We start from the raw sequence: 71,713 nt of genomic DNA, 5'->3' as shown, positions 1-71,713 counted from the left end.
ATTGCTAATCAGTAATGCTAGCGGTATAAATTAAACATTAATCTGTGCATGTTTGACTGTGTAGTATTTGCATTTACTCCCTTGTCTACACTTGTAATTACACTGTTTCTTCTTCACAAACATTGTACATCTCTGTCTTTTTTCTCTGCTTGTGCTCTGATATCTGTTGCATCATCAGCCCCATGAGGTGCTGGAGTTTTCTCTTGCTGTTCTTAACTGAGCTCCTTGCTCTAGCAAGAGCCAGCTTTCAAGGAGATATCTATGCTGGCAAAGAAGCAACTTCACATTGTGCAGGAAGGAACAGCACTACATATGATCTAAAGAGAACAAGGGCAATATGTAGTAATGCCTCCTACAGTTTGCCAAGAGACTGGTGCTGCTGGTGGTTGATAAACTATGCATCCTGACAGACACCTTTTTGCTTTGCCATGCACCAGTTCCTCAGCTTTGGGCAGTGCCCTCTTCCACTGGTAGTCCCACAGCTCAGCAGCTTTTTGGGCAGGCAGGTTGTGGAACATCCAGTTCTGCCTGTACACCCCTCTTTGAAGGCTGTCAGCATCCCTGCTTCTCTAGCATTTTCTTCCTCTTCTCACTGTGAGTCTGGTATTCCATCTGTGAACACAGTTCACATTGTGCTATGTAAACTTCATGCAAATTTAATGCTGTCTGTTGCACTGAGCTTCGTTAGTATCTCAGGTAAACTGAGAGACAGTTTTAAAACTACTGAAAGACAGATGAAGGGTGTCCATTATGAAGTGCAAGAACTGGGCTTGTGCTAGCTGTTACCTGACAGGAGGACACATTACCACTTGCAAAATATTCTAATTTTCAAATATAGCAGGATACTACAGGTTCTTCTGGGCTTGGGTGTGAGTTAAGATATCATACAAGCTGAGATGTGAGGAATTTTTAGTCAAAGCTTGTAAGAATTAAAATTTCATTCACTGAAAATATTCAGACCACAACATACATCAGCTGTGCTGATATACAGAAAAAAATTACATAAGTTGAGATCACACTGGTGATTTGAGTCTCATGACATTATGTGCATATACCTCTACTTTGTTTTTACATATGTACTACACATTTCAATTTTAAAGTTTATACATTTACACACAACAATCTTTAGAATTAACACAGAAAAACACTTAGCATAGAATTTCCCACCTCTCTTTAGGTTCCTTCTGTTTTTCCCTGACTGTTCCCATCCTGCCTCTCCAGCCATGCTCCTCCTTATGCTACTTTTCATTTATATATATATATATATATATATATATATATATATATATATGGAGAGAGAGAGGGAGAAACACACAGGGAGACAGTGAAAGAGATAGCATTGACATACAGATATTGACACCTTTATTTATGTTATTATTTATCATATTCCTCTGTCTTTGTCCCCTGAATGTAGAGCAAATGTGGTTGCTCTAGCTGTGGAGGTATGGTCCATGCTTAGCACTAGTGCACTGCTGAGGCTCTTAAGGGCTATTTATGCCCAGGGGCTCTAAGCAGCTACTCTCTGAGGAAAGGGAGCAGGAGAGCAGTAGAGTAGGAGTATGTTACAGAGTTGGATGAGTTTGCTCATTGGACCTAAGCCTGAAGGGAAGTTGGAATGTGTAGCTGGTACTTCAGGGAAAATCTGGTGCAGTCCTGCAAAGATGGTTAGTACAGGTGTGGCTGGTGAATGTTACATTGTGCAGAGTGGCGAAATGAAAGAACAGAACAAAAAAGTAAAACAAACGCCAAATTAAAAATGGTTGGAATTTCTATCTGCAATCATTTTTGGATAAAGAAAATAATTAACAAGACAAGGCTGCCAAGCTCACTATTAATGTAGACATCCGGGATGTCCTGCAGTAATGCTTGACACGGGCAGCACCTTCTCAGGAAAGTCCTTGAGAAAGCTGGGCTGCTGCCATGGGGAGGCACTGGGGAAGGTTAAATGTCAACTTCTGTTTGAAATCTGGCTCTTTTTCCTGTTAAAACCTCTGGGTTTAGGAATAAAGCTTGAAGGGTGACCAGGAAAGGAAGACTCAGGCTAACCACATCTGTACCAACACCTAGTCCCACCTTCTGTTTCTGCAAAACACAAACTCTGTTTGGCCTGGAGCTGCTGTAAATACCTGCATGGTATTTACAGTTACAGGAACATTCAAGAAAGGCATTACTGCTGTCAGTTACAGATGCCACGGCAGGAAGGAGAGCTAAAACCTGCACACAACTTCTTGTGTTGGTGATAGAGAGTAAGCACAGCCACAAATCGAAGATCTGAATGAGAAGCAGGTATTTTTAAAACAACAGCAAGTTTGAATTCTAAATTGGAGCATCTGCGGGTATGGGTCCTATATCCCAAAGCCACAACGTCTGAATGCAGACCACAGCATAGTCCTGAAGGGGTAGCCAGCCCATTGCTGCACTAGGCTCTGGCCTGGTGCTGTCTGTTACTGCAAGCAGCGTAGCATGGGTGGATAGTGGATGGGTGAATGCATGGATAGACTGATGATGTCATATTCAGTGATGGACTAGTAACCTCACCTTAAAACTCCAGACAGTTCAGACAGGGGGCACTGCTATGCCTGGGCATGACCCACTCAGCTCAGTTACCTCTCCAGATCCTGTACAACTATTCTGCTCTAAAACAGTATGGCTGACTGGGGGAAAATAAACAAGCAGACAAACAAACAAACAAAAACCACATGAAATCTTCAGAAGATCAGTTATTATTTATAGTTTAAATAAGCAGCTGTGCCCTGTACACTATCATTAAACATTACAGGGGTTTGAACAACAGTTGCGTCTTGCACAGTATTTCCACCTTTACCTGTAAGACAGTGATCTGTTCCATGTTGTTCACTATGCAAGTAATTCATCCACAGAGCAAGCTTCTGTTACTTATTTGAAAAATAAGTACTCACTGTTTACAGTGAAGTATAAACAGTATTTATTTAAAAACTAGCTAAATTTGGCATTACAGGTGAGGAATGGGGAGAAAACATGCCTCAAAATAACTTTAAAAATGAGTTTATGTCGTAACTATGGTTACAGCAACAGAGCTAATTACTCGATATTAACAGTTATGGCATAGAAACTATTTGGGTGGTATCTGTGGCTGAGGAAGCTCTCTACTGTTTTTCTCCCCTTACCTGATTAGAGACCTGATTAGCTATGTGCTGAAAGGATCCAGAAGCTGCCCCTGCTGGGAGGTTGAAGGTGATTTAAGCTTGGGCAAGTTCAGTCTAATGGGGATATGGTTCTGCATACACATATGCTGACAACACCCAAAGAAGGTCCATAGCTAGTGGCTGGTAAGCCTGATGAAACTTTTCATGAAAACACGCTAAGGTAAGCAAGGTCCTGTGCAAGGGACTTGGAAAGGTTCCTATATTCCATAGCCACACAGTCTGAATGCAGCAACCAGTGGGGACAAAACAAACGTCTGATTTTCCCATAGCTCAGAGTGTGAGGATGTCAGTCTGAATCCATGTGTCTGAGCAGTCCTGTGTGGAGCCAAGAGTTGGACTCAGTGATCATTACGGTTCCCATCCAACTGAGGATACTTTATGATTCTATGAGATCTGGATAAATTTGGCATGGTAAGTAAGTTCCTTTACAGCGGAAAACAGCTTCAGAGAATGGAGGGATGTACTTCTGCTAATCTTTCCAGATCCCTCCATTTCACTGAATAATGTTGAAGTTATGATTCCTAAACCAGAGGCTGGATCAGAAACAGGTAGTGGTTTTCTTGGTAGTGAGCCTGAGAGAAGATAGGGAGAAATGGTGGCACGAACCACCTGCATGAAGGTCTAGAGAACTATTATCTGGCTGCTACTATATTCATCATTTGGTTTTGACTCATTCAGAGGAGCTTCATCCATGCATGTTTTGCAAATTTACAAACAATGAAAAATTTGGTGGCTGCATTTCTGATTTCTCATCTTAGTAAACAAAACCTGCCTTTCCCATTGCTGCTCAGCAGAAGTAAACAATATTCCCTGGCCCAAAAATGTAGCTTTCCTCTAACTCTTCGTATCATTTAGCTCATGATAATTCATAACATGAGTTAGAGATCTCCAATTAAAGTGATATCAAATGCTAATCACAATGAGGTTCTTGATGTCTCTCCCTGCATATAGCTACTCAGGGTGCTGTTATGATGTCCTGTTGGACAAGAGTTACTGGGACAGAACAAGGAAGGTGTTTTGCTGTGCTGTGGAGGAAGTTAATTAGAAAACTTCTGACATTACTGGTGAGCCTAATTAATTTCACGACTTTAGAACAGAGTTTTGTTTATGTCTGGAAAATAGCTGATGACCCCAATAACAAATTATGGATAATTTGATAGAAAACCACTGTAGTTTGTGGTTACATGGCAACAGCACATTTTGCTGACTCTTATGTAAGAATAATGACTATGACTCAGGGAGACAGAGCTGTACAGAATGTCTAAGAAGAATTCTGTATGTCAAGGAGGAAGTCCTGATGATTTCATGGAGTAAAAGAAGAAGATATGGAAGAAGACATTCTTTTTGTTCCCCATTTCCATAAAGCATGACATGTCTAAAGACTACCTTCCTACAGATACTGTTCACAGAATCACAGAATCACCAAGGCTGGAAAAGACCTACAAGATGATCCAATCCAGCCATCCACAAATCACCAATAGTTCTCACTAAACCATGTTCTTCAACACAGCATCCAAATGTTTCTTGAACACCTTCAGGGCTGGTGACTCCACCCTCCCTCTGGGCAAACAATTCCATTGCCTGACCACTCTTTCAGAGAAGTAGTATTTCTTAATGTCCAACCTAAATCTCCCCTGGTGCAGCTTGAAGCTACTCCTTCCAGTTCTATCACTAATGACACGAGAGAAGAGGCCAACCCCCAGCTTACAACAACCTCCCTTCAGGCAGTTATAGAGAGCAATGAGGTCTCCCCTGAGCCTCCTCTTCTCCAGGCTGAACATTCCCATCTCCTTCAGCCATTCCTCATACGGCCTGTGCTCCAGACCCCTCACCAGCTTTGTTGACCTCCTTTGAACATGTACCAGGGCCTCAATGTCTTTCTTGCAGTGAGGGGCCCAAATTGGACACAGGACTCAAGATGTGGCCTCACCAGAGCTGAGTACAGGGGGACCAAACTTGCTTGCTTGACATATATTTAAACTCTATCATAACATACTAATGGGCTACATTCTTTATATTTTATTCTCAGTGGATTTATGAATATATAGTTCCAGTTGGAGACATTATGGACATAGACATACATGTACTCAAAGATAATGTTTCAGTCACCTCTCTGCCCTTTGTGCAGATGTATTTAAAAAACAATCTTTCCACCTGGTGTTGAGGTAGTTATAGATAGGACTGAATTAGTAAGGCAGATAGATAGATAGATATAAGCTGATGTCCTGGTTGAATCATTTGTTGGAACTGGGGGTTGCAGATAATCCTTGGGGATACATATGCAAAGCCATGAAGGGGAAGAGCAATGTGAAGAAAGATTTTGTATTTTTTAGAGCTCTGTACTATGATACTTGTCCCAGAGATCAGACTCACTTTGGAACTACTGGCTGAATGTAGTACAGAAGCCATCCGGACACTGATATGTGAGCTTTACATTGTAGCTTCTACCTTACTACACAGTTAATAAACTTTGCAAATTGCCACAATAAATGGTGTATTACATCTGGTTTAGCATCAGTCTTCTGCTAAGAGCATCTGGCAGAGTTTTCCAAGGATTTGTAAATGCTGGGAGATCCCACTGTGGATTTTGAGCATTGCTCTGCTGACCAGCCATGTCTGGTATGGATTCAGACAGCACAGTGCTGAGGAACAGAACCTTTTGGGTACATGCTACCCCAGCCTCTGAGGCATATAGTGGGTAGTGGGTGGAAGGTCTGAGACTCTTCTTGCTTCTCTGAGGTCAAATGTGAACTTCCTGATGTCTCAAATGGCCATACAGGGGCCAGAAAGGGAAAATGAAGATAAGATCTTGCCCACATTGGAGAGGACTTAATACAGTCTTTCAGAGGACCAGTATTAATAAAACACAGGAGTTTTATTTTTATTTTTACATTTATAAAGTAGTTCCTTTAAGCTGTGTTGACAGTTACAAACCTTTCACCAGATGGAACCTGTATCTAGAGTTTTTGCCATCACAAGCATGTTATGCATGGAATGAGAAAGAAATCACGTCTGTGCTGGCAGTACCTCTCAACAATGGTTATGAGCGCCTGTATCATACAGACATAGGAGATGAATAATAAGCCTTAAGTTACACCCTACTTCAGCTACACTCGGAGGCTGAAGAACAATGAAGTGGAATACATTGCTTGGGAAAGGTTCTCAGAACTATGGGATGCTGGATAATTACTCAGTTCTTTGGGAAAGTAATAGCATCATGTCCTAGAGAAGAGAAACAACGGCACATAGCTTTCTGAAAAATAGTCTACTAGTTCTCTGTTTTTTTCTCCTTTCAGTCCAGGAAAAAACTTATACTGTGCAGATGATAAAAATGTTGCATTTACTATTTCAAAAGATGAAAAGTCAGTTCTTGCAAAACACTTGAAGGATTGCTCAATAGAACAGACCTTGTACTATAAATGATCTGCTCATGAATGTAAATTTATACATGTGCTTCTGTGTTTCTACAGATAAGATCTTTATGGCACATTGCATCAAACTTTCCCTCTGTTAGTGAAGCTATGAGACAACTTCTGCTACCAGTCTTTGGCAAGCAGAGTGTCAAGCTGCCTTGCAACCTTAGCCTAAATGTTTGTGACAGACAGAACTTTGATCTACAAAATTTGGAATATTCAGGCTTATTTGTGCACGCACTCTCTGCTTGGGGTTTCTCATGACCCTTCTCACCAAAATCCATAGATTTTGTGTTATTTTGTGGGTTTTTAGAGTTAGCTGAAAACTGGCTCTGCTCCCTTGTCCTTCTTTCTGGTTTTATGAGTCAAGTACTGTCAAAGTGAGCTGTGAAACTGAGCAAGGCAACGCATTCAAAGAAGCAAAACCTGGGCACTGGTATCATGTACGATGGATGGCAGCATCCCTCATAGCCCCAGACTGCTGCTTCTGACAAGGCCAGTGATGTTTGCTTTGCAGGCAGTGGACTTCCCTCTGTTGGAAAGTTAAAATGTACTGCAGTCATACACGCTGCCTCAAGCATCTGTTTCCATTGACTTGCACTGCTTGAGAACTGTAGACTGTAAAAAACAGGTGTCAGCTCTTCCTAAGCAGGCTGAAAAACACCACTATTTCTTAGAAAAATACCACTATTTCTTAAAGTTAAATATTAGTCATTTTATTAGCTGTAAATCTAGAAAATGAGTGCTCCCTCTTTCCTGCTTCTCAATATCTGTAAGCCTAAAAGAAACGGTGTCTTGGGGTGTGCTAGCAGTTTGCTTGTTTTAGAAGAATCACTGATCACAGCAGGTTTTCACATTTTCTAGTAGCAGCACAGCGAAGCAAAAAATGGAAGAAATGAGAACTGGGAAAATATATGATAGACTTCCCTATCCTGACAGACATGGCCCTGTGCAGCAGACTAAGGTAAGGAGGGGGTTTCAACTCCCCCTGAATCCCAGCTCTGGGGTTGTGGGTTAGAATGCCACAATGGGCTAGAGCAACGTTATGAGGGAGATGCCCCCATGATCAAGAACTCTAGCTACCCATACCCCTTGGGAATGGTTGAAGGAATGATTGGATTTTGGATCCAATAATGCGGGCAATAATTGGAGTAGCTACGGTGCAAGGGCAAGAGGATTGGATGGACCTGTTCATAATGTCAAACCTGGAGATCATGCATATGTCAAATCCTTTTCAGATTTACCACTCGAGCCCAAGTGGGAAGGATCGTTTTTGGTAATATTAACATCATAGACAGTGATCTAGGTGAAAGAACAGGTGGATTCATCATCGAGAAGTCAAGAAGACAACGAAACCACTGTGGACTGTTGAAGAACCACTTGAACTTACGCTTAAGAAGTCAAAGTATATATTTAATTTTCCTTGGTATACTTGTATGCTGTATGCTACCTTGTTTTATGTGGATGTATAGACAATCAGCGCATAGCTAATAAAAGAATAATCTAGCAAAAGATTTTGCCAGGACATAGGAAAGGGAACTGAATAAAGGGTCAGTCTGTTATACTGAAATTGCAAGAGTAGTTGAGCATGAACAATGGGAATAATATGGGGTCATTAGTTAGGGGTGGAGTTTGAGGCATAGAATAGGTGTGGAATATTGTAATGAATTCCTAGAATTAACTGTAATTACCACTCCTAGTACCATGAATATGCATGTATTCCCTCTAAAAATAGGGATGTTTTCCTGCTTTTGGTGTGCAGGCTAGGAAGGAATTATCCCCCCCGGCACCCAGCTGACCAAATAAAATGTACCTGCTCTACAACTACCTTGTGGTAGTAGATCTTGTTCTGAAAGTCACTCCCAGGAGCAGCCATTGCCTTGAAAATGTTTCAAATTGATATTTCTTGTACCTCCTCCCCATACAGAACGCTTTCATGTGTTGTGGAAAATTATCAGCATCAACATACGTGCTCATACAGTAAGCACACTCAAAGACTGTAACTTTTCAGATGGAATTCTGTGTTGGAGTTGAAGAACTGCCAAGACTTTTTCATTTAGAGGGGTGTTATTAGAACAACATGAAAACATCCCCACTTGTTTCAACAAGCCAAAATAAAATCACTTATTCCTAGACAATTGCATCAAATCAAGTTTCATGTAAACGTAGTATTGCCTGTGAAGGAAGCTAATATAATGTAGCCAAAACAGAACAAGAAAACACATTAGGAGCAAAATTAGTTCTTAATATAGTTTCAGTGGAATCAGCAGAGGTTGAATACAATTCACATTCTTATATTGATAATATGAAAATTACATTTCTTAAGAATATTACTTATCACTTTTAATAAAGCAATTATTATATGCCATATTTCCTAACAAGTTAACTAAGATCTTGCAAAAGCTTTAGTCTAAGAGGTGGGGTTTTCTTTGAAGTCTTGCAATACCTTCAGCAAAGTGGCACACCTGTTCAGCACTCAAACATTTTCATGCGATACCATGTGCCATAGTCCACTCTCACTGATGATGAGAAATGTAATAGGAAAGCAGAATGCCAAAACACCTTTTTCTTCTGCTCTGTAAGGATTTATCATGCAGCTAGAAAATACTAGCTATAGGCATCGCACCTTCAGAAAATATTTCCCTTTTTTTTCCTCAAACACGTAAGTATTGATTGGATTGTAATAGAGAACAGAAATAATTCTGAATCATGAGAACAGCTTTTCTATATTGTGAGAACAGCCTTTTGTGTAACTTGAGCAGATACAAACTGAAGGATGGAAGTTTGTGTAAATGTAAGCTCAAGAACAGAGTGTGGAGGAGACTACAGACATCTTGTCAAGTGATGTAAAGAAAGTAAAATATATGTCCTGTTGTTGAAGATAAGATGGCAAAACAGATGCCTCAGCTCAACATAACATCAGTGGGAAATGGTTTGGGCTACTTCCCTTAAAAGGTTGGAGATTTAAGCAAGAATGCATCCCATGACCACCAGAGATGTTATTTCTGCCCATGTCCTTGGAATGTAATGAATATGTATACTCTATGCCTTTAAATGGTTAGTCACTGCTTCTTTCTGTGTGCATGTTTGGTGGGAGAATCCTCCCATGCACAAAAAAGAAAAAGAAAAAGAAAAGGAAAAAGAAAAAGAAAAAGAAAAAGAAAAAGAAAAAGAAAAAGAAAAAGAAAAAGAAAAAGAAAAAGAAAAAGAAAAAGAAAAAGAAAAAGAAAAAGAAAAAGAAAAAGAAAAAGAAAAAGATAGTTGTCAGCATTGACAAGAATAACTATCTGAAGAATTTTGTTGTAATACACTGACTTCTATCCAAGAGCAACATGTATTTATCCTAGTCAAATTATTTTGGGTGAGAATGGTTATTATTTCAATATTCCTTTAAAAAATAACAACTTTAACATAAAGCTCCTGTTCCCAAAATGAAGTTACATGCTCTTATCAGAATGCATTGAATTGGCTGTAGCATTTTACTTTCCTGTGTCACTGATGTCTTTAAAAGGCTTTTTCCTGTTCTGGTTGTTGTTGTTGTTGTGACTTCATATTCTCGAAATAACCAGAACTAACTGTGGAAAAAAATACTCTCAAATTTTCATGAAAAAGGCTTATTTTTGTTGTCTACAACTACTCAATCTGAAGCAACAAACTTCTTGAAGAATGGAGAATAATTGTTTTTAGATGTTAGCTTTCAAGAACCAGGCCTTCTTGTTCACATGAGGTAGGTTGAGGTAAATAAGTAAAATCACTGCACTACAAGACGACACAGGTTTTCAACTTAGAAAGAAAGCATTACACTTCCACAGCTGACTCTTGTTTTAAAGAAAACTTTATTCTTCATCTACTCAGAGACCAAAAAAGAGACAATTTGACTGTGGAAGAACATGATCTCAAATTAGACTGAGAGGGCCTGTAGAATAGGTACAGTTTCATATGTAAATTCTGATCTACCTTCATCTTCTCTCTTTTGGAGTTTTTTTGGTCTAGATATAATAAGAGCAGCTCATTTTGATCGATTTAGAATGTTTTGTTCAGTAACTGGAATTTCATAGAATCACATGATTCATAGAATCATGAGGTTGGAATGGTCTTACAGCAACCATCTAGTCCCCTGTCAGTATTACTACCCACTAAGCTACTACTACCCTCAAACCATATCTCAGACCACCTCATCCAGAAACCCCTTGAATACCACTAGGGAGAGTGACTCCACCACCTCCCTGGGCAGGCCATTCCAGTGCATGACCACTCTCTGAGAGAAAAAGTTTTTCCTTTTCTCCAGGCACAACTTGTGGTCATTTCCTCAAGTCTTCTTTGATGCCTGGGGGAACAGGCCGACTCCCTCCTCATCACAAGCTCCCTTCAGGAATTTGTAAAGTGTGATGAGGCTCTTGTGCCTTTAAGATTTCCATCTTGAGGAGAGTCCAGGCTTCCATTTACCCTTCAGGAGTGGCTACCAAGAGTCCCCTGCAATAAGTGTCCTGAACAGGTCAAAGTCTAACCTCTGGAAGTTAGCTTTACTGCTACAGCAGTCTTTATTCAAACAGTTTCTCTGATTACAGCATTGAAAGGGAAGTCTTATGCTATACACAGTTTTATATGAAAAAGGAGGTTTATGTGATTATGGAAATAGTTCATAAAATCTAGCAGACAAAGAGTAATTTAGAATTCATTTATTCATAACAGCAGAAGTTAATATTCTTCTTGCCTACAAAAGAGTTTCAGACACTAATCTTTTCTCCTGGATTTCTGCTATTTATCAGGGCAAATTTGGTTTTCTTCAGTTTTACATATGTACAAATTCCCTAACTTTTTTTTTTTTGTTTTCTTCTTCTTCTGACATTTTTTTTTTTGTTTCGCCTCAGGAACTGGAACACAAGATTAGAAATAAACATACTTCTCTTAAGTATATTACTACATAGAAACTATTACATGCAAATATATTATTATTAAATACTAAATGTGTTAAAATATGGCAAGCTCTGATAATCTTCATATAAGCTCCCTCTGTCCACAAGGCATGTGACTGGTGAGGGCTTTATCCTTCAGGTCAGGCAGGGTTGGATGAGACCACCTGTTCAGCCCATACAAGCCCACCTGTGTGTGCCTCACCTTTCAAGGGAGCCTCTGCAGTTTTGGAAACCTATCTGGTTTGAGCTGCTTTTGTTTAGAGTTTTGTTGAGCTTATGGCTAAAGAGCATTGCCTCAGTAACTTTAAGGAAAGTGACCTTTTGGTCAGCACTGTCACCCAGAAACTGGGAGCAACAGAAACAAAGAAGCAGCCGTGATCAGAGCAGATTTGAAGTGGTTCTGAGTTACAGACCAAAAAATGGTGAATTCTTGACATTCCTGACCTTGAAATTTATGGGTCTTTGGCTACTCACTCTGTCAGAGTATTGCCTTCTTTCTGAATGTATCAGCTTTATCTAATCACCTTAAACAAGCTATATATTTCTCAGTTTAAAAAAAATAACCACATACTGCAATTAAAAGGGAAAAAAAACCAACAAATTTCAATTCCAAATATCTGCTTTGCTAAATGAAAGATAAGCCTTGCCAAACTGTATGAAAAAAACTTCCCACAAACATGTACATCAATCCCACACCTCCTCATCACTGTGATTCATCTCCCACCTCATTTATTCTGTACTTTCCTTATATAGGCAGCAACACTGCTCCAAAACAGGCAACGTTCAATAAGGAAAGATAAAACAATTAACTGACATGAATACCATTTGTCTAAGATGGCTACAAACTCTCAGGAAGGATAGGCAAGGAAGGAGGGGTAGCAGTGTGGCTCTCTATGCACTGTAAGAGTGTTTTGAAGTTACTGAGCTTGTGGCAGGGGATGATAAGGCTGAATCGCTATGGGTTAAGATCAGGGGAAGGGCTGACAAGGCAGACATCCTGGTGGGCATTTGCTATAGACCACCAAAGCAGGATAAAGAGACAGATGAGGTGTTCTATGAGCAGCCGGAGGAAGCTGCACAATTGCCAGCCCTTGTCTTCATGGGGGATTTCAACTTCACCGACATATGCTGGGAATACAACTGTACAGGAAACTGTTGATCACAGCCTAAACCTCTGATTAGCCATCTGAGACAAGCGATGAGTCAGCTGCAGAGGCACAGGTGAAGGCAATTCAACTGTGCTCCCAGAAGGGGAGGAGATTGGCTCCACCGCTCCCAGATCTCATTTGAAGGCTGACCACAACCAAGGCAGGATCTCTTTCTGGAGAATGTTCTTGTGTGGAGTTTTGCAGTAAGCCTCAACATTGGTGTGCATCTATCCTTACAGTGTGCCTCAACATTGGTGAGTATTTGTTGTTTATCTTTTCTACTACATAACCTCTGGTTATCCATCAACTTTACAGTTGTAGAATTACAACTGCAAAACAACACAGTGCAAAAGAAGCAGTCTAGGAGGTTTCTCAAGTGTACTGGAGATACTTTTCTAATGCAAGAAAAAGAGAATCTACTTCCTGTGGAAGAAGGGATGGGCAACTCAGAAAGAGTACAGAGAACTCATTAAGGTGTATAGAGAGAGAATCAGAAAGGCAAAAGCCCAGCTTGAAGTCAGCCTGGCCACTGGGGTGAAAAGGAACAAGAAACTCTTTCACAAACATATCAGTAGTAAGAGGAGGACTAAGGAGAATCTCCATTCTTTACTGGATGACACTGGGAATGTGATGACTGAGGATAAGGAAAAGGCAGAGGTTTTGAATGCCTTCTTTACATCTGTCTTTAAAGATCAGACCAGTTACCATAGAATCATAGAATAGAATCACAGAATCACAAGGTTGGAAAGGACCTACAGGATCATCTAGTCCAACTGTCCTCCCTTTACTGTAGCTACAACAAACCACTAAACTATATCTCCTAGTGCCTCCTCCAAGAGGCCTCTTGAACGCTGCCAGGGATGGTGACTCCACCACCTCCCTGGGCAGCCATTCCAGTGCCTGACCACTTTCTGAGTGGAAAAGTTCCTTCTTATGTTTAATCTAAACCTCCTCTGGTACAATTTGTGGCTATTTCCTCGGGTCCTGTTCATTGCCTGGGAGAAGAGGCCAAGCCCCTCCTCATCACAGCCTCCCTTCAGAAAGTTGTAGAGTGCAATGAGGTCTCTACTGAGCCTTCTCCAGGCTAAACAATCCCAGCTCCCTCAGCTGCTCCTCATAAGACTTGTGCTCCAGACCCCTCACCAGTTTCATTGCCCTTCTCTGGACACATTCCAGGGCCTTGATGTCTTTCTTGTAGTGAGGAGCCCAAAACTGAACAGAATACTTGAGATGTGGCCTCACCAGTGCTGAGTACAAGGGAATGATTATCTCTCTGCTTCTACTGGTCATGCTATTTCTTATTCAGTCCAGGATGCCATTAGTCCTCTTGAACATGTAGGCACACTGTCGGTTCATGTTCAGCCAAGCACTGACCAACACTCCCAGATCCCTTTCCTCTTCACAGTGATCCAGCCACTCAACCCCAAGCATATAGCGCTGCATGGGGTTGTTGTGGCCAAAGTGCAGAACCCAGAACATGGCCTTGTTGAGCCTCATCCCATTCACCTCAGCCCAGTGATCCAGCCTACCCAGATCCCTCTGAAGGGCCTCCCTACCCTCAGGCTGGGCTGAAGCCAATGGGATGAGGTTCAACAAGACCAAATGCCATGTCCTGCACTTTGGCCACAACAACCCCAGGCAGTGCTACAGGCTTGGGGTGGAGTGGCTGGAAGACTGTGTAGAGGAAATGGACCAGGGGGTATTGATTGATGCTCAACTGAACATGAGCTCATAGTGTGCCCAGATGGCCAAGAAAGCCAATGGCATCCTGGCTTGCATCAGAAACAGTGTTGGCAGCAGGAACAGGGCAGTGATGGTCCCCCTGTACTCAGCTCTGGTGAGGCCACATCTTGAGTCCTGTGTCCAATTTGGGCCCCTCACTGCAAAAAAGACATTGAGGCCCTGGAACATGTTCAAAGGAGAGCAACAAAGCTGGTGAGGGGTCTGGAGCACAGGCCGTATGAGGAGTGGCTGAAGGAGCTGGGAATGTTCAGCCTGGAGGTGGCTCAGGGGAGACCTCATTGCTCTCTATAACTACCTGAAGGGAGGTTGTTGTGAGCTGGAGGTAGGCCTTTACTCTTTTAACTGGTGATAGGACTGGAAGAAATGGCTTCAAGCTGCACCAGGGGAGATTTAGGCTGGACATAAGGAAATACTACTTCTCTGAAAGAGTGGTCAGGCAATGGAATTGTTTGCCCAGGGAGGTGGTGGAGTCACCGACCCTGGAGGTGTTTGAGAAACATCTGGATGATGTGTTGAGGGACAGTGAGTTTAGTGAGAACTATTGGTGGTGGGTGGATGGTTGGACTGGATCATCTTGTAGGTCTTTTCCAACAGAATCTTGGTGATTCTGTGATTCATTGACTGATTGATTGATGATTGACTGACTGGATGCCTACAAGCAATCTTGAGACCAGGAGATCTGGGTGAAGCTTGTGGCTTTAGCAGTGGCTGGACATTTTAAAAGGACTTGAGCGCATCTTCCTAGCAGCAGGAGTTGATTGTCCATGTTGCATCAGGCTGATTTACAGTTTGAGCAATGGCTTTTATTCCCTCAAAGATCCCTAATACCCAGTTGTAGTGGTCTAAGTTAATCAGAAGTAGAAAATTTACAGGGGTCAGGAGGAGGACAACCTCGTTCAGAGAGTTGTTCAGATGACAAGCTATGATGGGAAAGATGTGAACAGTTTGGTAACTACTTGAAAGAAGATGTGCAATATGTAGGCAATTATCTGGGGTCTGGAAGATAAATCTAGTCCTTTTATCATCTGCAAATGCACACATTTCTTCTTGAAGCCAAATGAAACTTTTATTTCCATGAGGTTCAGAAGCTTTGGCTGTCCCATTACTTCATGTGCAGAAGTGATTAGTTGAGCCCAAATTCACACTTTCAACCTTCCTTTGCATCCCTTGGAGAGATTCCAAATGGATCCAGCCTGTTCTGGTTTGGTGCCCACTGTGTTGGTGCTGTGTTGGTGCCTTGGCAGTGCCATGGTAACACAATGCCCATTGGTGATGTCACTTGTTCTGAAGACCAGCTGCAGTTGGGACACAGAGATCAGTCCAGCAGCACCTTCCCTGTGAACTCCTTCTCTCCACAGCATCAAGATGTCTGCACTAGAAGAATCTTTCCGTAAATTTGCAGTATATGGTGACACAGCTTCCACGGGCAACAGAATGACAGGGAAGAACTTCTTCAAGATGTGCAAAGAGTGTGGGGTGATGGATGGAAAAGCTGTGACCAGCACTGACATTGACATCGTATTCAACAAAATCAAGTAAGTGAGGCAGTGTGGTGTTGTGGGTAAGGGAAATGGTATGGAGCAGCCAGGAACTCAATCAAGGTGCAGCCATGGGGTCTTCCCTTCCCACTTCCACCCTGCTTTCCTCCAGGTAACTTTTTTAGTAACCTTCCTCTTCTTTTGTCTGGCCATAGGATGAGGGGTTCCCGCACCATCAATTTTCTTGAGTTCCAGCTGGCCATGAAGGAGATCTGTGTAAAGCGTTTCAAGGGCAAATCACCAGAGGAAGCCCTGCAAGCTGTGTTTGGCCTCATTGAGGGGAAGAAGCCAAGCAATGTGGGCACCACAGTGAGTAGGAATTTCTTTATCCACTGTGCATCCGGAGTCGCCATGGGCCTCTACATCCCAAGGGTTATAATTGCGCCCAGGGGCAAGCCAGTCTGAGTCTGCTCCTAATTCTGCTCTCCTTTCTTGCAGAAAGCTACCAAGTTAGGTGGGGTCGACAGGCTGACAGACACCAGCAAATACACCGGCAGTCACAAATTGCGCTTTGATGAGAGTGGCAAAGGGAAAGGACTTGCCGGTCGTAAGGACCTGAAAGTCCACAGTGGCTACGTTGGTGCCTACAAGGGGGCCGGCACTTACGACAAGACACACTAAGACTGATGCTGCTCACGGAAACAAGGATCTTATTTCTCTAATACATGGAAGGAGAGGCAAATAAAATCTCGTACAACTGACCTTCTGTGTATACTGCCAATCTGTAATAGGATGGGAACGGCTGGGCTACACACAGGATGATCAGCAGTGCCTGACCACAGCCCAAAGATCACTCTTGCTGTGCATACGATTTGATACAGGCCATCCCCTGGAGAGGGTAGGAGTCCCAGTAACACTGCTTTTGCCACTCCTGTTCCCTCAGGTTAAGCCTCCTCACCCATTCATTTCAATTGGCATGGTCATTCATAGCTATTTCCCCTGCTTCAAGATGCTGGCCGCTGGGAAGGTCTGTGATCAAGAGGAAAGTGAATGAAGAGTTATGTCTGACTCTCATCTCCTACTCTGCTCTCATGTTCTCTCTGAGGAAGAGGGTAGGAGTGGCATCCAGTGGAAAGCCAAGGTGTTTTCCACAAGTGTTTGTAAATTACTTTTTTTTTTTCTCTTAGAACAAGAACCAATCATTAAAAGTTTAAATAGGGAATAAAATATGTTCTGTGAGGTTTGGATTCAAGACTGCTTGTTTGTTTTCTTTCCTACATGTGGCAATAGTGGAAGTGTTTGCAGAAAAATGGATAGAATAGCATTAAAATACAAGCAAAAAATTAAGGCCCTAAGCCACATCCTTTGCTGACTTTTTATAACTCAGATAAAACACTTTAATTGCTGCCCTCAGAAAGCTGGCTTAGTACAGCTTGTCCTCTGCAGCAGTTTAAGTGAAGTACATGTAAATTGTTAGCAGGGCATTGTCTACAAAAGAAAAGCTAATACAGTCCATGAAACAAAGGCGGGACATTCTCTGCTCTGCTTCCAGCGGCATCATGTTCTTTATTTTAATGTAGTCAGCAGGTAATTGCAACAGTTATTAAATACTACGGAGCTGTGATTATTTTCTGACACACTCTTATCAGTTCCTGGAGTGCTTCTATTCATCTCACTGACCTTTAACTGCGGTGGTAAAAACATGTCTGAGTCTGCAGCACTGTCTGACTGCCCCTCGCCTGGACACAGCTCTTCAGTGCCTTTTCCTGTAGTCTCTTGATCTTTCCAGGATGGTTGCCTTCCTGGTTTTTGGGGAGCACAGCTAATATGCTTTATAGTGGAATACAAAACTTGGGTTTGAGGTTCTTCAGTACTTTCCAGCCCCATCCCCACCCCTTACAAAGGCTTACTAACACATGATGGGCAGCAAGCACCTGGCATCAAGCAGAAAGCAGCACTGGATCCACCAGTCCTTCAGGTTGCTAACACCCAGACAGGTGTTAGCAGCTCAGGCAGATGATGCAGGCAGCAGCAGTCTCACAGCCATACCAGTTTCCAGTCTTTGTGTGGTGCTGGGTGCCTCCATTCCTCCTTGCCGCACTTTAAACAGCTCAGGACGTTTACATTTTGCAGAGGGTGACAAAGCTTGTCCTCAAAACCCAAGCAAACTTCCTTACACTTCTTTGTTAAGGCCTCAGCTTCCTTGTAATTAAATCAGACAAGAAATAGCCTACATAAAATTCTGCCAATGCATACAGGAATGTGTTGTACTAGGTTTTCTAGTTGTTTTTTAGGGTTTGTTTTAATATAGCTGGCACAGAAAAAGCTGTGTGAACCTAGGGAACAAACCAAGAGTGTTGTACTCGTGCTTGTGTACTCTGAGTTCCGTGAGGTCTGGTTTGCGTTAACAGGGTACAGTGTGACACTGGAGAGTGAACTTCTGAGACATGATTCAATCTGTACTCCATCCTGTAATCTAACTTGTGCAGCACTTCAGCTCCAGCAAAAATCCCTGGCTTGTCCTGCCTACTTCCTATGGGCAGAAACCACAAAATGATGAGGAATGCCATGCTTGCTCCTTCTAGTAGCTACAGAGCAGGAAGTCACAGTTGACTAAGGCTTTCGCAGTGCTGCCTGCCCCCTGATCCTAGTGGAGGCAAGGATGGCTGCTATGCTCCTCTGCTGCTAGAAGAGCTGTACAGATACAACCTGCTGGATTTGGGGAATCTGGTGGGAACTGTGGAAACCTTACTGAAATAGAACAGTACTCATCTATAAGTTTATACTGAACTATGGCTAGATCTCTCATGGAAAAGCAGAGAAGCACTGGCTTCAAAATATGCATCTGATGAGGAAAGAATATCTGGAACTTACGTGCTGTCAATTTACAACCACGTTAAAGCAAGCAGGGCAAAATACACCTGAATCCCACTCCTTGAAAAGTGCAGAGAGCACATAACTGTGGTGTATCTCTTCACATCCCTCCTGTCCCTTGATCCCAGCCTCTCCTATGCAGTTTTCTTGCTGTCTTCCAGAAATATGACTCTCAAACGAGCTCAGTTATTCTTTGCCAGCTGGTCATTGCTTCAGCATACTGGAACATGTTGCCTGATATGCCAGGCAGATAGAAATCATGGGACTAACAAAATCTGGCCACAAAGGTCTGAAGGTACAGCTTTATGACTGAGTAGCAAGGGGAGGCAGTAGCACAGGAAGTCATCTAAAACAGGTACAAGGAGAAGATAGGACAGCATAGATGTATATGTGTATAATGGTTTTAGAAAACAAAAGTCTTCAAGCTTTTCTTTTTGGAAATGGTGCAGGATGATTGCAGGATCCATGCAGGATGCAGCGAGCAGAGTGATGCTCACACTGCAGCATTATGCTTTTGCACAGCTGCTTCATTGTTGCAACAGCAGAACTGGGGAACCGAACACCTAGGTCTGACACAAGGCGGTACATGGCATGTCAGGCAGGCAGCTCTATGTCTGGCAATGGGACATGCCCAAAATAGGTACTCAGATTCAGCTATGGAAGGCATCTAGGTGTAACCAGCTCTTGCCCTACCAGCTCAAGGCATCTGCAGTGGTAGACAGACACAGGGAGTTAATGGTCTGTGTACCTTTACGCAGACCATCCAAGTGATATTTAAAATCAAAGTCATGAATATTAATGAACAATGTGTAATGCTTTCCCTCTTTTTCCCTGCTTCTCTGATTGAGCACACCTCAGGAAACAGTGGTTAGATTTGGTGCAGAATTAATGATAGGCTGAGAAAGCTAGTGGGTATTTGCCTCAACTGACATGTCCTTGCTGCATGCCCCACTCATATTCATCCCCTCCTTTTCCAGCTCTGAGGCTGGCTGCAGACTTCAGGGTATCAAGGCAGGCTGTGTACCCACTGACTGCCTGCAGTTGCAGCAGGAGAGCTCAGTGCTGAGCCTGGCAGCTCCCCAGCAGCACTGGTTCCACCTGCAGCAATGGCCAGGACCAAACATGTCATGCCATAGCTTTGCATTGCACCACTCTGTGCAGCATTGGCAAAGTCCTGGGGTCTGGGTCACAGCGAGTATGAGGTGGCTCTTTTCCTTCCAAGCTTGGGATTGTTTTGCTTCCCATGCTGTTTCTCTATTTTTCTTCACTGTAGTTGTCAGGAATCATGTGGTTCTTTTTTTTCCTAATCATTTTATGCATGATTTACTACGGTTTTGAAATTTAACACTGCTAATTTTAATTGCTCATGCATCCCTTGTATTCAACACAGCTACAGCATTTTTGCTTAAAAAAAAATAAAATTCTTGTATGGCCTTAGACGATGTTATAATTGATCTTCAGACTGTGTCCATTTAATTCTTGGTAAGTCCTCTGTCAGTTCATGCCACACTCATACCCTTCTACTGCAATTTCCCACTAACAGCACCATGTACAGAGAAAAAATCACAAAGAGCTTCAAAAAGACTTTGCTGACATCCACAACCAACCATTCACAGTATAAATCATTCACAAACGTACTCACCTGAAGCTCTGCTTTGCAGTAAGCTGTAAATAGATTAGTAAGTTCCTCTGTGCTGCACTGACACAGCAAGAACCAGGATGGGACAGACTGCCAGCAATAGTCACCCAAGTGCATCAGCCTAGAAGTGTTCGTGTATTGCCACCTCATGGCAGGGCCATGTACAGCTGATTGTGCATAGGCCCTTCTAGATGCTCACTTTTTTGAACCTGAGGTTCTGGCTACACTGGCTGCAGAAAGGAAAATTATGGATATTTTCCATTATCAAAAATCCCTGTTCTTCACAGTGTTTGAAGCATGCAGAGATTGGTGCAGGGTCTTCAATGCAATTTGGGTGGTTGTGCATGAAAAATGTGTACAGACTCCTGTGCTCTGCAACAACCATACATTCATAGATCTGAGCTCTAAATGACAAAGCTGTAAACACACTGTTTTCTTCAAGGAAAAGCTGGCTTTACACGTTTTCACCTACTCCTTCCTCCATGGGCCAATTATATCAGTTCCCCCTGCCCTATGCTGCAGTTTGCTAACCCTTAGCTCTGCTGTAACAAATACTTGTGGGACTACACTGGCAAATGACATTTCTGGTGTTAATAATAATAAATCCACACAACCAAAAAGACAAAAACTCCTTCATAACAGTGACTCTGGACAATGCAGTCCACCAGCCTTGAGGACACGTCCACGAGACAGTGTTTCCCATGACAGGGAGTCTTTAAGTACCTGCTGAAGGAGCTGTCTACCTTTCAGCCTTTATTACTATTATTCAGACTCACATTCAGTCACATCCAGTCCTTTGCTTTCCTGAAAACTTGACCCTGCAGCAAAAGCTAAATCAAAGAGTAAGATCTCTCAGTACATGTTTCAGAACTCAAAAGCAGTTACCTCCACTTCTAAGAGAGTTTTCATGTGTATAATGTGCTGTTAAATCCTGCATGGCTGATACCTGGCATGGTGCAGAAATCCCTGGATAGCTGATGCGCTTCACTGACTCTCAACACCACTCACTTCCCAGATCCAGCACAATGTCATTGAAAAGCAGCGTCTTGGACAGGCTTAGGTGTGAAAACAGCAATGCACATTTTTAAGGATTTTGGGGAATTAGTGGGTTTATCTGTTCTGCCCAGTGCCAATAAGGAAGTCTTCAGTCTTATGCAACAAGAACAGTAATTCAGCAAATATATACAAGCTTTGCACATTGGCAACAAATTCAGAAATTTAAATAATTATTGTTAAAATGATGTGTTTTATAAAACAATGCATTTAATCTCAATTTACAAACATAATCCAGTTATTTCACAATATTTTATATTCTTAATGTAATTACAGAATAGCAAAGCTAAAAACAACTAACACAAGAAAGAGACATCTGCTGCAAAGAGAGGGGAAGAACTATTCCTCCAGTTTTCTTTAGCTTTCTTGTATTTAGTAAAACTTCAGTAAAATACACACATATATTGCAGGGAAGTAGTGCTGCCACTCACTGCATGTACAATTGGTTTTGATTTCTGCAGCTGTTTCACAACTGATATCCCCATGAATGTACTAATTGCACATGTAGAGCTTGACAGTTTCTCTGCAACAGGGAAAATGCTAAAAATGGCTATATATAATCACAAGCAACATCGACACGAGCAGTTCTTGTAGAAAAACGTTTGTTAAAAAGAAATAAAAAAGATGAAATCATCATCAATATAAGTCATGTCTGAATCACATCTAAAACATGACCTGTAACACTCAGTATCTTTCAGTAGCACGTACTTCCTGAACTACCTTGCACTGGATTCCCAAAAGTTAAAATTACCAAAATCACTTGGCTTTTTATTTTAAAACAAACTATGAAATTAGCATCAAGAAATACATTGCTTCACAGTAAATCCAACGTTTTTATAGCTGTATTTTATATATTATATATGTTATTTCATTTTCTCAATGTAACTGCCCAAAAATGTCCTGTTCACATAACAAACATATGTTCCAAACATTTGTATGCAATAGGCTTATCTAGCACTAAATCTTACTTTTCATATTTCTTTAAAACCTCTGTATCTAGTAGAATTCCCAAATATACACGGGTACCTGTTAAGTGGCTGCTTGTGGGGAAAACGTGAGAAGGAATTTTGAAGGAAAGCTGCTGCTCCTTCAACTTTCAAAGAACAATTTTTTTTTTTCAGGAGCTGCAATGATGGACTTCAGGTTAAAAGACAGAGTAATTGCCTTAGGTGCTGACAACTTTTGTCCCAAGGTGAGAACAAGCCCTTGAATTCCCTGGTTTTACCATTAATAAAGTAATTCTCAGCTGGGGATTCTACAAGAGATGAGGAAAGAGAGGAGCTAATAACACCTAATGGAGTTGACAATTCCTTTTATTTTTCTACATTTCAGACATTCACATCTCCCATCTCCTGACTGCAAATGTTACTAACAAGAAAAGTACTAATTGGTTATGAAGTGGTGGGGGTAAAATCAAACACACTGTCAGTCAAAGTGACTGTCATTGTCACAGTGACTTTTTTTTTATGGTGAAAAATGTTTATGCTATTCTTCTCAAATAGGGAGAAGGCTGGAACAACACAGTTTGAGAGCTAAGAATATTAACAACAAAACTTTAAATCCCCATCTGCACTCAAATAGATAAGAGGAAGACTTTAAATAGGTTTTTTATGACAGAAGAATGTAAAGACAATAAAGCTGTAAAATGGAACATAATGAAAGTCTACGCATCTGCCTTATGTTGCGCTGCTCTTTGGAGCTTGATATTCCACAAGAAAACCAAAAAAAAAGGTGACCTCACACACAGGGCTTAGTTCTTCACTTTATATGGTCAAAGTGACAGTACAAAAATAAGTCACTCAGTTTCAGAATCTGAACTACTTCTCTTTGCTGAAGAAAGGCAAGCTGTTGTCCCCACTGTTAGTGGGAAATGTCATAATAGTAGTTCCGTAATCGCATCTCCACTGCACTGAATCCTGGTCGGTCATCAACACTGTGGAAACATAACAAGTACGACAAGGTGATGTATTGGGTCTAAGAAAGCTGAAGAGGTCTGTAGGCCCTGCAATATCTGGGACTTAGCAGCAGTGACAACACCTAGGGGATACCAAAATGTTGCTACAAAATAAATACCAAGATGCTAATATCACTGCAACGCACTCTTTCAGTGGATTTATCGTCATCAAAGCTATTTTGTGATTGTAGAATATACTATGAGAAATGGTAAATCAACATCAATTAATCTGCTACTTCATTTACTTCAGTAATAATCTGGAGAAAAGAATACTCATAATGTATTAGCTTCCTTATAATGAGTTCTACAACCATACAGATAAGCTTTGGGCCATTAAGAATAGCCTCTGTAAACACTATATGGCTGTTCTGTCTTGATTTCCTCTATATCTCACCTCTTGATTTGGGAGAACATGATTAAGCTGACAAGAAGTTCTGACAATAGTATGTTACATATTGAGATAGACACACTGCATAAGCTGAACTGTTGTTGTTGTGGGTTTTTTTTTGTTTTTTTTTTTTTCTTTTCCTTTCAAATATTCAGGATATTTGAGTACAAAGAAATAAAAAGCAATACCCTTTACAGTATGTTTACTAAACAATGAAAATGATCCTGTTTCACTCTACAACTGCTACTGCATTACTGTAGTACAAAAAAGGGCAGAAATTATTTAGTGGTTCCATATTCATTCTAGAGTACTAGATGTAATAAAACTAACAAAGAAGCAAGGTACCTAGAGGAGAAATAACATGACTCTTCAAGTGGAACCTATAGATCTTTAGTGAAGTCATATATTCTCCAGACAGTGAATTGGAGCAGTAAGCCACATTACAGTGGACTTTCTTTGCTTTATGAAATACTTTCTACAGCTAACTTCAACTAAGGTGTTCCCCTCCCAGTCTTTACTTCAGTTTGGGATTGCTCCTGACCTAGATGCAGCACTATGCATGTGGCCTTGTTGATCCCCATTGGGTTCACATGGGCTCTCTTTTCAAGCCTGTCCAGTTTCCTCTGGATGGTATCCCTCCCTTCTATTGCAACAACCACACTGCTCAGCTTGGTGACAGCTGCAAACTTACTGAGAGTACAATCAGTCCCACTATCTAAGTCAGTAATGAAGATATTAAGGAGCACTGGTCCCAGAATGGACCCTTGGGGACAGCACTCACCACCAGCCTCCACCTGGACAGGCAGCTGTTCACTCTAACTCTCCGGCTACGTCCATCCTGCCAATTCCTTATACACTGAATAGCTCACCCTTCAATTCAGATATGGCAATATAATGTGGGACCATATCATAGGCTTTAGTCCAGGTGTATGACAGTCTTTCCTTGTCCACTGATGCAGTCACTCCATCATAGAAAGCTATCAGACTGGTCAGGCTCCAGTGAAGCCATGCTGGCTGTCTCAGACAATTTCCTTGCCCCACCATTCCTACTTTGTCTGTCCCTTTTGAAAACCTTGTAACCCTCAATCATGTTGTTCTCCCAGTGCAATTCATCTCACCTTGTTTGCATGAGAGCAATAGCAATTAGGCCATAGTTTTCTAATTGTACCACAGTTTCCATCTCCTCCTTCTTATTTCCCTCGCTGCATGCACTGATGTAGAGGCAACTTCAGCTGGGCTATTGGCTGCACTATCTTCCTGGAGGAGCCCTCCAAAGATTTTCTGGGACAAATCTACGGTTCTTCCCTGCTGCTTCCTAAAGTGATGGTGTTCCCTGGCTCAGCTCTGTCACTCAGAAGTATGTACCGTTCTCAGCTAAATCTAGATTAAAGCTCTCCTAATGAATCTAGTAAGTAAGTTTGCTGCCCAGAACACTATAACCCCACCTGGTCAGTTGCATCCCATCCAACATAAATGTGCCTGGTCTCTCGAAGGTGCATCCAAGATCACAGAACCCAAAGCCCTGAGCATGGTACTAGCCAGGCAAACACTTGTTCAACTGATCTTTTTGCCTCTCCTTCCATGTCTCAGTTACCAGGCAGAAGAGTTTATATATTCCCAAACCCTTCAAATCCTTCTAAGAGACAGAAACTCTCTGATATTTTGTAATCTCCTCACTGACCTCATCTGACCCTACTTGAATGTACAGAGATGGGTAATAACGCTCTAGCTTTAAAAGGCATGGTAGCCTCTTTTTAATACTACAAATGTGCGGTTCTGCAAGCAGCAAACCTTTCTAGAGAGACTGTATAGGTGACAAATGGGTGCCTCATTGCCTCCCAGCGAGGAGTCTCACTTACTAACATCCTTCACACTGAGCCTTGTATGTGTTTGTTACGGGTGTTCGGGGGGCAAGGACCTGTCTTTCTGTTCTGTGCAGTTTCCTTTGTCTTGTGTGGTAGTGCAAACCATCAACTCAGATCTGAATAGCTGTTTACCTTTCCCTTGCAGGAATTTAAAACTTTCACTAACAGGAAGTCAATGTGTATCCAAACTGAGGATATTTAGAAATAACAGAAGAAAAGAATAATAATTACAGGAATTAGAAACTGAGACACAGAATGAATAATTTGACAACAGGACTTTGAAATGTCTGTCCTGGAAATCAAAATGAAACAAAAACATCTCCTTAATTTCAAACTTACTTTTCTAAATGCATCAGATGGACGTTTTGGTGGAATAAATTGGTTTTGATGGAATAAATTATTTTTGATGATACATAATTTTTTTTTTAACATTTTTACTCAAGGAAAAAAATGGGTCATCGGTACAAAATCAGATTCCTGTACTATACTCATTATGTAACACTGTTCTCATTTGAAAGCACAACCAACTCCTCCCTTTTCAGGTTATTTGTGAGCTGAAATCTAGCCAATACAATATGCTTTGAAATACTCTTATTTCATGCTTTCTAGCTACCAACCATGTAGATTAAAATATACTGCTATTAAAAGAGAGAGTATTTCATCACACTCACTTGTACGTCCAACATAATTTCATTAAGTCATAGACTTCCACTGGACATGCTTCAGGACGTTCCATTCGTTCTCCTCCTTCAATCATCTGTGCAACTTCACCACCTTTCATTCCCTGGAATAGGATGATTAGAACAGTCTTCTGAGTTGCAAATGATTACAGCATACATTAGTATAGTATAAAACAAAGAGAAGCCTGGAGTTGAACTGGGGGCTGTCCTTTGACTTGTCTGTGTCTGTTACAATAGATGGGTTCTAAGGCCTTATTTGACCAGTAGCAACCCTCCCAGGCAGGAAAAGAAAGGTGATGGTTTGAATTTACTCTACATTCTTATAGTGAAAGAACTGCCAGATAGAATTACTCACTTTATAGGGTTTTTGCCCATAAGAGAAAGCTTCCCACATTAAAACGCCAAAGCTCCAGACATCACTTTTGCTAGAAAACTTGTAGAAATTCATACATTCTGGAGCATACCACTTGACTGGCCATTTTCCGTGACTTTGTGCCTAAAGGAAGGAATAACAGAAAATAAAAGAAGCAGATTTGAGACAGTAGTAAGTAGTGAACATTCATATCCACAGAAGCCAATTTAACTTGGATTTTCATGTGTTTGCACTAAGTATTTCTGATATAGTTTGCCTTAGAGAAATTGGCAGCAGCTCCTTCAATACTGTTACAGAATTGTTCCTAATCTCCCAAATTCATATAAAGCACTGGAATTAATGCTATGGTAAAGCAAAGCTTAGTTAAAGGACCTAATGTCATGTTTGTTAAGCTCTGTCAAAGAAATATTTTTCAGCTCTTACAGAAGAGACACTAACGCAGCCAGAAGGAGTCTTGAGCCTTATTTTCAGATTAAATCAATGCTTTACTTCAAAGCATAGCAACTGCTTTGTGACAAACTGCAATTTGATGAAATTATGCTGTAACGCGCTACAGAATTGCAATTGTCAAACCATACTGGCACAGTGCTAAATCTATTGAGATAACCCTGAAGCATTTTGTGCAGTTGTAAACGGAATGAGCCAGATCCAGATCTCAACTCCCCGACAAACTAGGCAAGTTGGAAGTGATTTAAGATGCTGCTGCCTTTTCAAGCAGCGGTTACTGTTCCCATAGGAAGGTCATCAGAAGGGAGCATGGGCTTGCTCCTCCTCTGCATTGTTTCATGGTCTGGCTTATTGGTTTTAAACAACTGATGAAAGGAAAGGCAGTGGGATGAAATAATTTTAACTGTAAAAGCAATGTATAGGAAAAGAAGATGCATACACAATTAGAGGCTTTGCCTCCCAAGGATATACTTACCTTACTCAGTGTGGCAAATATTTTAGTCTCTTTTGCTTCACAAAGATTGCTGGTAATTTAAAATGAAGCTGAACAAAATTTACCTAGGTCAAATGATTATTTACCACCTGTACCTGTTTGACAAACTCCCCAGATCTGATTCTGTTATTTTTTTAGACAGTTTGCTAGCCTGACATGATGTAAAACAAGTGCTAAATTATATTAGCAACAAAGACAGTTTCAACTTTTATGGGAGGAAACATCTCATTTCCACAGTAAATTTTAATCATCAAATTGGCAAATTTACCAAATTAATAACTAAATAAGAGGCCAGCTTTTCCTTTTCTATTCATCTCTTAACTTTGATCACACATTTTGGAAATTCATGACTACTACAAGTAGGCTATAAAATGATTTGTGTACACAGTATTTCTTACTTTCAACTTTTAAACGCAACTGCTTTTAAATAAAACATAATCTTCTTAGGCCATATTAGTAAACAGCTTTGACAGCTTGTGCAAATCTTACCTTGTAATAACTTTCATCAGCACTAAGAGCCTTAGATAGTCCAAAGTCACTGATTTTGGCATAATGCTGGGTGACTAATAGCACGTTCCTTGCAGCCAGATCCCTATGTACAAAGTTATTCTCCTCCAGATATTTCATCCCCATGGAAACCTGATGTACCAGCTCTGTTATATTCTTCTCTGTGACGTGTCTGAAAACCATAATTGAATCTTTAAGAGGTCAGTAGTTCATTTTCATTATTTTTCAAGGAGTTCAAACACAAACTTGTACAATGAACTTCCTCATATATTAGAAACGTGATCCATTTATGTTTAGATAAGATTTAATTAGAACAAGCAGCATAATAATGTCTTGATCATATCAATAAACTGTGATCATATCAGTAAACTGAAGAACATCTGAAAATTCCTTTATTCAAGATGCACTATTTTTCAATAAATATGACGTTTAGGAGACATTTGCAATATGGTTATGTCCCAGTGAAGATTATCTACAACAGCTAATTATTACATAAATTACATTTCAAAGTAAAATATCCTAAAATTTTAAGATAAAAAGACCTTTCTCTTGTTTTTTTTCCACCCCTTTGGATAAATACTGTGAAATGGAATCAAAGCTTACACACCTATTCTTTTGCAAAAACTTGTTCAGTGGTCCAAGTTCAGCCATTTCCATTACTAACATCCAGGCCTCTGCTTCACATATACCTATCATTCGGACAATATATGGGTTGTCCAGTTGCTGCATTACATTTGCTTCTCTCAGTAACTCATCCTTTACGGCTGGATCATTACTCTCATTTTTAAGAATTTTTACAGCCACTGGCTTGGCCCCCCTGCAAAAGAGAATCCTCTGGGATTAGTTGATGAAAAATCTGCACGTAAATCTCCAAATGATGCTTCCACACACATAGTTCGAACTGTGATGAAAGACAGAACTGAATACTTGGACAGGAAAGAATTTGATTGCAATGGGAATGACTCTACCAAATCAGAAGATCAGAAGACAGCTTAAGCAAAAGAAATAAAATTGAGAGAACAAAAATTAGAAGTAATCATTAAAAAATCTAAACAAGCCTGAAAACAAAGGCAATGAACCAATCTATCTTGCCCATTCTGACTAGTCCTAACTAATGAAAGTGGAAAGAACCAAAAAGGTATCTGTTATGATGAGAGTCCTCAGAGGAAAAGTTGTAAGGGCTTTCTCAGCATTGATGTGTTTTGGGCCATTGCAAAGCTCTGACCTGCTGAGAAACTCTGCTCCTGCAGCCTACAGGACATGCATGTGAAAAAGTCACTGATGACAGAGCTCAAATGTGAAAAACTGATAAACAAGACTACAGCTCTTCAAATTCCCTCAGACAATACTAGATAATGAAAATTCCTTGATTCTAAAAATCTCAGTTAATGAACTGCCTCCAGCTTTGACTGGTGAAAGCATATACATAATCAGCCCATGCATTTAAGCAACACACTGCTATTGGTTTATTATGAAAATGCATGAACAGCCCTGAAATAACCTAACTTTTGTCAGTATAAACAGGGTCTGTTCCTACTGTAGTCCCATGATAAGAGAAGCCCCAACATTCTCTGTCTGCTTCATGAAACAGGTATCATCATACTTACATTAGGTGAAAATCCATTTGTTAGAACGTAAGCTGTACACGGCTCTCAACACTACCTCTCACAGAGAGACTATGATACCAGAAATGTGAATGCCCACACAATGTCTGGAGAAAGGCACAGAGATTCTTACTCGACTGCAACTGACAGCTGAGTCATAAAACTATACGAGGAACTTCCCCACTTTGAAGACAAAAATAACAGCTGGGCAGTGACTGTGCTGTACTTCCTGAAAACAGAAGGAAACACTTACTTTTTCATCTTATAGAACCCTTTCTTTACAGTACCAAAGTTGCCAGAGCCAAGTTCTCCTTCCTCCAGTGTTAACAATTTCCTGTCAAGAGTGACATTTTTTGGCTTAATTTCATCTGGATCAGCGTACGGACTTTCATAAACCTCAGTGTCCATGGGTAAGGCCTCTCTCTGATCACCTGCAGTTCAATTAATAAACACATTAGAGATTATGTGAGACTATTTTGCTCCCACAGGTGCTATGTTCAACATATCCATGCTTAGGATTAACTGCAGCATCTTTATGTTTGCCTTATGAGAGCATTACAAAGAAACCTCATACATTCCAGCTACACACACTTTAGAACATTCTCAAAAAGAATGACTTTTGTCTGGTGACATATTCTAACTACCGAGCAATTGCTTAATGTGAAACAAGGATGTTCCTTGTCAGAAGGAAGGTTAAAGATAAGCTTTTCTTAGCACTTTCTTTTAGTGCTCAAACAGTTCTTCACTCCAATTGCAGTGAAGCCTAGGCATCAGACTGGCAGCGTGGATTCAGTGAGGTACAATTTTCTTTATGGAGGGCAAGTATGCAGCTTTTAGTCAAGGAGGCAATAATCCTCCACTTCTGCATGGAAAAAGGAATTCCTGTTAAATCATTTTTATTATAGACAATGACATCACGCTTGAGCTGTGGTAGTGAAATACCGATATTCAACATGATGTAAAATACAAGCAAGTAAAGAAGAAATATAGGTTGTGGTAAGAGCTCTGGAATAAAGAAAAAAGGTGGTATATGTGTAATAAATTACTGCCTACCTTTCTCTGCTCCTATTAGGCCTCTTGCCCTTTGCAGTACATAAGGATTAAAAGGTGTTTGGTCATCAGATGGGGGACCAAGAGGTGTCTGGAGCTGTAGCATAGAAACAGAATTTTTAAACTGAGCAATACAGAGTAGGTAAAAAAAAATTTTTTTTTTGTTTTCCCCCAGAAGATTATCGCATGATTGCAAGAGAAACACAGGTGGGAATCAAAGAATAAGGCAGAGACAAAAAAAAGCTTATTTAATTATTGAGGCTATTGCTTGAGTAAATATGCAAGCCAAAAAACACATGCATTGTTGCATCTCAAGAAGCTACAGGAGATATTTCAAAACATCTAATCTGCGAAAAGTAACTGGAATAGGTCATGCACAAATCTTATCCTGCAGATGTTAAATCTATATGCGGTTTTAAATCTGCCACGTAACATTATAAATATTCTAATTTCCCTTTGATTTGTCCCTCGTCCCCCTCCAAGTTCTCTCTCACCATATCCAGGCCATAGGGAAACTGCCAGTACTAATGAAAAAAACAAAACAAAAACAAAAACCAACAACATTACCTTGTTTATCTTGTGGATGTTACAAAGTAACTCCAGTTGAAAGAAACTGGAGTAAAAAAAAAGGGTAAAAAGAAGTTATTTTAGTAAGTTTAAATAACTGAATATCATAGAGTAATGTTTGCTCCTTCTGCCATGAGGAAGGAGAAAATGACCTGATCACTAGTATATTTGAAGAACTGATTCAAATACCATTCTTCTGCCTCTATTCTTTTGTCAGGGGAATACGATGAAGCTCATAAACAATCATAGCAGAAGAAATGCTCATTCTGGAGTTGCTTGCTTGAAGAATGAATCTCACACAATAAGGTGTAAAGAGTGAAATTTATAACCTGCTCTATTTTATTTGTGAACTGGAAGAGAACAGTTCTAAAATAGAAAATTACAGAAATTACTTCTTCGGTTCAGTTTCTTTCATAATGTAAAACCTTCAGTGATGAACGATCTCATGCTCACCAAAGGAGTGCTTCAAAAACCTAAATTCAGACTCAATAAGAGTTTGCTGAGTTATCTTAAGAAATAAAAAAATACTGTACTTGCTCAAAGCCCAGTCCAGCCTGGCCTTGAATGCTTCCAGGGATAGAAGAGTTCATAACCTCTCTGGGCTACCTATTCCAGCAACTCACCACCCTCACAGTAAGGAATTTCTTCCTAATACCTAGTCTAAATCTACCCTCTTCCAGTTGAAAGTCATTTCCCCTCATCCTGTCACTACTTGATCTTACAGAAGTCCCTACCCAGCTTTCCTGTAGGCCCCCTTTTGAGTACTAGAAGTCCATTATAAGGTCTCCTTGGAGCCTTCTCTCCTCCTAACTGAAGAGTCTCAGCTCTATTAGCCCATCCTCATAGCAGAGATGCTCTAGCCTTCTGATCATCTTTGTGGCCCTTCTCTAAAAGGCTGAACGTGAGCCCATAGTGTGCCCAGATGGCCAAGAAAGCCAATGGCATCCTGGCTTGCATCAGAAACAGTGCTGGCAGCAGGAACAGGGCAGTGATTGTCCCCCTGCACTCAGCTCTGGTGAGGCCACATCTTGAGTCCTGTGTCCAATTTGGGCCCCTCACTGCAAGAAAGACACTGAGGCCCTGGAACATGTTCAAAGGAGAGCAACAGAGCTGGTGAGGGGTCTGGAGCACAGGCCGTATGAGGAGTGGCTGAAGGAGATGGGAATGTTCAGCCTGGAGGTGGCTCAGGGGAGACCTCATTGCTCTCTATAACTACCTGAAGGGAGGTTGTTGCGAGCTGGAGGTAGGCCTTTACTCTTTTAACTGGTGATAGGACTGGAAGAAATGGCTTCAAGCTGCACCAGGGGAGATTTAGGCTGGACATAAGGAAATACTACTTCTCTGAAAGAGTGGTCAGGCAATGGAATTGTTTGCCCAGGGAGGTGGTGGAGTCACCGACCCTGGAGGTGTTTGAGAAACATCTGGATGCTGTGTTGAGGGACAGTGAGTTTAGTGAGAACTATTGGTGGTGGGTGGATGGTTGGACTGGATCATCTTGTAGGTCTTTTCCAACCTTGGTGATTCTGTGATTCGTTGACTGATTGATTGATGATTGATTCTGTGATTGATTGACTGGATGCCTACAAGCAATCTTGAGACCAGGAGATCTGGGTGAAGCTTGTGGCTTTAGGAGTGGCTGGACATTTTAAAAGGACTTGAGCGCATCTTCCTAGCAGCAGGAGTTGATTGTCCATGTTGCATCAGGCTGATTTACAGTTTGAGCAATGGCTTTTATTCACTCAAAGATCCCTAATACCCAGTTGTAGTGGTCTAAGTTAATCAGAAGTAGAAAATTTACAGGGGTCAGGAGGAGGACAACCTCGTTCAGAGAGTTGTTCAGATGACAAGCTATGATGGGAAAGACGTGAACAGTTTGGTAACTACTTGAAAGAAGATGTGCAATATGTAGGTAATTATCTGGGGTCTGGAAGATAAATCTAGTCCTTTTATCATCTGCAAATGCACACATTTCTTCTTGAAGCCAAATGAAACTTTTATTTCCATGAGGTTCAGAAGCTTTGGCTGTCCCATTACTTCATGTGCAGAAGTGATTAGTTGAGCCCAAATTCACACTTTCAACCTTCCTTTGCATCCCTTGGAGAGATTCCACCTGGATCCCGCCTGTTCTGTGTTGGTGCCCACGTGGTTGCCTTGGCAGTGCCATGGCAACACAATGCCCATTGGTGATGTCACTTGTTCTGAAGACCAGCTGCAGTTGGGACGCAGCCATCAGTCCAGCAGCCCCTTCCCTGTGAACTCCTCCTCTCCACAGCATCAAGATGTCTGCACTAGAAGAATCTTTCCGTAAATTTGCAGTATATGGTGACACAGCTTCCAGTGGCACCAGCATGACAGGGAAAAATTTCTCCAAGATGTGCAAAGAGTGTGGGGTGATGGATGGAAAAGCTGTGACCAGCACTGACATTGACATCGTATTCAACAAAGTTAAGTAAGTGATGTAGTGTGGTGTTGTGGGTAAGGGAAATGGTATGGAGCAGCCAGGAACTCAATCAAGGTGCAGCCATGGGGTCTTCCCTTCCCACTTCCACCCTGCTTTCCTCCAGGTAACTTTTTTAGTAACCTTCCTCTTTTATCTGGCCATAGGGCGAAGGGCGCCCGCACCATCACTTTTGCTGAGTTCCAGGAGGCCATGAAGGAGATCTGTGTAAAGCGTTTCAAGGGCAAATCACAAGAGGAAGCCCTGCAAGCTGTGTTTGGCCTCATTGAGGGGAAGGAGCCAGGCAATGTGGGCACCACAGTGAGTAGGAGCTTCTTTGTCCACTGTGCACCTTGAGTTGCCATGGGCCTCTACATCCCAAGGGATTGGGATGTATTGTGCCCAGGGGCAAGCCAGTCTGAGTCTGCTCCTAATTCTGCTCTCCTTTCTTGCAGAAAGCTACCAAGGTGGGTGCCGTCGACAGGCTGACAGACACCAGCAAATACACCGGCAGTCACAAAGAGCGCTTTGATGAGAGTGGCAAAGGGAAAGGGCTTGCTGGCCGTGAAGACCTGACAGACAACAGTGGCTATGTTGGTGCCTACAAGGGGGCCGGCACTTATGACAAGACACACTAGGACTGATGCTGCTCAAGGAAACAAGGATCTTCTTCCTCTAATACCTGGGAGGAGAGGCAAATAAAATCTCATGCAACTGACCTTCTGTGTATACTGCCAATCTGTAATATGATAGGATGGGAGTGTATGGAGTACACACAGGATGATCAGCAGTACCTGACCACAGCCCAAAGATCACTCTTACTGTGCATACGATTTGATACAGGCCATCCCCTTGAGAGGGTAGGATTCCCAGTAATACTGCTTTTGCCAGGGTCTCCTTGGAGCTTTCTCTCCTCCTAACTGAAGAGTCCCAGCTCTATCAGCCTGTCCTCATAGGTGAGATGCTCTAGCCTTCTGATCATCTTTGTGGCCCTCCTCTAAAAGGACCCACTCCAACAGCTCAGTGTCCTTCTCCTGTAGGTGGCCCAATACAACTGGACATGATACTCCAGGTGGGTGCCTCTGGATGGAATCCTCTTTATGGTGTCAACTGCAACACCCAGCTTGGTGTTTTCTGCAAACTTGCTCAGGGTGCACTCGATCCCACTGTCCATGACCCCTACAAGGATGTTAAATAACACTGATCTCAACAATGATCCCCAAGGAACACCACTCATCACTCATCTCCACTTGGACATTGAGCTGTTAACTGCAATTCTCTGAGTGTAACCATCCACCCAGTTTCCTATCCAACAAGAGGTCCATCCATCAAATCCATTCTTTTCCAATTTGGTGAAAAGGACTTCATGTGGGACAATGTCAAATGCTTCGCACATTTCTAGGTAGATGACAACATTTGCTCTTCTTTTATCCACTGATAATGTGAATAATATCACAAAAGACTACCAATTTTGTCAGGCATGATTTGCCCTTGGTCAAGCCAAGCTGGTTACCACCAACCACCTTGTCTTTATTTTCCATTTGCCTTATGTGAAAGACAGAACTGGTTTTCTTTTGTTGTCTCAAAGCTTGCTTCATGAGGCCTTTCTGATGATAAGACTGGCGACTGCTAACTATCTAGGAGGGTGAATGGTGGGTGTTGTTGTGCCACAGTACTTCTGCTTATGATTGCAAAGATAAGCAGAAGCAGAATGAGCATTCTTTCTCAGGGGTGCTGCTCGAAGGAGCGGACCACTGCAGAAGGCGATAACGCTTGTGTCCGGCAACAGAGACCCCCTCTTCCTTCCTTGCTGGCTCATCTGTGGCCAGGAATGTCACAAAAGCTGGTTGTAAATCATCTTTTGAGAAGTGTTTGCCTGTTTGTTCAGAAGTTTGGTATTTCCCTCAAAAAATTATGAGCTGCAATTCTCAGACTTCGAAGAGGAAAATTCCCACCGAAACGGGGGATAAAAGGCCCTCGCTAAACTGGGGACTTTGGAGACAAACTCCCAAAGACACCTTTGACAGAGAATTCCCTGAGGGGAAAACCTTGTCGGAAGAACCCCCGGGACCGGCTTGCTGCGAAGCTCCCTGGCTGTCTCCCATCCCCCGCGGTGATCAGACGAGTTCCTGAGATTAACTGCTGTGTACCTCGCTGGATCCACGGTGGTGACTATGTCTCTTTTGCTATCTGCAAAGACTCCTTGCTTACATTTCCTACTTTCCCTATCGCCTACCTTCCCTTCCCCGTCTCCCTAAAAAAACACCTAGGTCTTTAATAAACTGGTTGGACCAACATTTGAACCGTTGCTTCTTAATCTCACGCCGGGTATACACATATTGAAGAACCTTGCCTCCCTCCTGTAAATTGGAGCGAGACACCTTAGTATGTGATTAGGACTACCAAAGGACCTGAGAAGTATTAAATATCCCTGGTTTCAGGCTCAGTATATGAACTAATATGTTCTTCATTGGCCAAAAATTTATGTACAACATATTTGTCTCACAAGAAGACAATCACCTATGCAGAACAGCTGTTAAAAATATTCTGATTATAAGGAGTTGACTCCATAAATGGGAAGTATAGAGACATTTCCTCTCATTTGTAATTCAAGAGCAAAACAAAAGAATCTGAAATAATTTAGTGATCACATTCAGGAACTGCACTAAAAAAAATAGTGCATTAATTCCCATGCTTGTAAATAAAACTGTAGGTATGAATTGGAGATAGCCCACAACACTAAATCCAACAAATTTCTGAATGGATTCTGTCTCAGAAGGCTTCTAATGCTTTGTTGTATCAGGCGTGCACGAACACTCAGGATGTAACGCGATAGGCCCTCCTCTGCTCGGTTATGCATATGTAGAAGGAGTTATGCATATGTAGAAGGGGTGTAGACGAAGAAGATAGCGGCTTATTTAAACTGCTAACACGCATAATAAAACGCCATTTAGCTATTCACTGTATTGGTGTGAACGTGTAGTTAAATGGGTCCCGGCTGGACCAGGTTGGATTTGCAGAGGTTTAACGCTTGAATCCTGACGTGAAACGAACCACAAGCAACACTGCTTGAAATAAGTAATAATGTCTTATTTATCATTAGAACTAGTTTAGTTAACTAATAGTTACATAATTGTGGAATAATATTCCATACTGTTGCAGCTCAATTAAACAGCTTAACTATTGCTATTTCATTAATATTTTGGTTTAAATTGTAATTTGACGTTTCAAATGTACCTTTTCATAGTTCCTACCAGTATCATAGGAATACTGTCTAGCACTCACAAAACTCAAATAGCATTCTCAACCTTAGTCCTTCCAATTATGTATCCATAATTGAGAATAAATAACTTGTTTTTGCTCAAACTAGTTGTTTGAGCAGAAATGCCAGAATTTCTCTCTTGCAGTCAAGAGCAGCTGCCTTTAAATGGAGGAAGGAGGTGCTTACCTTTGCATCTATGGTGGACTAAGTAATAGTACAAAAAACCCTGCCTTTTTTTGAACCGACCTTTCAATTCAGAGTCCTTTCTGCCCTGTGCTTTAACAGCAGCAAGCTTAATTGTGCAGGTCTTTCTGAGAAAGGGAGCTTTGCCTTAATACAACCAAATTATAGACTAGGGAATTGCTTTCTACATTCTTACCAGAACAGAGAATAACACCTATGGATTTGCTCTTACAGTTAAAATGGAAAGAGGAAAGAGTCTGCCAGAGAAACCCATTAAAAATGGCACATATTATGCGACATCTTATGGTGTGCACCCTGGCAAACTGTGAAGCAAGGTGTAATTTAGGATGGGAGGTAATGGCTCTAAGTTGTGCTAAGAGAGTTTCAAGTTGGATATTAGAAATAATTTCTTCTCAGAAGGAGTGGTAAAGCATTAGGCTGCTCAGGGGGGTGGTAGAGTCACTGTCCATGCAAGTGCTCAAGAAATGTGTGGATGTAGCACTGAGGGATGTGCTTAGTGGACATGGTGGGGACGGGTTGATGGCTGGAATACATAATCTTCTTACAGGTATTTTCCAACCTTAAAGATTCTATGACTGTATGATTCTATTCTCATTTCATGTCCTCACACTAGAACTTTACATTGGTTAAAATTCCCAGATGCACAAGATAACCTTATCTTGCCACTTTCCTTAAATAACAACTCGCTATACAGATGTAGCAATCCTGTGCTAACACAGCAATATCCATAATAAGAAGAAAGTAGAGGAGGCAGTGTTTGCACTCACATGAAGATACTTTTGTAGTAGAAGAAATACCCCTTTCTATTTATGGATAAGGCCACAGCGGGATAACCCCTCAGAACCCTCTAGCTGAAAGAGATCCACTAACTGTTTGTTTTAAAATATGAATGAAAAGACTCAAATTACTTCAAATCTCATTTTTGTAGTAATCATTTTCATTTCATAGTAGAGATTATATTTATGAAATTAATCTGTATAATGTTATTTCTTTTCATGTCAATAATTCTGATCTTCAATAACCCAAATGTAAATACAGGACCACAAAAGTAATCTTTTGCTGAACTAAACTGCATAGCAAATGCAGAATGAAGGGCTTAGTAGCCACGTCCTCAATGAACTTTGGCTAAAACTTAATAGTAGCCACTAGGTGGCACAAGTTCACTTATAGTCTCAGAAAATTTAATGAGTAAAGAAACCGGAAAAATAAATAAATAAATAAATAAATAAATAAATAAATAAATAAATGAAATTATAATAATATAAGATTGTTCAGTGCTAAAAATGCATCTAAATAACCAGACTGTGAAATAAATAAATATTAAAAAAAAAATCATACAAAACTAACCTTCAAATCTGAAAAAATATATTGGACTGACCTGACCCAAGTGCAGCACCCTCCATTTGGCCTTATTGAACCTCATTAGGTTTACATGGGCCCACTTCTCCAGCCTGTCCAGGTCTCTCTGGATGGCTTCCCTTCCTTCCAATATGATAGTACAGCAATTTTTTTCACATAGCTTTAGAACATGTCCGTATGTCATGTATTTAATTGTAAGAGATGACAGAGCACAGAAAATGAGGCAAGGGTCCTTTAAGGCCTTGGAAGATACACAGATGTCAACAGCTACTGGTAGCTTAGAGCAACAGTGAATTGAGCTTATAAAGAAAATATATTTTAATCAGGATTATCAAATACTGAATCAGTAAAACAGATTTTCACTATGAACAGCAGTGTATCTCCAAGGCTTTCTGTGCTGATCATTTCTGTTACAGAGCAAATGTCACTGAATAAACGAGCAAATAAATAGCAAAATGAGAGACTCACAGATCTACTTCTATGTAGAAAAGGAACATAAAAGTTGTCCTTAGCACAAAAATAAAATACAAAATAAAACGAAATTTAAAAAAAAAAGCATGTTTCACAAGTATACCAGCTACTGAGAAGCACAATTTTCTGTCCATAGACCATTTTTACTAGTACCAGACTCTGTTTCCCTTGACTCCCTCACATTAACTTTCCCATTCTCCTTGATCTTGCAACACCTTGCACTTGTTTAAATGTAATTAACTTCAATGCATAACAAGATTTGTGCACAAATTCTGTAGAAATATATTTTGTGTTTGTTATTAACAAGCCATGTCCCCGAATATCTTCTGTCATAGTTTGGTGAATGAGCCAATTTTCTAGGCATTATATTTGCCATCAGAAATGTCACTTTTGTTTGTTTGTTTGTTTGCAGACACATTGAGAACAGTACTAATTCTACATTTTGGGATGTGAAAAATTACTTTAAAATAGCCTCTGATTTTCAAAACTTCTTTGGAAATTGGTTTAGTTCTATAAAATTAAGGCTGCAGTTGTGCAGGTGATTTGTAACGAAGGTAAATCACAAAACGTTCACAATCTGCTTGTTAGTAGTCAAGATGCATATTTAGTAATAGCAAGCAAAAAGGAAAAAGAAAGAGTGAAATTAGCCAAGTGTAAGTCCTTTTAACTCAGTTGATATCCTAAAAAGACTGTATAAAGCACCTTTTTGCTGCCAGCCTTTGGAAAGGTGTACGATTTGAGTCTTGAGATAATTCCACCTCTTGCCCAACTCTAGAAACCACAATGTCAAAGAGGAACAGTAAATGTGCCAGAAAAATTACTAAATTACAAAACACATGTAGCATACAAGAACAAAGCACTCTGAACATTTATCTTAAATGTGCCTGGTAAGTGCATCAAACAAATACAGTATATGAAATCTTAGCAATAAAATTGATTTAAACTGTATTTTTCTTAAACCATCTTTGATCCGTACGTATGCCAAAGGCCATCTGTTTTGAGAGAAAGCACTCTAGCTGAGACCTTAGCAGAAGTGAACAAACTGGAAACAGCTGTGATGTTTCACTTTCATCTACCACTGTGCTGGTGCATGTCTGTGTTCCTGTCTGATCTCTTATAGCCACCACATCCTCTGAAAAAATTGTTGCTCCCATGCTGTATTCTGCAGCTTATTATTAAAATGCACTTTTTATTATTAAAATTGCACTTGTTCCTAATGAACTTCCTTCTGTTTTGTTGGTTTTTCTTCTTTGTTTCTTTTACAAAACTCCTTAATTTAAACTTAATGGCAGTAACCTATGTAAAAAGAAGATGCACATTTTCTTTGTTCTTTTCAGGGTACATTTCTGTTTTTACAATCTGAATTAATACGAACACTTACATAAGTGTTCATAAGTGAGTTACTGTTTTTGCATGAATTTGTTCATGTACGAGAACCTGTCAATATTAATTGAAGTCTCTGAGCTCTACAAATATTAGTTTGAAATTTTTGACTTTATATATTTATTTCCCATATCTGTTGTGTTTTTCTTCTATCATGGCAAGTCTTAAGTATAGCAACTACTGGTCAATTCTGACAATATGCATGTATGACCAAGCACCTTTTTGTCAACTACTTGCCAGAGAAATACATGTTCAAGGTTGGAAGTGATCTCATCCAACTGCAACTACTTATAAGTAAGGCAAGTAGTCTTGACAAATCACCAGGGCCTCTTCTGAGTGGAAAGAAGTAGGCACATATGAGTGGACAGTAATGGATTTTACACTGAAGTGACTGTTAGGCATGTTCTCTCTTTTCCTTAAAAAAATATCCTCAAAATCAAGTCTTCAGGATTTGTTAAGACTGCCTGCTCTTTTGAGTTGATTTATGTTAGGCAAGATTAATCATAGCTCATTAGCAAGTCTTTTACCTGTAAAGCACAAGAATCATTATTACTGCAATACACTGATGAAAAAGAAAAGAATTTGGCCCATTTCCTTTTTTATTCAGTCCAAAACATCCATCAGGGTAGACAGATATTGTTTTCTTACTACTGCTTTGAGATGTTAAACATTTAAATTAAGATTTTAAAGGTTTTCCATTTACTTTCATTTATACTTAAACTCCAGAATTTTCTATGAATACTCTAATGCTTATGTAGTATTACTAAACTGAATGTGCTTGCTCTGTCACTATAGCTGTGTATATACTGTGTATATGCATGTGGCCTGCCTGGTGTGCTTAAACACCCCATTCATACGTGTAAATTGCATAAATCCAAGCCTGGGGACAAAACAGCGCCTATTTTGACCATATAATTCCATTACTTTTAATTAATTCTATTCCTCAAGTCATGAGGGCCTTTATACTGGCACGAGATTTTACAGCTTTGATATTTGGAACTCAGTTTGTCCAAATGTATCTGTTCCATCAATCTGTAATATTCTTTTTGTGACTGTCATGGTTTAATAACCATGGATAACAGGTGGATTTTTCGTTCAAACCATGACAGTGACTTTTTACAGAGTCATATCCTCCAATTGATACTTACATTTGAAATTGTCTGTTTTCACTGTAAGGTATTTAAGAATTACCAGCTTATGGGTACGGGTTCTGCTGACAGATTGGTTCTTTGTATGGCTGCCTTTTTATGTATCTGTGGATTTAGTAGGAGAGGGTGTAGTATAGCAATTAATGTGCTCTCAAATCTCCTCCTCAAGTCGCTGCTTCGTGCCTAGTCATTCATTCAAACTGGTGTCAAAACATAATTCTGGAACAGGTATTTGCACACTCAGTCCCCAACTGTTTTGATGAGAACTGATATGTAAACCACGTGGTGTGGATATGCAGGCAAATTCTTAAGTTTTGCAGTTGTACTTTATTTTCTTTAAGGTGTTTTCCAAGCTGGGCAATCCTATGATTCTATGAAAAACCTAGATGATTAGGTCCTCCAGGGAGTGGTGAAACAGCTAAACAACTACAGCTGAATGAGAAGGTGTTACCTATCACTCCTCAGGTGGCTCTTGTAATCAAAGGAGTCTAAGAGCGTAGGCAATTATAATCACAAACAGGCATGCTCACTCATAAAAATGTTAACAAAAAATTTTCCATTAATTTCACTATAAGAGGAATCAAACCATCATGCAAAACTGGATGTTAACTACATATACAAGGTATGGAAACATCTGGCTTTACTCAGTAAAGTGAACCTTCATTTTTACTTCAGCTGCTGATGTCTTGAAACATATGTTTTAAAAAGTACAGTATCTGTCCTCCTACTGTTGATACAGTCACTAAAGAACTTGACCTTTAATATTAATTTTACATATTGAAACACACTGATTTTCACATACATTATGTATATAAAACAGAATCACAAAATTAAATGCTTAATAGCAAAATACAAAAATCTTATGAAAGCAATAGGCACGACAAATATTTTAGGCTTATTTTCTATTTACTGCTTATAAAATAACCCCTAGAAAAATAAGTCCACTCCCACAGTATAAACATCAGGATTCCCAGAAGATTATGCGACAATAAGGCTTCTTAAATAAATTTATTGCTACATCGCCACCTACCTTGGAAGGGGTTCCAGGGAGAGGACGAGTGTCAAAAACAACATTATCTGTGAAAGAATCAAATGTGGAAAGATACTGAAAAAGGTAAGAAATGTACCAAAGTAATAATTCACATGAAAGACCAACTTTTTACTTTCAAGTCATACTGCAGCATTTCTCTTAGCTCATTTTCTTGGCTTTTGGATTTAATGTGCATCACTCACACTTTGGTACTTATTGCCACAAAGACAAAACTATGTGCACTGCCTTAATAATGATTGAAAGGAGTGTAAAAAGTAAGAGCACATATGTTCAGCATGGCTCTGCCTTCCAGTTAGAAAAACAGAAGAGGGCTCTTATAAAGAGAACACTGCTTCTGAAATAAGAGTCAGAGAAGGATCAGGCAGCAAAAGAGGAAGTGGATGCGATCTCATTTGTGTAAACACAGATGACGCATGACATTAAAGAAGGAACAGGTCCAAGACTGCACGGGATCTCAGGACTCCTCTTATCTCCCCAGACAAAAGTGCCTCCAGATACTGTAAGTGGGTAGCATTTTAAAGACTCTCTTTTTCAGCATCAGGTGCAGTGAAATCTTTGTCTCACTGCCCCCTACCCTTAAATGGCAGCACTGCCATGCTGGCATCTCCCTGGAGTAAAGTGTGTTGGAAGAACATCAGGACAAGCAACTTGGGAGCACAGATAGACCAAGAAGTGCCACTTCAAGTCGTAAAGTGCATTTTTGATCTGATGTTACTTTTAGATCAACCGCAGGTGATATCCTTCCATAACATACAGGATCTGCTTCCAGCCTGCATGATCTAGTGGATATCAACTCACTTGAAAATTTAGTATTTCATTTTTTTTAAATCCAAATTTAAATTACACCTATGGCAATCAGCTCCCACCCAGTTCGCAAGTGCAAAAAATGCACACATGATCTACTGATCTACTTGTGCTTTTCAAAACAACAGAAATAACTTACCACTTTCAGAGCCATGTCGTGGACAGGGAATGGACAGAACCCTTAATAATCCATCTGGTTTGTATGAATAATGCTCAACTAACTACCAGAATAAGAGAAAAAAAAAAAAAGAGAGAGAAAGAAGAAAGAGTGAGATACCAAAAGGTTAAAGGGGTTTTGACTGTCTTCTAATCATTTGCTTATGTGCAATAATCTATATTTCTCACAGCAAATGATCACAGAATTGTAGGGGCTGGAATGAACCTTGAGAGATCCAACCCCCCTGCCAAAGCAGGCTCCCTACACCAGGTCGCACAGGTAGGCATCCAGATGGGTCTTGAACATCTCCAAAGAAGGAGACTCCACAACCCCCCTGGGCAGCCTGTCCTAGTGCTCCATCACCCTCACTGTGAAGAAAGTTTTTTTGGTGTCTTTTTTTTGTGCCAAACTTCCTATGCTTCAGTTGGTTGCCATTTCCCCTTGTCCTATCACCACACACTGCTGAAAAGAGTCTGGTCTCATCCCTTTGCCTGCATCTTAGATATTTATAGACACTGATCAGATCCCCTCTCAGTCTTTTTTTCCTCAAGGCTGAACAGACCCATGTCACTCAGTCTTTCCTCATAAGAGAGGTGCTCCAGGCCTTTATCATCTTCACATCTAGAACCTTACTGTGGATATCCTTAGGCCATCTTTACTTTTCTCTAGCAGAGCCATGTATTTCTGAAGGGATTTTGTGGCTGAATCTGGAACCCAATCCAAGTACTGGATTTGCGAGATGCTATATTCCTCACCTGGCTCTGATAACAACATTTTTAAAGCTCTAAATAAGTAACTTATAAATAAGTTTTGCTGTTGACAGAGGTGGTGGGTTTATTGGTTTTTGTTTGAAAGATGCTCTCTTTGGCCTCAGGCTCATAATGGGGTGTAAACAGTTAAGACATATAAAGCACCAATAGCTGTGGACTTTTGTGTTCCTGTATTATCCTATCCATGTTTTTTGTCATTACAATACAGGAACATGACTCTTATTTTGGTGTTGGTGTATTTAGGTAGGAAGAAAGTGGTCTACAAATAAAAATATACGCATGTTCAAAAAACATGCATATTTTGCAAGTTGCTTAAAATTTCCAATAATTCAACAAAGGAAATGTGCAGGATATTTACAAGAATTGCTAGGCGTTAATATACACAGGTAAAAACTTGTTTTTTAAATTCATGACTCACTTTTTTTTACTAGAGTTATAAGGAAGAGTACACAGAATTCTTCAAGGCTTTTTCTTCCTTTATGTTCTTCAACCTATCCAATACTTTCTCCAGTATTCAGTTTTATTTCCAATTACAGCATAGTTAACTATCCAGTTCCCAACTGTTTTATTTTTAACAGAATTCAGACATCTTCTTGTGGTAATGATTACAAATTACATTTGCTCAGTAAGGAATTTCAAAGCTGAAGAATTATGTGTACAGCATGCCAAACCACCCCCTGTGCCACTTAAAATTCCGCTTATCATTATTACAAAGGGCATAAGACAAACAGTGTACCAGGCATAACTGTTATTGTATACAGTATGTCTCTTACAATTAAATTAGTCTTCCATTCTAGAGAATGTCCAGTTAACTGAATAATGATTACAGCAGTTTAAAACTCAGTGAAGCTGTAGCATCACATTTTAAAATGATTTAAATCTTTACATTTACTTAGCTTTCTGTGTAAGTAGAATTTTATTTAGTAGTTTTATTTGTGTAGGAAAACCACAGAAAGTTGCAAGGAGGACAAATAAACTGCTCTAACATGCTTCTATTTAGCTAAAGACAGTTGAAGCACAGCAAAGTTAAATAGACCGCCTAATAGGGTAGAACTGCAACATGATGACAGATACCCAAGTGATTCAAATTAAACAGACCTGCCAGAGGGTATCAAATCTTTTTCCATCTGGTATGGAGAGCTTTCCTGTCTTATCTTTGTCAATACGGTAATGCAGTACTTTTCCATCATTCAGCAGACAGAGGGCATAGGAACCATTGCTGTCCCTTTCTCGGATTCTGTAGGATTAAGAGAGAATTTTAGGGTTACTCTTTACTATCAATGAGAAGTTGAAGATGCTTTTTAAAATCACGTTTTCCTTTAAGCTTTTGAATTACAGAACAGCAAAGCCTGAACAGCAATTTCAGAAGACATTTTATTGAACCATTCATTTCCTAGTGTAATTTGTTTTCAGATAGACTTCTGTAATTCCTCTCTTTTTTCTCCTCAAAGTCATCATATAACAACAGAAAATCCACGATGTGGAGCTCTTTGCTAGCCAGCTACAGAACACTGCAGTGCACACTGTGCTCTCTGAGCTAGGAAGCACCTGAAAAACTCGTGCACTGCAGGTCTACAAAGCCCACGGAAATCCATTGTGTATAAGTAGATATATTTCAATCCCAGCTACAGTTGACCCAAAAATTATTAAAAACAACAGATAAGCGTATTCATTAAAATAAGACTCTCTTTTAATTCTGAAATTAACAGATGGCAGCAAGGGTAGAGAGCAAAATTGCAAAATACTAGAAGAAGATAATGAGGAATATATGTAATGGGAAATTTTTGCCTGTGCAGTAAGTGAGCTTCTGGAACTGGAAAAAAAAAAAAAGGTAGATTTCTGTAATCATTAATTATAACTTCCATATATAAAATGTGTAGGTATCCTGATATCCTGCTTTCAGAAGATCTGAGATGCATTTACTGTGTTGAACAATTGTATACTCAGGGCTAATTCACACTGAGACAAGATGTCTTCTAGTGACTGTAACCAGAGTAGTTAAGAATTTGCTACTAGCTCCATTACACTTGGCCTAGCATTTTTAAGTTCAGAAATTAGCTTTTAGTTTAAGCTGCATGTGCTCAGTTGCAGCTGACAGCAGCACTGAGGCAGCAGCACAGTCAGATGAAAATTGTCTGGAATATTTTTTTTCTCTCCCATGAAAAGCCCAGATTCAGCAACACCTACATTTCCAGTTTCAGTGTGCACAGAAAGGGTCTCTCTCTCCATTGAGTTTGCCTCCTTTCCTCTTCATGCCCCCCTCCCCCTCTACAGCAGCATGTGATGCCCACAGTGGTGGTTTTGAAACTAATTGATCTTTAAGGTCCCCTCCAACTTATGGCATTCTTTGATTCTGTGCTGATCAAATCTGACAAGCGATGGAGTGACCTGCTTGACCACTTGATTTCCTAGGGCAGTGTGGGACACTGCGCAGCTCAGCAGATTATTCCCATATCAATGGAGCCCAGATTTGAATGACTCTCAGGAAGATTTTCAAAGTGCTGCTCAGAAAGAATTGAGGACAGTGTTTACAAAATCCTGTTTTTTTGCAAGAAGAAAGACCACTGTGGTCAAGTACATCTGTCAAACAGTTCTCAGATTTGACACTGAAATTGATCTTAGTCGTCACCATATACATATAGAAAAAGCAAGCAATAAATTCTGTTCCTCAGTCTCTCAACTCTGAGCTAAAACACTGTTTTACTACCCAGGCATCTATTTATCATGAAGATTGATTGTTATTGCCTAACATGTGAACAGGACACCAGATAAAGTTAGAGGGAAGTAGAGATTCTTTTTTTCTGAAACCAAAGTAACTTGCATACTGTTTCCAAAGCAACTTGAAACACATGGTGGTTTTTCATGACATGCAGGTGTTTTCTCAGCATGATGATTTCCTGTGCTTACTGACCAGTGGAGAGAAACAGGTTCTGCTAAAATGAAGAATGACTTCTGCTTTGTCTTCCTCTGACTTGCTCCTAGCAAAGGTTTGGAAAGATGTTTTCAGAATAGAAGAAAGTGTTTCCAAGACATGGATAAGTATTTCATTGTGTTCAGAATACAGCAGAAGTTAAGATTGTAAAAACTCAACAGTTTGTTTCACAGTTCCAAGTTTGCTTCATGTTTCACTTGTGGAAATGGTGGCTTCAATATGATTAGTCCTACCGAAACTGATGCCCTTTTGCAGCAGTTGCTACTACCACAGGAGGTACTCTAATTATTAAAAGCACAGACATCAATGAGAAAAGTCCCGATTCCTTAGGAGTATAGCACCAATCTGAACACCTCCATCAATATGCAGTACAGGATAAGCAAAATTCATATTTTTAAAGTTATGTTCAGCTGTGCCCAGTCAACTTGAGAACAGTCTTGTTCCCTAACAAGCACAAAAGCAGAAGACACGTGTACCTTTTGAAACATGTCTGAAAAACAAAAGAGCTTGGAAACTAAAAAGTACTGCCCAAGTCTTAATTTGGCATTAACATCACTTACTTATTCAAAAAGTGCTCCCACAGAACTTGTCATTACAGTTCCAAATGAAAGCTTTTCTGCCTCTGTTCATTATCGTAGGACAGATTTCAAAATTTCACAGAATCAGAATCACCAAGGTTGGAAAAGACCTTAAAGATCATGCAGTCCAACCATTCACCTATTACCAATAGCTCCCACTAAACCATGTGCCTCAACACAACATCCGAATATTGCTTGAACACCCTCAGGGTCGGTGACTCCACCACCTCCATGGGCGGCCCATTCCAGTGCCTGACCACCCTTTCTGAGAAGTAATTTTTCCTAATGTCCAGCCTGAGTCTCCCCTGGCACAGCTTAAAACCATTCCCTCTAGTTCTATCACTGATTACACAGAGAAGAGGCCAACCCCCAGCTCACTACAACCTCCCTTCAGACAGTTAGAGAGAGCAGTGAGGTCTCCCCTGAGCCTCCTCTTCTCCAGGCTGAACAATCCCAGCTCCTTCAGCCTCTCCTCATAAGGCCTGTGCTCCAGACCCCTCACCAGCTTTGTTACCTTCCTCTGAACAAGTTCCAGGGCCTCAATGTCCTTCTTGCAGTGAGGGGCCCACATTACAGTCTTGCAGACTTTAGTAACAGCTGCATAAGTTAGGTTAGCCCTCTAGAACCGAAGCTTGATATACAGTATCCAGTATTTTACATTTATCATAAAAAACTGAATCAAACAAAAAAGCTCAAACTGAAAGATTGAAACCTATTCAAGTGAAAATCGATATTTTGACATCATCTTGATGCTGCCTGAGCTATTCACAGTCATTACATCAGTTTTGGGGTCTCTCTCCATAAATGCAAATTTGATTCTACGTAAAGTGAGCACAATCAGAGCTCAAGCACATTCAGAAAAAAATCCAAACTTCAAACCACACTATGTGTCTTAATGTGCTCTGAAGTTAAGCACGGTATTTTCCATTCTCTAATACAAAATGAAAGCAAAAAATCTTCTTTAAAAGATCATTTTTTAAAGAAGTATTTTTACAAGGAAGGAAGACAGCAGTGAAATGTCAAGCACTCTTCCATTTCATGCCATCATAGCTAATTATAAATTTGCATGAAAAAAACAAAGAGAATAAAGAAATAACATAAAGAGAATAAACAACTGTAAACAAGCAATACTGCCCTTTCACCCAATGACATAAGCCTGAAAAAGTAATATCTTTAATGTACAGAAATCCAAATTCACAGATACAATAAAGAGAAGACTAAAAGTATCTGAATTCTCTAGTACATGTACAATCAAAACAGGAATTTTAGAAGTAACAGAGAAACTCAAATTGCTAAACAATGCAATGTAAAATAAGTTCGATTTTAATTCTCCTGACATCAGTGCTGGAGTATTTCGTATGCTTTTATGTCTGCAATATAATAGCAATTGTTAACTATTTAGAATATCATTATAAACTCTGTAAAGAGCTACACATTCTTTCCAGAGTCTCTGTCTGTCTGGAAGCAACCACAACACCACCTCATTTTTTTCTGCTTTCATGTAAAAAGCCAAATGATCTTTCCCTATAAATCAAAGATTCCTTGAGGGTAAAAAAAAAAAAAAGAAGAAGAAATACTATTAAAACATGGCTCACTGACTGTATAGGAAACAAAAACAAACAAACAAAAAAAGACAGACTAATGGGGAAAGTAATTAGCTAAATGCTTGCTTTAGGAATGTTATGAAATTAATATAAATTACTTATCCAAGGGCATAAGCAAGTTTTTTGTTGGTAGTGTCTTCTCAGTGATAAGAGCTTCCCTGATGTCAAAGTTTCTGACACTTCCCACTAAACATGAAGACACAGCCATTCCCTGCTTGCCTGTCCTTGTGATCATCTTTCTTGTAATGTTATTCATACTGCTGTTCTTCATTTTCACTTCAGAAATCTGCACCACACTGCACATACTGCAAATTTGAGGGCAATATGTAATCTGTAAGAGGACCACACAAAGGTAAAAATGGACTGACTGTAGTCTTCTATTATACCACTTCCCTTCCCCTCTCTAAGAACGTATTAAAAACTACTTCAGAAATCACAGAATCATAAAACGGTTTAGATTGGAAGTGATCATGTAGTTCCAACCCCCCTGCTATAGGCAGGGACGATGAGCAGCCTTCTGATGTCTGCATACTACAAAATTTAAGAGCTAGGTCAGCCACAGGCTGTTGTTATCGAAAATGGAATGCAAAACTTTATTTCCTTCTAAGACTATTGAGATTTTCTGCAAAGTGATGGAAAAACTTGGGAAGCAGGACTGCATCACCACGGTCTATTTTTCTCACAACAAAATACACTATACTGCCCTTAAGCCCTACAAAATAGCTTTCTTCTAAAACTGCATCTGACTTTTCTTAGTAGAACTATTTCAGTCAGGTATCACAGTGCCACCCTTAGTGGCAAATGTCCAGAAGAAGATACTAAGAGTAACACAAATACAAAAAGCTACAGGTATCACTAATACAGACTTGCTCAGACAAAACAGAAGAAGATACTAAGAGTAACACAAATACAAAAAGCTATAGGTACCACTAATACAGACTTGCTCAGACAAAACTGTATTTCTGGTACAAACAACCAACACATTACTTCTCTTGCTGAATTATGAAGTAGTCAATGACCTCACCTTGATTCTTCCCTAGAAGCATAAGAGTCAACAGCAGTTAAGTGGTTACTGAGCTCTAAATCTGCGGAATAGGCAGCCCATACAAGAACAATTAATGTGTTTCACAGCATCTCTCCAGTAGATGCAAAAGTATAGACTGCTGTCCTTAATAAGAAGGACATAAGCTGAATGTAAGTTCTAGAGATGCTTCTCATGGTTTAAACAGAATTTCAAAGCTAGAATTCTGACCAAAGAAATAAACTCCCCAACATGAAAGAAGCCTTCTGAGTTGAAACAGAGATTCCCATCAATACAATGAGTCCCAAATATCTGCTCATAAGAAATGTTAGCTACAGTATCATTTTTTTTTAGTTTTTTTATGAAAACTAGTTTCCTTTATTTGTCCAAAGAGAAGCACTTTGACCACATACAAACCAATATATATGCTAGGGTAAACTGGAAAAGAAGTGAGTCTTGATATATCAACACCATGACTCAGATGATGCAACAATAATTTGGTAAGATTTTGCTCCTGTAGACAGAAAATAGTAAAAGAGATGAAAAAATTCCCAACACAAAAAGAAAGAATGACATTGTTGTGCCTGTGGTAATGTACCATGCGCTGACTACTTTCATCGAACCAAATAAAACCAATCCAGTGCTACTGACAGAAGAGTTCAGATTGGCCACACAAACTTTTTTTCCTTATAGTCTGCAGAGAAAACAGCAGAGTAGGTGACTTTTAGGGCATCATCCTAAGAAACAGGACAAGAAGCGAAAATATGAAGGTGCACTGAAACTTGAGTGAAAGTAATGAAGTACTAAAAGCTCAGAGATTAAGATGGGAGGTATTTCAAGAAATCAGATGTCAATACACTCAAAATATTAGTAGGTAAGACATGACAGGAAGTAACTCAGTCTGAAAAGAGGATTTAGAGGACTTAAAATTTAAGCTGCCCATATAAATAAATATGAAGGCCGCATCTCCATTAATTTGGAGCTTGGCAGAATAATGGCAAATCAGTAATGAGAAAACAGTTGGTACTGAAGAAGCATGTCCACCCTCACTTCTGAGGTTTTACCTTGGACAAGGGCATGGCTCGTCCCATCAGCTGCGCACAGAGTGTAGCCCTCTTAAGCAGGAGGATGGCTCAAGAAGGAGCTGCAGTCTGCCAAGAGCCCACATTGCCGCAGGAAGTGTGAGAAGAAAGGAGCATCATGAGCATATTGCAGACTGACTATAACCCCAGACTCTATCCCCCTGTGCTGTCTGGTGGGAAGAGGAGCTGGGCATGAAGGAGTGAAGATGAGCTTGTAAAAATGGGAGGGGGAGTGTTCTGAGGGTGGTTTATATTTTTGTCTTTGTTATTTACTATCCAAATTTTAATTTGTAATAAATCAGTTTTCTCTAAGAACTGGTAAACAGTTTCCCAGTTCTCTTTCATGTTGACCAACAAGCTTTTCAATCCTGTTTTCTGACTTCCCATCCAGCTGCAGTGGCAGATTGTGAGAGCAACTTGGTTGGCTAAGGTTAACTCACCACAGCCACTTAGTATGTGTGGATAAATTCAGCAGGCATCTGTGAATAAGCCACCTCTTTGGGCATACTCTCATTTGCTGTTCATCCAAGTGATTTAATGATGGTAGTGATAAACGACAGCAATGCAGGAAAACACTCACAAAAATTTTCCATTGTTTCTTGACCCAATGAGGATACGGTGCTCTGACTCTTCCCGGGAGATCCTCCCATGGAACCAAGGCATCTTCTCATGGGCTGTAGTGGCAATCAGTTTCTCCAGCTGAGGCTTTTGGCTAATTATAGCTTGTTCAAGAGCATGACCCTGGAGTGGTAAAATAATAGGACATTCTAACTGTCTTCTGCAGTAGAAAACATACAGATGTAACCCCAGTATTGCATTGCATTTGGGACACCTAACACATGCACATATTTACTTTATGTGAAGAAAAATACTAGTTGCTACACAGACACTGAAAGACAAAATACGCTAGAGCAATTTAAACATCACAAAGCTGGGATTTTTCCTTTATCTCTAAGAAAGAAGTGAGTAACTTAAGACATCAGTATCTTAACTGAAAAGATAGTCTGACATAGCTAGGTATACTTAATATCCCTGGGATGTCAAACTGCATCTCCGAGTGTTGTCCAAACAGTGCTGGAGCTCTGGCAGCTTGGTGCCATGACCTCTGTTCTGGGGTGCCTGTTCCAGTGTCCTGTCACCCTCTGGTGAAAAGCCTTTTTTCAGTACCCAACCAGACCCTCCTCTGATGCAGCTCCATGCTGTTCCCTTGGTGGGTCCTGCCACTGTTATCACGTAAGAGATTAGCACCTGCCTCTACTCTCCCTTAGTGAGGAGACTCTAGGCTACCATGAGGTCCACTTCATGGCAAATTCACCTGGATTTACCTGCAGATTCCATGTTTGTTTGACATACTCTCTGATGAGGTTCTCTTTTAAATCTTCAAAGGGCCCTGTTTTGGGCTCAACGCCTGGTGGTCGATTGAAAGATTTTCTCAGCAGACAGATAAGGCCATCTGCTTCCTCTGAATGATAGTTAATGAGTTCAGCAGGACTTGCATGTGATTTGCCTCCTGCAATAGCATATGTCCCACTCAGCTCTCTCTCAATTGTGTAATGATGAACCTTCCTTCCATAGGCCAAGGATAATGCAAAGCCCCCTAAGTAATTCCGGCTTTGGCGAAGCAGGTATAGTCCATCACTCATTCCTCCTTGCATCAAATACTCCTCAGCATCCTCACGTGTAATATTGCCAAAGAAGTATGGCAAATGGTTAGCAGGGTTAGCCATGCTGGAAGCCATGATTTTTTTTTTCTTTCCAAGTAGTCAATTAATGTTTAATGCCTGAAATGAAAAAAGGAAACATGAGCATCACTAGAAGTTATTAATGTGATAGTGTAATCTTGAACAGCTTTCATTTCTAATTCCTTATATTGGAATAATATAAAGAAACACAACAAAATTACAGAAAAGAATGAAGTTCGGTATCTCTGAGGAGTACTGAAGACAATATAAATAGCTTAAATTCTTTTATTCTTAATTTAACAGTTACTCTAGATACAGGAGTACTGTTCTTGATTCCTGTGTTCCCTTGAGTTACCTCAATCTTTGACACTGCCATCAGAAAAACTTACCTTTATTAAACCCTAAGATATGCTTACACTGCCTGGGCAGCTAGGTACTGTCCTATAGAAAAAGACTGCTGTTTCTCCATCTTTACAAGATCACTGCATATCTGATATTCTTTTTTTCCAGTGCACGTACACTAAGAAAAATGTATGTATACAAAGTACAATAATCAAGGACATTAATGTAGAAAATACTTATTGGTTTTATTTTTGTTACTGTTCATCTGTCTTCCCATCTTCCTTTACTTTGAATAAAGGCTGAATAAAGGCTGACAAAAGAATGAGAAGCTCAGCTGCTGTTTCAGTTGCTGTGCAGGATCTAGCTGCAGCACCAGTACACCCTTCACAACTAAAATAAAATGGCAGGATTTTAGGGAAACAAGACAGAAGTCCATGGATTAAAAAATGCAAGTATACGTCAAGATCACTCAGCCTGCCGAGTGTGCAATTGTGTATCAGCTGGCTGAAGTGTGCAACTAAGTCATGTGAAAGTGGGTGGAGAGAACTTTATAGAAAACCAAGCAAGAAGGGAGGATCCCTGGTGCAACACTGCAACTGAGGAGTCAGCATCCTAAAAAAGAACCCTTTGTCACAGGGTGCTTCAGGCTGCCATCTTCCCCGGCAGCCCTGCTGCAAGCATGGCTATTGCCTTCTCAGTTCATAGATGGATCATTACCAAACTGTGGCCAATCTGATATTTCTTGCATATGAGGCAAGAAACAGATGAGAAATACCTTCACTATGAGTATGCGAGGTAGTTGCAGTGAGGGGAGCACACTAGTCAACTGAACAAGAATCCCACAACACAGAAAACATTGCAGAAAAGCATAGACAGGGCACAATCAACACTGAGACATATGTTTTGCAGATCTTCTGTTTTCTCTCCTTCCTGAATAAGGGAGACATTCCAGCTACAAAACTGATTTCTATACAGCTTATTAACTCTTGTGGTTTGCATCCAAAAATTACTAACTTAAGATCACTTTCTACATTCAATTTAACCTTTCCAGCATTTTTGTTGATAAAATTTCCCTTTGCTTTGCCTTTAAAATCTCTACATTTTGAGCAGTTATGATCTTAGTCTAAATTACCTATCAACACATCTCTCCCTATTTATTGCAAAACAAGCCCATAAGGGAAGAGGATGGTAGTCAGTAAGTCACCACAAGTAGTCATTCTACAAAAAATACCATCTAAAGGGGAAATTACATTTGCACCAAATGAAGACTAAGAAGACATCCCTTTAATTAAATGCATTATTTTAGTAGCTCACTGCAGGGCCAGAGGCTTGTAATCACTGACCACGTGGTCTAATTGGCTGTTCATAGTGGTCTACTCCAGGACCCACACAGGGGCCAGTAATATCCAACATCTTCATTAATGAGAGGGACAGGGGGGCTACAAGTTCACATATAATACTTAACTGTGAGCTGTAGCGGATAAAACAGAGGATTTTGATGCCAGTTTGAGGGACAATGAAAGAGTGGAGAGCTGAGATTAGATGAATTTAATTTATCTGACTGGGAAAAAAAAATTGAGGTCTTGCACGTGGGAAGGAATAATGCCATACACAAATATACACTGAGAACTGTCAGCCTGGAAAGTGGAGTAAAATAAACTTGAAGTTGTGGTGGCCAATAAAATAATCAGGACCCAGCAAAGTGACTCTAGAACACCTAAAGAAAAATACTACCAGCAGCTCGAGGAAGGGATCCATTCTCTCTTCTCAGCACTGCTAAGTACCCTGCTGGAGTACTGTGTGAAGTTCTGGGCTCCTCAGTACAAGGTAGAGATGGACATAATGTAGAAAGTCCATTGGAAGACCCCTAAAATGGTAAAGAAGCTGGAGCATCTTCCCATAGATAGAATGCAGAGAAAGCTCAGGCTCTTGAGCTGAGAGAAGGCTCAGGGAGATCTCATCAAGGTGTAAAGATATCTGGAGAGAGAATGTAAAGACAATGGAGCTAAGCTATGTCTTGTATCCACTGAGATGAGGCAAGGGTCACAAACTGAAACACAGAATGTTTCTCCCAATCATTAAAAAACATCTATGCTGTAAGAGTGGCTGGGAACTAAAATTGGCTGCCCAGGTAGGCCTCATGCATATCAGCTCTTCCTCTAGGGAATGGGAGACCAACAGATCAGCTTGCAAGAATTATTGTCTTGGGCACTCCAAAAGTTGTGTCCCCTATTTATTTTCATGGAAAAAAACATGTATAAAGAGCACAATAACACTATTTGATAGAGCAAATTCTCAGCTACAAAATATTGTTTACCAAAATAGTCACCACCATTAGCAAAGCATTTTCAGCAGCAATGAACAAAAGCCTACGTGCGGAGATTGTAAAAATATGCACCAGCAGAGGTGAACAAGTGTCACTGTTGCCACTGTTGAAACAAACCACGGACCACACCACCACAGTCACATCCACTGTTTAGTCTCTAAACATTCAGTGTCAATGGATGTAATGTTGTGCTACTATTTCTGTATGGAGGAATTCAGCGGCACACTTTTCCTTGATACACACTTGCATGCCAATACCATTTACTCAGATAGTACCTTTGTTGCCATATGTTGTGTGGGAATGGAGGAGGCTGATGCCCCATACATGTCAGTGTGCAGGAGGCATTTTGACAATGTCCTCATCAATATGCTCACGCTTTTGGTTGCTCCTGAAGTGCTTAGGCAACTGGTCTTGAAGATCTTTGAAAAGCCCTTGCAACCGATCTATTCTGTTTATAAGATAAAGAATACAACAGCTTTGTACCCTGAAAACTTTTCTGCTGGGGATTTCACAACCTAAATCTAATAATACCATCAGTAAGTACCCCAGAGAGACAGTGCACAGCAGATCCCTGCAGCAGCACCAGAATGTGCACAGACAGTCCCCAGCCCGCCATACCTCAGCCGGAAGGAGGAGACGTGCAGCACCCTGCCAAGCATTGAGGGTGTCACACAGCACAGAGGCCTGCAAATGCCACCTTCTGGCAGGCCCCTGCACCCCATGCTTCTCAGGAGCTATTATCTGCTGAAATCAAGGGAGTACCACACTGACCTGATGGCTTGACTGTGCTTCATCATCCTGGAGGTTCTGGGAACCATGCGTTTTTGAACTGTGTCCAATAAATATCCTGTTAATTTTCAGAGCAAGAGTTCTTCCAGAACCAAACCTCAGTCTCCTCTGTAGGATACTTCCCAGAAGTGTCTAAGCACCTCCCTTGCACTCACCCAGCCTCTCACTTCCCAGCACCAGGTACTGGCTCTCCAAGGCCATGACCAGCTGCCAGCTGGCAGGTCCTGAAAAACCGTGTCCAGCTGCTCTGAACACAGGCCACGTTGACAGCTCCATCCCTGCTGTGCACACCACTCCAGTCTGAGCAGCCAAGGATGGCTTTCTATCCAGTATGAATCTCTACTGATCCCAGTAGCAGAAGGAGCTGGGATACTGGGCACAGCTGCCATATATTATCCTGAGAGCACAGGAGGTTTGCAGTGGCAGGTGACTGGCAGTGAGGTAAGCTTAGACACAGAAACATTATGCAGCATAATTCGTGCTGGCTCTTCACTAGCAGTATACAGCCAATTTGGAGAAAGTGCCCCAATAATTCTGTGTCATCTGCATTCAGAGAAAGGTACAGCACTCTGTATGGCATTAATAACACTGTAGTGAACACAATTCCTACATAAAAAATGCTGCTCTGCATCTGAACGTATTTTCATGGGAGTATTTCAAGGAAGTTCACTTCTCTGTACTATCAGTTTCAAACTTCATACATTTTATGCTAGCAACTCCATCTCTAAAATGGATAAAGAACTTAGGAATAAGTATGTAATATGGAATAAAGCAGCAAGAAAGAAAAGCTTCTGAAGATCTTGATCCTGACACAATGGCTACACAAGTTACAATTCAATTTGATTTTGCTGTGTTTTAACTCAAGCTGCTGCTGAGTGTGCTGATTCTTCAATAAATGTTGAAAAAACTGGAATTTGCAACAAATACAGAAGCAGAAAGCAAAATAATACAAAGCAGAAGCAATGGGCATGCAAAGTAATAGGACCAACAGCCTCTGGCTAAAATTTCTCCACTCTTTCTAAAAGATGTTCAAATCCACACTACAAACAGGCAGCGTGCACAGTCATGTTAAGTTAAACTGAACTCCTCGTCTCAGATATGGAATACACAGGTGTTAAATCAGCACATTCACTGGCAGTTTAAGTGTTGGCCTGGAAATCTCTCTACATACTTGGGAAGCCAGTCAATGCTGAGAGTCACGCTGCTGTTCTGGCACTGCTGTAGCCCACCTATAATATTTGAAAATATTTAAGCATATCTATGACAGGTGTAGCTGCAGCTTTGGACAGCACAGCACTGGACCACCTGTGGAAAGGTAGCTGAAACTGCAAGCTGCCCAGTCAGATCAGAGATGTGTTGTGCTCCTGGAGCTCCTCACCTGCACATTCCTTCATTCACACGCTGGGGCTGGAATTGGTCCCTGCTCCTCCCTCACCATTTTGATGGCTAGGTGTATGTTTTTATCAACACTGAAACATGTGGGAATTAAAAATTTACAAAATTACATCTGACATTCTGATGTTATTATGATGATGTTATCTGATCATTGAAGGCTCTATAGCTACTGAAATATTTCCTGAGGAAATCATACTTGACTTGGTAGCACTTAGTGTACTTTATATAGTATGCTTTTATAAGGGGAAGACATGCTAATAAAAAATACTACAACAGTTGTATAGTATAGTATTCATTGGTTTCTTAGGTTCTCCATACAAATTTTAAACAAACAAATGAAGTGAAATTTGCTATGGTGGTCACGAAGTGACTTTTGGAGCTCTCTATGAGCTTCTGCAATTAGGGTATGGATGATCATTTCTCAAAAAAATTACATTCCCACAGGTGTTAGGCATATTTTTTCTGTTCCACGACACTTTCCTTTTCAGATTCCTATATCTGATTAACTTCACACATTTCATAATTTTTCTCTAAAAATCTTTTAAAATGCTTTAAAAAGTTACTGGCAGACATTTGTGAATTACTTCTTTTCCTTGCAGTAAAAAATGTCAGGTTTGGGGTTTTTGTTTTTTTTTTGTTTTGTTTTGTTTTGTTTTGTTTAACAGATATTTTAACAGACAAATATTTTGCTTTTTGTTTTTCTTTAGAAAAAGAAGAGAAAGAAGCAACTAAAAATATCAACATTTCCTTTCCCTTCCTCACTGTTCTCTACTATTCTTGCTTCCCTTGTCTTCTTTCCCACTGAACTCTTATTGCTTCACAATTTCAACTACTGCCTTTGGCTAATGGTACCTCCTGTCACTGCAAGCATTTCTGTCTTAAAACAAGTAGTTTCATTTGTCTGGAAGCCTGCTCCCTTTTGTGTAAAGTAGTTTACTTCAGTTAGTACACACTAAGACACCTCAGCAGTTAAAAAAGCCTATTTAGGGATCCTAAAGCTATTTCTGAATACTTCTGGACAAACAAGCTGAGTTAACTTTAATACATGAAGATCTTCTCTGTTATTGTTTATTTTAAAGCACCTGCAGAAAAGCAAAAAGTAAAACCTTTTTTTATATACCATGGCAGCTACCACTGCTTCTTGACAGAGCTTTAAAATCAACTTAGAAAGTCAATGAGAACATGTAGAACAAAAATACCAGTCTACTTGCAAGAAGCGTAAAAATAACCGAAACTGTAAGACCAATGGCCTGGCTATTTCCAGGTTCAATCCTAGAGTGACATTAAGGATATCAGCATAGCAGATTTCCAGATGAAATACACTATTTTTATGCAAGACTGCTACAGAGAGATACTGCTATAGCAGAACAGTTATGAAAAAGAAAGCCCTGTAAAACCAAGGCACATCAGGATGTTACCAAATTTTCTCTAAAAATGACTCCAAAATCTTTTTTCAAGGTTCACTATTGCCAGTTGTTTTTCATAAATTTACCAAGAGAAGCAGATATACCAGAACGCTCTACGAATAACAGTGTTTAGCCAAAACAGGAAGGTAAATAAATAAATAAATAAATAAAAACTGCAGTTCTGATCACAGAGCTGTTGATATTGTGAATTTGTTTTACCATCGTAACAGAACAAGACTGATTTCTTTCAGAAAGATGAGGCCTTTGATGTGTATCTCTCTGCACAGTCCCTGGCTTAGTTTAGATTTCTTGGGATTTCTTTTAGCATCAGCTGATAAACAGCATATCCCTCTGAAGAAAAACATCATTTTCAGAAGGTAGTCATTATTAAAAAATTAGATGGAACAAAAGAAATGTATCCTCTCCACTTCCCTCCTCTATCCTCTCTTCTTTCTTCTCCTCTCCTCTCCTCTTTTGTCTTTTTTCTTTTTGAAAGGGAGTGAGGTATGATCTGATACTAGCTTACATAGCTAACATACACTAGCTAACATTAAAGATTGGTTTCTTAAGCAAAATTAATGAACAATTTTCTAAATAGGATCTAGATCAAAGGAAGGGCTTTCCAGAAGTGGTTTCCACCATCACAGATCTAGAAAGGCAAGCTATGCAGAAAAAAATGCACCTGCTACCAATTATCATGTCAGTGAACTAGCAATCCAGTCTCCTGAGGAGCAGGAAACCCTTTTAGCTAGCAAACAATCACTTGGAAGATCTGTCACCTCACTTCTTACAAGAATGCTTGAGAAGTGGTATACAGAGAGGGAGACAAGGGTTCTCTCATTCCTCCTCTGGTGGAAGACTATTTGCAGCACCTGGACCAGTGAAATACTTTTGATAAGGCACGTTTATCACTGGGGAAAAAAAATAGGATGTCAGGCTTCTTTGTTCATGATGTGCACTGTCAATGGTTATACAGCTAAACAGTCCAGAGTGGTGTTTACTATGACAGACTACCATCCTTTCCAGAGGGAATTCTTCAGTGTATTGAGTGCACTCTTCCCCCCTCCTCCTTCAGGAGTCCTGGCTGCACCACCTCAATCTTTACATTCACTGGATGCAGACGGTCACAAAGTTAAGCTAACTTAAAGCAGCAGGTGGTTTCCTTGTGAAACCTGAGGATGGAATATTCACCTAATGTCACCTGCCTCACTGTGCACTTTGGTTCTGGGGCTGTCCTGATGTGTGCATGACCAGAATTGGTCATAACAGCGTTATGTAACATAATACTCAGAAGTTTGCAAGATGATTCCCTAGTTCAAAAGGTAGCTAATGCCATTATCCAGTTTCCAAATACAGCTCTCTTGTAGCCACAGCCACTTCCTCAACTTCCTCAAGTTGGCTTTACCAACTTCTGAACAAAATATCATGAAAATCATACGTCCTCTTCGAAAAGCAGATGTAAATTCCGACACTCTATGTCAGTGATAGGCTGCATTGATGTTGCTTTTTCTTAAAGTTTCGGGTATTGGTGACCTTCACCTTGCAACAGCTGCTTTTGTTTTTACACACAGCTAACTGCTTGTCTTGATTCAACTTACTGAATTTGGGCTGAGTTTCCCAGAGAAAAAACTTACCCATAAACATGTTTCACACACTTACTAGCTTGCTTTTCTATGTTCTTTTCAAACAAAATGTCAGAAACTGTTTTTCAGTTAAAATTTTCTTGCAAAAATTTTTTTAAAGAGCTTTAAAAGGAAAAAGTCCTGAAAGCAAATTTCCAGCTCCAAATAAAGAAAATACCTTTTCATTCAGCTCTACCAAAAATAAAAAGTTTATTTAAAAAAAAAAAAAAAAAAAGATACTATTCAAGCTAAGGTTAAATCCTCTGAAATTTGTAGAGCTAATTCTGAAATCTGAACTACTATTTTTAAAAGGAGAACTTCACACCCAGTGATCAGCAGCAGCAGCAGCACCCATTTTATCACACTACCTTTGGCATCTCACAGTCTAATTTTGCACTCAGATACCCCTGCTTTAGCTATAAGAAAATGCACTTGATTTTGTGTGTTCTTAAAACAAAGCTGTGGACTTTAAATAAAAAAAAAAAAAAAAAAAAAAAAAAAGTATGTATTTTTATTTTCCCACTAGTTCATTATCTTGTCCAAAGAAAGGGAAAAGAAAAACATAAGGAAAAGACTATCTTGGAGGGCGGGTATAGCACAACTGTGGCTGATGTATTTAGTGATGAGCACTGGATCTTTCACTGATTTTAACGAATCTCTTGCTGAATACAATAATTTTAAAGTATTTCTTTAAAAAATAGACAAACTCTGTTTTTATTTAATTTACAATGTGAAAGATATTTAGATAATTTTAGTACATACTCTCTGCATCTCCAAGCACAGAAGTGATTCTTACAACTGCAGGTCTGTCTTCAGCCTAGGATTTACTCCACGGATTTACAAGGCTGAATTTACATCCAGTACCTTAGTCCTACTTTTTTGTAAAAGCTTTTAGCACTTCTGAGTTTACCTCTACTGAGAATCAGCTCTGAAAGATTCCTAGCATCATCTCCTTGCATTTTGGAAGGTAGAAAAGTTGCTGGACATGCTCAGGACATATTCAGGACACTTCACATTCCATACTTCTTTGGAGGAACACTGTTCCAGAGCAAACTGGGACAAAGCAAGAAGAAAGGCAGGGTAGTCCTCTCTGTTCAAATTAATACATACCACCATCAGCTAGTTACAAACCAAGTGATAGTGAAACCACACAAAATAATACTCTATTACATTTCTGCATTCTGGCTATTTAAGAATATTTCCTACATTTGAAGTTGTTCTGTTACCTGGTACAGAGAGGTGGCAGATACCTATGAGAACTTATAAGATGAAAACTGAAGCTCAATTGGTCTCAAAATATTTTTCCCTTTCTTTCCTTTCAACAAACTCATTTAAAGCAGTGGTCACTTAGTCATTGTGCACACAGAGACAGGAAATTCTGAACTAATTTTGGTTTTGGAATGTAAAGATAAAGCAACACAAAACTGTTTCCCTACAATAAAATGGTATTTTCTCCAAATTAGAAGTTAAGATAATCCTGCAAATGCTTGCAATGTGATTAAGTTTTCACTCTTATGACTGAACTACATTTCTCATGCTCACAAGATTATCTTGAGCTTTTAAAGAAAACACTGTGCTCAGACTGAAGTCGTGCACAGTCTTAGTGGCACAAGTATGTTCATCCCGATGCAGAAGATCACACAAGTACACCTCATCTTTAAATGCAAAATAAACAATTTTAAATAGCTGACTGGAATGATCTTTCTGTAATTGTTACTCACATGCAAAGATACACACTGAATTCCTTATAATTACAATACAAAATCATACATGTTCCCCTTTTCGGCCATTTTATCCTGGAGCTAAACATGTAACTGGTGTGCACAAAACAGGTATTGAACCACTGATCGAAGAGTCCATAAAGCTGAAAAATGGACATCACCATCTAGTACCTTTCTGCCATAAATACAGACACAAACACAATTGCTGACAGTCACAGTATTCTCACTAGGAATGTCAGCCAATTTACTGTGGGCTTTGTAGGGTTTTTTTGTTTGTTTGTTTGGTTTTTAGGGTTTTTTTGTTTGTTTTTTTTTTTGTTTTTTGTTTTTTGCTAAGTATTGAGTAATGAAAAAGCATAAAGAAAGTAAAATGAATCAAAATTGATTATAAAAAAACAAACTTTGATTGCAATCCCATGAACTCTGAACACAACATATATTTCAGTAGTGACTTCTGCTCCTCATGTCTCTGTCATAACATACACACACACCCACACACAAAGATGTATGGTAACATGTCTATGTTATATTTTTTGTTATTAGGGTGCTTAAATCCAGCTTCTGGTTCTACCATCAGTGCTCTAAAATGCAGTTTAGTTTCCAGCGTAACCTGCTACATCCTACTAAAATTGAACTTCTGGTTTTGTCTTCCTGCAACTTCAGATCTAATTCTGCTCTTCTTTCAAAATGGACAAGTAGCACTGTTCACTGCTGATCTTATGGACTTAATACTTTCTAAAGGCAGAAAACCAAGAACACTTCAACAGTTTCTCATGGGGTTTTGCAGTTATTTCATGTACATTTGAAATCTGAAGCAATTACTTACATTTTGGGGCACATTCAGTGATTCCAAACCTTTTAGTTCAAAGTCTTTGCCAAACTATAACATTTCTCCCCCACAGGAAAACTGTCAGAAATAAAGAGCATTCAAACTTCCTTATTTGTCTCTATCACTGAATGTTCAACAGAGGGATGAAAAAACAACACAGTTCCTCTAACTGGGCTGCCTCAACGTGTTCTGCTCTGCTTCAGCTCATGGCCTCTGAGCCTGTAGTAGCACCGAGCTTAAAAGACTGATAGTCACTTGAACCAGACAGCTGTGCCTGTGGATTAAGCTGCAGATTCAGCCCAAAGAATTGAGAATTCTAAATGTCTTTGGATAAAAAGAATATAAAAGAAGCCCAACTGAAAAGAACATCAAAAGAAGTTACAAGGAGTTCATTCCCTTAGATGGAATTGTATTGTTTTGAAATGGAATTACTCTGTAATATTCCATGCATTCTGGCCAAATTGTGTCTCCATCACCTCTGGTGGGGTCGGCGTCACCCAACAAAAGCAGCATCCATCTCTTCCCAGGGTGGCATTACTACACCCACACCCAATGAACTCCAGCACAAACTGCACATAGTACAGAGCTACAGAAGAAAATACTGCCCAATACTGAAATGATCAGCAGCAAGTCAACCATTGCACCCTTAGTACCAACATTCAGCACTTCTAGCAATGCTCTGTGATTATTCTGACAGAAACAAAATCAAGATTTTTTATAAGAAAGAAGCTCTTTTTTAAAGCCATTTTCCCAGGTGCCAAATCTTTTATATACTATGCACCATTCAGAAGCTGAACAGTTACTTTAGTGTAAATTTTACGCTGCTAAAAACTACTCCGCAACACATTCAAAACATGACTAAATCTATATATTTTCTGTATTGAAGTTCCATATTCTAGTTCCTCAAATGCCAGGCTAACGATGTTACTACAGAAGGACGGAACGTTCCAGCTTGCCTCAGCAGATTGGCACATTTACTCGCCGCTCTCCGGGTAAACCCCGGAGAAAAAAGGCGGCTGGCAGACCCCGGCCCACCCCGCTCGTTGTTGCCAGCATCCCCCCGGCCCGGCGTGGCCTCCACTCACCGCTACGGCGGCTCCTCCGCTCGCCGCCTACTGCCGCCCACCGGCTCCTCCTGGGAGCGAGCCGAGCGGCGCGGCTCAGCCGAGAGCTGTGCCCGAGTTATGCGTTGCGAGAGCCGCCGCTTCCTCGTTTTCTCTCTCAGCCGAGGCCACTTCCTCAACGAACTGTCGGCCCCCTGCTCCCTCCCTCGGGCGATTCCGGCCCCCGGCCTGTCAGAACGTTTGTCCATGAGGGTGTGCGGTGTGCGACCCGCGGCGCCCCGACGTGCGTGTTGTGGTGCCCGATGGTGTGAGGTGAACGTGGGAAAGCAGAGGGACGCAAGAGTGGTCGTCTCTTGGGAGAAAATGAATAGACCCGCTGATTGTCAGCATTGAAATGTAATGTATTTCGGTACTTTTGTGTTTTGGTGAGAAAATTGCTTCTGGAGGAGCAAAAACGGTTTGTATTTGAAACAACATAGGATCTTTGTGCTGTATATGGTATTTACTCATTTTGTAGCCGCTGCTAGTATGGAAGAGACAACACCTGGTGTGGAAGAGAGCTGAAGAGGACCCCGTCCCTAAGGCTCCATGTACCAGGGAGTCAATTCCACTACAGATGTCTGCACATGCAACAGACGGCAACAAGCTTCTCCAGGATGCGCTGCCACTGGCATTGAATGGCACCTCAGGTGCACCTGCAGCCATGCTTCTCCTTCAGGCATGGCCACTGCATGGTGGTGTTGTGTGCCATGATGAGCAGCACTAACGTGAGGCGAGGTCTGTTTCCTGCTCCCTTGTATTAAGTGATTGCTGCAGTGAGTGGGCCTGCTTATTGTATAAGAAAGAGGTGCTGCAAGGAAGCACTGGCTCTCCTTCCACATCCATTATACTAAACAGAGCTGCCAAAGGGCAAAAGCCTCATGTTTCATACCGGTTGAAAAGGGCCTTTCTTTTGGTCTGATTGCCAAAGTGCAGATACATTTCTGAATTGGCACTACCCGTGTGTTAAGAAAACTTGATTCTTGGAGGGCCTTTGATGGCATAAGTCTTTCCTAACACCATCCAAAAGCACAGTCTACAGGAAATGGCTTTTGGAAAGTCATTACTGTGCTATGAACAAGATTTTAAGCAGAAGTTTCTTCTTAAATTGGTGCAAAAAAAAAAAAAAATGTTTCATGACTTTTAATTATATGTGAGCAAGAGTACTTGACCTGGTAAGGGTAGAGTTAACTTTCCGCAGCAGCTGATATGGTGCCTATCTGGGATTTTGAGTAATAGCGTATGAGTAATGCATTTTCTTTGCTGCTGGGCACTGCTGCTCAGTGGTGAGGCTTCCTGTGTTTTGCACTCTGCCCCAGTCCTCGCCAAGTAAGCAAGTAATGGACAAGATGGAAGGGGACACTGATGGAACCAGCTCTGTACCACAGCAAGAATCAGCGTGGGGATAGATGGAAAAGGGCAGGGGCTAGTGCTGTTTTCCTGCTCACAGACCAGCTGAGTATCACTCATCTCATGGAGGTGAGCAGATGGTTGAGAGAACTGGAAGGTGCAAAGCAAGAAAACGTGCATTGAGATAGGAACAAGTGAGGGAAGGGGGAAGATCGTATCAATGTAGCCACTCACCTCATGGAGGAGATGATAGGATCTTCCCCCTTCCTTCTCATGTTCCTATCTTAATGCATATTTTCTTGCTTTGCCCCTTCCAGCTCCCTCCACCATCTCCTGTGCAGGGGAAAATTATCAAGTGGCTGTGTGGGTGCTTGTCTGCTAGTCAGGAGCAATGCAAAACAGAAGTCAGGGAAGTAAATATTTTATAACGCTCTGTGAAATAATTCTTACAGAGTTCTGCTACCCTATTGTTTTGATAGGGGTTTCACGACATTGTAAGATACTATGTTATGTGTTATCATTATGAACCTTTTCAGTAATGTATGGGTGTTCTCTGTAGAAGACAAGTAACTAATAAATTGATTTCTCTAGTTAATATCTTGTGGGGGAATAAATGTCTGTCAAAGTCAGGCAGATTGTGTTCTCTAAAGATTCAGCAGATCTGTGGAATCTCTTGCCCAGTCTGAATGCATACAGTAGAAACCAGTAGTTTGTCCATAGCCTCCCACTAGATGTTCCATTTAATAACTCCAGTAATTTATATGTAATCCCCTATAGTTTTTGTAAGCATCTGAAAGATGCTTCAGATGCTCACCATATTGCAAACATTATTTGAAAGACATCTGTTTTCAGAAGATAATGCAGTTTTCCTTAAGACCGGGATACATGTAGTATGGTGAAAGGCTTTGCAGCAACAAAACTATTTACATATCAATGAGTTAAGAGTCGGAGAGGAGACAGGCAAAGTCTGGCTGAAATGCCATGACTCTGGTGAAACAAGGCTGATATCCTGTTGGAAGTGTGTTATGGACCAATCAGCAAGGATGAAAAGACAGGGAGCAGGTAAGCAAAACTTGGATTTCTGTAGGTGTACTTTGGACTGTTCAGTATGCTGGTTCAGAGAGCCTCTTGGGATACAATAGTGAAGGGTAAAGGGGTCCAGCAGGCTGGGCATACTTACAGAATGAAACCTGAAAGACACAGGAACAAGCCATCCCTGTGTGCTGTACAATCAGCTGGTGGGAAAGAGGACCAAGGTGGCAGAACAGGTAACTTTAACTGAGACCTGGGGAAAAGAAAAAGTTAGTTCACTGCTATGAAAGAGGGGACAGGCAGCTCAGGAACAAGTACAAGGATATTGCTGGGATATGCAAAGAGAGAATCAGAAGTGCATTTCTTCTTCTCAATTAATCTGGTCACCATTGTATAAGGTAACAAAAAGTGGCTTTTTTACAAATATATTAACAGCAAGGGTAAGGCCAAGAGGAATCACCAATCTTTATTGGATGCAGTGAGAAACATTTCCTTATCCATCAAAAAGGCAGAAGTGATTAATGCACTCTTCATTTTGTCTTTAGTTGTCAAATCAGTCATCCTCAGAGTACTTAGTCATCTGAGCTGTAAGACAGGGATGGGGGGCACTATAAACTTCCTCATAATTCAACCTGCCACTGGCAGATGAAGTTGCCAAGCTGCTGTTCATCATATTTGAAAGGTTATGGAAATGTGGTGAAATTCCCACTGATGGGAAAATGAGAAACATAACCCCCATCTTCAAGAAGAGAAAAAAAGAAGATGTAGGAAGCCACAGGCCAGTCAGTCTCACCTCTGTGCCTCACAAGACCATAAAGAAGATCTTCCTGAAGGCCCTACTAAGGCACATGGAAAATAAAGATGAAGTGATTGGTGGTAATCAACATGGCTTCACCAAGGGCTAATCCTGCCTGACAAATCTGATGGCCTTTTATAATGGAGTTATAGCATCAGTGGATAAAGGAGGAGCAAAAGACATAATCTACCCAGCCTTGTGCAAAGCATCTAACACTCTCACATGACATCCTGGTTGCTAAGTTGGAAAAAAAATGGATTTGATGAACAGACCTTGTGCTGGATAAGGAATTGGCTTAGTGGTCACACTCAGAGAGCTGTAGACAATGGCTCAGAGTCCACATGGATATTGGTGATGGGTGGCATTCCTCAGGGATTGGTGCTCAGACTGTTGCTCTGTAAGATCTTTGTAGGTGACATGGACAGTTGGATCGAGCACACCCTTAGCAAGCTTGCGGATGACACCAAGCTGAATGCTGCAGTTGATATCTTAGAGGGAAGAGGATGCTATCCAGAGGGACCTGGACAGGGTTGAGAGGTGAGCTGATGCTAACCTCTTAAAGTTTAACAGGGCACAGTGCTAGGTACTGCACCTGGTTAATTGCAATGTACAGACTGGGTGGAGAATGGCTTGAGAGCAGCCCTGAGAAGAAGGATTTAGGGATGTCAGTGGATGAAATACTCAACATGAGCTGGCAATGTTTGCTTGCAGACCAGAGTGCCAGTTGTATGCTGGAGTCAAGAGCAGTGTGGCAAACAGGTCGAGGGAGGTGATTCTGCCTGTCTACTCTGCTCTCATGAGACCACACCTGGAGTAGTGTGTCCAGCTCTGGGCCCCTAGCACAAGAAGGGCATCAGGGTGTTGGAGTGGAGTGCGCAGAGGAGTGCACCTTCCCTATGGAGACGGGCAGAGAGAACTGGGGCCATTCAACCTGCAGAACAGAAGGCTCCAGGGGGGACCTCCTTGCAGGCTTCCAGTACCTGAAGTGGGCCTATTGGAAAGATGGGGAGGGACTTTTTATAATAGCATGTAGTGACACAACAAGGGGTTTAAATAGCTTTAAACTGGAAGAGGGTAGACTTAGACTAAATATTAGGAAGTCCCATTGAGGATGGTGAGACACTTGGTCTAACTTGTCTATCTGTTGTATTTATAACTTGCCTCTTGCATTTGTATTTGAGGTCTTAATATTATATTCATTGCCTTTCACTGCAAAAGGGACAGGGATTTCCTGCATATTAAGTAACTTCAAAAAATTCCGAGAATGATCCTATTTGTGTACTTACCCTTAGGGTAATATTAGGTTAGAATATCAAACGAGAATACAGACTTTCCAATGTGCCACCCCTCCACAGGAAGGGTTGGAAACAGAATCTAGGGATCTATATGTTTGTCAGCCTGACCTTGGTATAGGAGAAGGTTATGAGGCTGAGTCTGATCATGTAGCATGTGAGGGACAACTGGAGGATCAGGACCAGCCAGCATGGATTCGTGAAAGACATGTGCTGCTTAACGAACCTTATTTCCTTCTATGACTAGGTGACCCTGCGTGGTGGATGAAGGAAAGGCTGTGGATGTAGTGTACCTAGACTTCAGTAAAGCCACAGTATTCTCCCAAAGAAGCCAACAGCTCATGACGTACACATATGTAGCCTTTGCTGGCTAAAAAACTGGCTGGATGTCTGGACCCAAAGACATGAAAGGAGTTAAACCCAGCAGGCAGGTGGTCATTAGTGGTATTTCTTAGGGGTCATTGTTGGGCTGTCTCTGTTTAACTTCTTTATTGATGATCTGGGTGAGGGGATTGAGTGCGCCATCAGAAAGTTTGCAGACGACGCCAAGTTGGGAGGAAGCATTGATCTGCTTGAGACAAAAATGATCTGGATAGGGTGGATTGACGTGCTGAGGTCAGTTGTATGAAGCTCAGCAAGACGAGTGGCAGCTCCCACACTTTGGCCACAACAACCCCATGCAAACATCAGTGAATATCAGTGGGTGTAATTTTTTCTGCATGGAGGAATTCAGTGATGCACTTTTGCTTTGCACACACTTCCATTTGAGATGCCATTTTGTCAGACTGCCCTTCTGCTGCTATCTGTCACAGGGCAAGAAAAGGTGATAATATTGGTGGGAACGTTCAAACTGCATTTTTTAATTTAGATGGAGTGATACAGGCTACGGTTGTAGGTTGGCTAAGAAACTCACACAACCTTGCAAAATAAGTTGTTTTGTTAAAGTTCAGATATAGGCTTGGGTCAGTCCTGTTTTTGTGACTTCATATACCATATTCAGTAAGAGTAAATAGACATGGAGATAGAAGGAGGACTTTCTAATGAAAGCACAGTAGCACCCCATAAAACTCCTTAACTTCAATTTTTTGACATCAGTGTGTATAATTTTTTTCTGCATGGAGGAATTCAATGAAAATTCACCTTTGCTTCATAAACACATCCATATTAGATGTCATTTTGTCATACTGCCCTTTGGCTGCCATCTGTCACGTGGCAACAAAATGTTACAGAACTTTGGGGGGAAGGTTCAACTTCCACTACTGTACCACCATCATCTGCCTCTGACTGTTAATATAATTAAATGAGGCATTACTTTTAGAGCTGCCCTTGTACTTGCAAGTATTATGAAGGTAGGTCAGTACCAGACAAGCTTATGGAGCTTTTCTACAGTATTTCTCACAGACACCATGCTCTGGAGATGTTTACATTAATTGAGTGTCTGATGCCATGTCTTTGTTGATGAGCCCTTCCCTTACCTCAGGACTGGGAAGCAGATGAGAGACTGCATTTTGGATCCAGCTGCAGTGGAATTCTAGCTGCAACAGATGTAAACTCCTTCCTAAAGAGCCAGATCATATCTTTGCCTTGTGGTTTAGAACCACTTATTTGCTTATATATGGTGCTGATGCAGTTTGCATTTGTGTGCTTCAACTTCTCTTATTTAGAAGAAGATTTAGCAGCCATCCATATTGCTGAAAACTTATGATCTAAGTTGGAAACACACTACTTCCTGATTTAGCATAAATAGCATTTGCAACACCAAGAAGTACTCCTTTTCATAAGAAACAGAGTGTTTACCACACCTGTTCTTTAATGAAGCCAGTTTGTAATTGTCACAGATTCTGACTGATGCACAGAAAGCAGATGTGTTATTTTGTTGTTTACAGCTAACACTGGAAATAATATGACTGCATTCCCACATCACTGTGTCTGAACTAATGAGGTCTGTCAGATCTGAGCTGATATTGCATCCAAACACCCCTGGTATATTTTTCCAACCAACCTTCATGGGCTTTACTCAGAATTCACAGTACAGAATTTGGCAGACTTTTTTACAGTGTAAAATATTATCCATCTGCTCTCATAACCTACTTTCCTGTTTTTACAGTAAGAATAAAGACTTTCCTAGTATCAAGAGTCCTCATAAATAGTTTAATTTTGGTTTTTTTCCTCTTGGTAAGTAGCCAGGGCCTTCAGGCTAAAGCAAAACCCCTGAGAAGCTGTAGTATCTTAAAAGTAAGGTACACAAATGACACTTCTCCATTTTTCATTCCATTTTGCTTTCTGAGGCTTGATTTGGCAATGACACTGCTTTTCTGTAGGCTATCTCAGAAGTTCTCCATGAGAAGTACTTAAAACTACACTGAAGATTTAAAAAAAAGGAAAAGA

The 71,713-nt window shown here is 40.5% G+C and overlaps 3 protein-coding genes across 5 annotated transcripts; 2 read left to right on the top strand and 1 right to left on the bottom strand.

The window, feature by feature from the left end:
* Nucleotides 1–15,684: 15,684 nt before the first annotated feature.
* LOC107306300 (tubulin polymerization-promoting protein family member 2-like) lies at nt 15,685–16,644 on the top strand. The gene is made up of 3 exons (XM_015849382.3): nt 15,685–15,940; nt 16,099–16,252; nt 16,382–16,644. Exons 1-3 carry the CDS (start codon nt 15,771–15,773, stop codon nt 16,562–16,564), a joined length of 507 nt encoding a protein of 168 aa, XP_015704868.1. The 5' UTR covers nt 15,685–15,770; the 3' UTR covers nt 16,565–16,644.
* A 4,978-nt stretch (nt 16,645–21,622) lies between these two features.
* Nucleotides 21,623–64,979, bottom strand: SYK (spleen associated tyrosine kinase). Of its 3 annotated transcripts, none has more exons than XM_015849388.3 (14): nt 64,838–64,979; nt 52,966–53,421; nt 52,221–52,381; nt 45,522–45,660; nt 43,636–43,717; nt 42,672–42,718; nt 39,813–39,881; nt 30,814–30,907; nt 30,014–30,191; nt 28,764–28,973; nt 28,139–28,328; nt 26,692–26,832; nt 26,328–26,440; nt 21,623–23,382 (listed from the first exon to the last, which is right to left on the bottom strand). In XM_015849388.3, exons 2-14 carry the CDS (start codon nt 53,377–53,379, stop codon nt 23,310–23,312), a joined length of 1,911 nt encoding a protein of 636 aa, XP_015704874.1. In that variant the 5' UTR covers nt 53,380–53,421; nt 64,838–64,979; the 3' UTR covers nt 21,623–23,309. The 3 variants fall into 3 exon arrangements, with proteins under 3 accessions (XP_015704874.1, XP_032297259.1, XP_015704875.1); XM_032441368.2 differs by lacking the exon at nt 64,838–64,979 and adding an exon at nt 63,750–63,833; XM_015849389.3 differs by lacking the exon at nt 39,813–39,881 and having other exon boundaries at nt 64,838–64,967.
* Nucleotides 33,588–34,532, top strand: LOC107306311 (tubulin polymerization-promoting protein family member 2-like). The gene is made up of 3 exons (XM_015849390.3): nt 33,588–33,826; nt 33,982–34,135; nt 34,270–34,532. The coding sequence occupies exons 1-3, from the start codon at nt 33,657–33,659 to the stop codon at nt 34,450–34,452; spliced, it is 507 nt and encodes a 168-aa protein (XP_015704876.3). The 5' UTR covers nt 33,588–33,656; the 3' UTR covers nt 34,453–34,532.
* Nucleotides 64,980–71,713: the final 6,734 nt, after the last annotated feature.

The sequence above is a fragment of the Coturnix japonica genome, chromosome Z, assembly GCF_054131305.1.
Source record: "Coturnix japonica strain WE chromosome Z, WE-NBRP24, whole genome shotgun sequence".
NCBI classification, from domain to species: Eukaryota; Metazoa; Chordata; class Aves; order Galliformes; family Phasianidae; genus Coturnix; species Coturnix japonica.
This window is presented reverse-complemented; position numbering and strand designations above follow the sequence as displayed.

Excerpts from the sequence above, each read along its gene's own strand:
- LOC107306300 (XM_015849382.3), top strand. The coding sequence starts at position 15,771 with ATGTCTGCACTAGAAGAATCTTTCCGTAAATTTGCAGTATATGGTGAC. Across the intron at positions 15,941-16,098 it reads ATCGTATTCAACAAAATCAA|GATGAGGGGTTCCCGCACCA; the intron begins GTAAGTGAGGCA and ends GTCTGGCCATAG. Across the intron at positions 16,253-16,381 it reads CAAGCAATGTGGGCACCACA|AAAGCTACCAAGTTAGGTGG; the intron begins GTGAGTAGGAAT and ends CCTTTCTTGCAG.
- LOC107306311 (XM_015849390.3), top strand. The coding sequence starts at position 33,657 with ATGTCTGCACTAGAAGAATCTTTCCGTAAATTTGCAGTATATGGTGAC. Across the intron at positions 33,827-33,981 it reads ATCGTATTCAACAAAGTTAA|GGCGAAGGGCGCCCGCACCA; the intron begins GTAAGTGATGTA and ends ATCTGGCCATAG. Across the intron at positions 34,136-34,269 it reads CAGGCAATGTGGGCACCACA|AAAGCTACCAAGGTGGGTGC; the intron begins GTGAGTAGGAGC and ends CCTTTCTTGCAG.
- SYK (XM_015849388.3), bottom strand. The coding sequence starts at position 53,379 with ATGGCTTCCAGCATGGCTAACCCTGCTAACCATTTGCCATACTTCTTT. Across the intron at positions 30,192-30,813 it reads CCTAATAGGAGCAGAGAAAG|GTGATCAGAGAGAGGCCTTA; the intron begins GTAGGCAGTAAT and ends ATTGAACTGCAG. Across the intron at positions 28,329-28,763 it reads AAGTTTTTGCAAAAGAATAG|ACACGTCACAGAGAAGAATA; the intron begins GTGTGTAAGCTT and ends TATGGTTTTCAG.